This window comes from Rhodamnia argentea, chromosome 2 (assembly GCF_020921035.1).
Source record: "Rhodamnia argentea isolate NSW1041297 chromosome 2, ASM2092103v1, whole genome shotgun sequence".
NCBI classification, from domain to species: domain Eukaryota; kingdom Viridiplantae; phylum Streptophyta; class Magnoliopsida; order Myrtales; family Myrtaceae; genus Rhodamnia; species Rhodamnia argentea.
In genome coordinates, this window is record NC_063151.1 from 21,963,737 (window position 1) to 22,034,462 (window position 70,726).

Genomic DNA, 70,726 nt, shown 5'->3' on the forward strand with positions numbered 1-70,726 from the left:
CTAAAGTGATCGTTTTTTACCGGAATTGGTACTTATGTGATCGTTTTTTTTTCGATTTGACACTTAAGTGATTCAAAAAAAATATTGGTACTAAAGTAAACGTTGTACATAAATATTGATATTCCTAATATCCTTCTGTCAATTTTAGTGATAGAGAGACTTAAAAATAGGTCTACCCTAGAGTTTACCTTTGAGTATTACTTTTTGGTGCCTTGAGCGGCGTATTTGGGATCATGTCGTTCTTGAGCACGTACTTTCTAGTATTGTGAAGGTGCACTAATTTTAATCGATAATTAATTTAAAAAAAAACATTTTCCTCCCCGCTAGCCACATTGCCTCGTGGACGAAAAGTTGCTGTCAAATCCTAAGCCTTTATTGACAGAGTAAACATAAAGGTTATGATGCAGGTGTGTTTGACACCAAAGATCGTACGTTGGAAGATGATTTGAAATAAGAAAAGGGACGTGCGATCCTAAAAGTGAAATCGTCCGAAATTAGTAATGATGAAATGCCGGTGAATAAGATACACATCCTACAGGAAGACAAAAAGTCTGTCCGGAAGAGGCGGTAAGTGAGATCATGTAGAGTTCAAACGGGCTGGCTTACCGATTGATTCAGTTGAGAGGGAGCTTATGTTGACACCAAAAATTGGCTTGAACTTTAGATAGTTAGAAAGCCCATAAGAATGGTATGTCATTGAAGAGCAGAGCAGATAAGTCGAATCGGTAACCAACAACATGGCATAACCGTTGCTTGAGTGACCGAAACATAGGTGACACTGCGAGATTAGTACGTAACACCAATAGACGAGCAGAGTAGATAAGTCCGCAGTTCAAACCGTCCAATGGATAAGAAGAGCAGTTACCGAATCCAATCCGAGAATATAAGGATAGAGCGTTCGGAAGTTACCAGACGGTTCCACTTTGTACTTGACTATATGTAGTCGGAGATGAGTCTTTGTAAAGGATCGACAATCAACAACACTTATCAATTTTACTCTGCAATTCCTCTTACTTGCTTTACTTTCTATCGCATTTATCTTTATTGCACAATATACTTTCTGTCCATTTATTTTATATCTTGTCCGGAAGCCCACAAGAACAGCTTATAATTCTTTTTACACCGATTCATGCTTGAAAAACAACTTATAATGCTCTTAGTTCAACGTAGCATTTGTAATCCTCTTAAGTTGCAAAAACAATAGCATGAATAGACTAATCTTGCATCATATACACAGGATTTTCACTATGATTTTTAATTTGTTTGAATTAGCAATGGCATCAAGTAATGAACACACAGACGGCATATCCAGATTAGCATCGGCAAATCAAATCTGCAGGACAATGAAAGAGAAGCTTCAGCATTACAGACGCTTATTGCTGGCCACAAGGTTTTATTTCATTCAAGATACAGGCCGATACAAGCCATGAAGAAAATGCATTAGCGGCACGACCTCCAATTGCAATTCAGATGGCATTTGAACTTTTCATTTGCAATATTTGCTGTAAGCTGTAAGATCCAGTCAACGATTTCCATTTCCTTGATTTAGATATAATGAGATACTCTGCTTTGGCTGCAAGAGCCAGAGCAAATCTAAATGAATATTAATCTCGGCCGGAACGAGAAATCAACGGGAGCGTAGCAATGAAATAAAATAATCAGTCTTCTTTCCGATGTGAAAAAACTAGGTAGGCTATTGTTACAATTAAGAGCCACATGATGTACCCAGCTCTCGGCTAGGCCAATATCTGACAGAATCAAATTACCCTGTGGGCGAAACAAACCGATATTTCTGAACCAGATGAGATTTATGTTGCGAGACATGCCTTGCAACCAAAGCATTTGTACACAGCTTCGCCGCAGCTATATGACATCGGCAACATGTAGGTGTTTCACGGCCTTGCTTTTCATAGCTTTTCCTTTTCGGCCATGAGGTTATCAAACCAATGAGAATGTGCAGCGAAAGGTAAAACTCATACTACGGTGCTTCCATAGTATAGAGTTTACAATCTCTTAAGGAAATACATGAGAAACAAAAAAAATGCCGGTGTTCTCTTGTGAGCTTTCTTTTATTGCTGAACCTTCTAATGTGAGCATTGAAGTCTTGTTAACTGCTACTCATTACTACGCACCCCATTGTCTGTTATGCATAATGATTTGCTTAGTAGAAGAGGATCTTGAATCACATTTGTCCATATTCACACCGCTATCCTTGAGAAGAAAAGCAAGAGAGTGGAGTAATGACACTTAATTACCCTGCCCCGTCTGCTCTCAAATGGCATTTTGCATAAAAATTTATAGTCCACACTCCTGACATATTCGAATCATTTCGACACTACTTATTGGTTTACTCAGCTCAACTCTAGCAACTTCTCCATATCCACGGGGATAGATTCCGAGTATTATAGGGAGGAGGCTGTGTGGTGCAGGGGAAAAGGAATCATCGCTTGTTCGGCTTGATAGGGAAGTCGGTTCAGTCATTCAACACACTGAGTTCTGTTTGAGGATGTAGTGCACCATAAGTGTCATGGGGTTTTGGTTTTTCAACTTTGCCATTTTGGAATTAAAATGCACCGGCAAATGGGCACTTTTGTCGTGCATCTTAGGACTTTGGATGTTAGTTTTATCAGCAAACATATTTTGGGAAGTAGCTGCGACTTCACTGGGGCTGAGATAACCAGAATACTACTTTGTGTGTTGTCTCTGCCTCATCTTAGAGTTCCTGTCCTTTTCAATACGTTACTCGTAGAGCGACATTGTAGATTAAGCAACGATCTTGAGTAAGCTTACTTTTATTGAAGATAAAATTTAGAGGACTTGATTACCAATTCTAAGCTACACAGGCATTTTTGCTCGACGTTTTGCCCCGCAGCCAGCTAAAAATAGCAGCAGCAACCTTTGAATGATCTTGACACACAAGCTATGATTCTGCCGATATTTCTTTCCACCACAGTTCTACTAAATAGTTGAACTCTAGCATTGTTTAAGTGATATGATGCAAACTATTCCGGAAGAGGAATGTTTGCCAGGTCCTCGCGATAGGGAAGTCGGTCTGGTGACTTGCCAGAATTGTCATAGCCATGTTCGACAGCCATTGAAGTTATGTGCTTAGCAGGGTCATCAGTAAACATCACGACGCTGTCTTTTCGAAAAGTCAAGTAGATCACTGCAATGATGTAGACAGCCATGAGCGGGAACACTAGGAATCCGATGAAAACATTGGCAACTTTGGGAAGACTGTTGTGGATTAGCCAGTCGATATAGGCCGTGCTGAGGTAGTAGATGTTGATACCGATAATTCCTGCTCCTAGTATCCACGAGATCACCATAATCTGCGTCAACAATCGCAAAAAATGCAAACAGAGAGGACTGTCATTTAGCTCATAGTCCGCATGTTCTTTTGCATTACTTTCAGTTCTTCCATTTTTTTTCCAATTGGCACCTCTATAGCACTTCTGAAATTAAAAACCAAGTTTCGAGAATCAATTGTGTAAAGATCAGAAGACAAACTTACGTAGATTGAGTTTTTGTGGGGTCCCATCTTTGTTGCACTGCTACTGAACTTAAGAAGTGGGATAAGAGCAAACGGAAGCTCAAATGACAGAATCATCTGAAAAACAACACCATTTACATCATACAAGAAATGGCATCAGAATAAAATGCGCACACATGGTCACAAGATGATGACAGAAAAATTCAAATGTAGAAGTGGCAAGAGACGTTGGAGGAATTTGCATACTGAAGCGATGATGATGAGCCTCCCGGCTCCTGAAGAGCCGCCGATGATAGAGACAATGAGACTCGGTGTAATGGCAATGCATCGAGTCACTAGGTTCCGCTTCCATTGCTTCATTTTGAGTTCCAAGAATCCCTAAGCAATTAATCAACACAAAGAGAAAAAAAATCGGAGTTGTTCGAGCGTTCACTTTAAACGGCTTAATTACATGAGATTTCTTAATTCACAACCTGCATAACGTATTGGCCTGCATAGGTTCCTGTGATTGTGGAGCTTTGTCCTGAAGCTAGCAATGCAATGGCATAAACCGTCGAGCTAGATCTACCCAAGACATTCTGTAAAAACATGTATTCAAGACAGCCATAAGAGTCTCATTCTTAGTTATAATGTAATGTTGTTGTTTCAACTGGTTTATAGTCTATGTTAGGAATTGGAACCTTAAGGAGGAATGATGCAGAATTGAGAGTTATATCGCTGCATCGACTTGCATTCTCGCTTGAAAGATTGTCGCTTGAGCAGACGGTGCCAGACACAGACACAACAGCGACGTTAATCAAGAATGCCACAAATAATGCCATCCCACTTTCTATGAGGAAAAATTGGCAGGCGTCCTGCAAAGATCAATGAGATAAAATCAAACTGTCCGTTTTTTTTTTCTTTGCATAATTGAAAAAAAAAAAGGGTGCATGTTTCGAAGCATTGACAGCAAATTTTTCCTAGAAACGTGAATGTATAACGTATAAGAGGAAAGCTTTCATGTTGCTTCTTTTAGTAAAAGCATGTCTGGAGAAATTGAACGTTCCAAATTGCTATATTGTATGTTTTACCAAACATAATTAGCGAAAATGATGGCGACGGAACTCACGGTATGCGGTCTAAAGATTGGCCTTGCTTTGAATAAGGAATAAGACCATCACACACACACACACACACACACACACACACACACACACACACACACACACACAAAACCTCAGACAGAAGGACAAAATCAAAGATGAAGTTAGGATTTTCGTACGTTGATGCCCTGGACAGATCTCGGAACATTCCTGGACAAGACCAAAGCCGAATGGAGGAACAGGTTGTGCCTGTTGACATGCAATAGAACTCTTAAATAATGGCACAAGCGGATTTCATGTATATCTAATGAGGCAAGTGCGTGATTTAGTATAAAGTGATATCATAATCATACGGCATCACGAGTGCGCCAATCAACGCAATAGCGTCGCCGGTGGCCCCTTTGCCAGAGAGCTTGGGGATGAACATCCCCTTTAGGATCTTCGAAGCAGGGGGCTTAACGTAGCTCAGTTCGCTGAAGAAACATGCTGCCATTACGAATACCAATGTAGCTATCAGCATTTCCAGCTTCCGAACCTAACAAATGAACATGGAAAGCGACTTTTTTAGTGGATCTAAACAATCGCGGACCAGTGAAGAACATTGAATTAAATGATGGCAAAAAAAAAAAAAAAATCGATCTTCGTCAAGTTAGTGTGACTATAATGTAATTGGCATAGGTCATCCAAAGGAATTTAATACACACGTTCTTAATAAATCAATGGAATTCCAAGTAAGGATACCCCATATCTCTGCAGGCCAAGAAGCACGAGCGTGCTGCAACCAGTGAGCAAAACTCCAGCCCACACTGGGATGTGGAAAAGGATGTTAAGTGCGAAGGCTGTCCCAATGACTGCGAGTATCAATTTGGTTGGTTAGTAGATCTAATTAATATGAGCTCACTAGACAAATGTGATGGTATGTAACTATGTGCGACTATCGTATGACACATTCAATGAATTATTGAATGAGATGTGTAGAACTATGTGAATGCGATGTGACTTTTGATTGAGCGTTTCAGGATGAGAGAGAGATGCCTTCTGGTATATCGGCAGCTATGACGGCCACTTCAGCTAGGATCCATAAACAATACTTCACAAATGGTGGGTACTCAACCTTGCAAAGTTCAGAAAGGTGTTTTCCTGAAATTGCAAAATGTTTAAAAAAGACAAGTTGATGATCACATTCAAGAAAATGCAAGAGTGTGTCCATGAGCAGGAAAAATAGTCATAATTCCTCCTCAATTTCTCTAACAAATAATTACCAGTGCTCACTCCGAGATTAGCAGCCAGCGATTGGATGATGAGAGCAAATATCAACCCGATGAGTACAACCCACAGAAGCTGACATATGATCCGGTAAATTCTAAAAAATTAGGACAAAGATATATGATGTGTACAAGTAGGAAGGTATGTATTTTGTGTATGGTTGTTATTTCGTGTTACCTCGTATTTGTGATTCGCTCCAGCCTGTAGATCAGTTTCCACTGCAACATTGATTCTAAAACCGTGAATTCAACATGAACTTGTTCAAACGCCAATGCAGGTACGCACACGAACACACAAGCGTTGGAGAGAGAGAGAGAGAGAGAGAGAGAGAGAGAGAGAGAGAGAGAGAGAGATTTTACGGTTTCCGGGGTCAAGATATGCGAGGGAAACGAGGAAACCAGGGCCAACAAATGATAAGAACGCTCTCCATCCAGGTTTCTGAATAATTACAAGGACAAATGCAATCAGATCAGAAAATCATATTGCAATTAGATTAATTGACTCTCGCAATTGGGTCTGTAGAATATTAGCAAACTTCCCCCTAGAAACAAGCTAGTGATTGGTTTAGCAAACCTCCATCTAGAATGTTAGCAAACTTCCACGAATGTCTGAAAGAAAGAAGAGATAGAGAACCTGATCATTCATGGCCACTATCGCCGGGGCTCCTGCATTTGCCATCTAACGCTCCTCCTGCCTCCGCTCTCAATACACTCTTGCTTTTCGTCAAGCAACTGATGTTCTTGATTCAAACCTGCTTTGCTTCGTGTTGCAAAAAAAATGAAAGAAAGTCAAACAATTGTCGGGGAAGGATACAACTAAGAGCAAGCAGATACGATTTCTCCTCAAAAAAGGTCCACATTAAGCCTGTTTTCTGAGTTTGATGATTTAAATCTCGTGACAAGCTGGGTAACACGCACTGTAGATAAATAACAAGCCATATTTAACACCCAATTAATGGCAGCCCATCCTATTATTTCAGTACGCCAAGATTTGTGAATCGATATTGATATGTCTCGATTTTATTCCTTTTCTAGAGGATGACTTATTCCATTCATAGCCACCGCGCTTACAAAAGGTTCAGGAACAAATCGCAATTTGCGAATAAGGTTTATGGTATTCAGGAAACTTCCGTCGCCTTAGATTATTTCCTGATAAAGTACGTAGTCTATTTGCTTGTTGTTCTCTAGGGTGTTTTCCTCCATATAGAATATTGAGTTCCCTAGACTAGTGTCCTTACCTTTCAGTCTTTCATTCTCTTTTTGCTTTTTGATTAACCCAATCAGCGAGCTTGTGCCGAGGCAATGCACCACAATAGTAGAGATAACTTGAGAAGGCTTTCTATACGCACTACATCAATGGATCGCTTCCTCTAAGTTAATTGTCCACCTTCGGAAGGGTAGTTTTGTAATTATTCTTTACGAACCGGTTTAAATTCAGGCCTATGGCCCATACATTTAGCCCCAATTCGGATCATTTTGTATGGGGTCGATACGATTTGAATGGGTGATCTCCAGTTTCTGAGCTGGAAATCCTCCAACATCCCAATCAACCGTGCCATCCCTGATTTAGACAAATTTAAAGAGGCCGATGAGTTTGGGTTATCTTTTCTTTTTTTTTAAACATTACCTTGTCATCTAAGTGAAAAGATTCACTCGATTGAGTAGTCCAGAATCCGAGCCAAATGTGCGCAAACACGGTAACTCGATTTGATGATTTAAATCTCGTGACAGGCTGTGTAACGTGCACCGTAGATAAATGACGAGACGTATTTAACACCCAATTAATGACAGTCGGTCGTGTTATTCCAGTATGCCAAGATTTGAAAATCGATGGTGATATGTACTCGATTTTATTCCTTTTCTAAAGGTTGACTTATCCATACCTGGCCCTTACGCCAACAAAAGGTTTCATGAACAAATTGCATTCCGCATAGAAGGTTTATGGTATTTAGGAAACTTCCGTGGCCTTCTAATATTTCCTTGATATGATGTAAATGTGACTGATTGATCTAGGATACTGCATACTATATCTACTCCGAATTAATATGCCCATTTTGAGTTGTTATATACTCCCAACGGATGTATGGCAATGAGCTCTCAAGATATCTTGGTTGCACTGATTATTTGTCAATATAAACTTTGCAGAAAAGAGAGGGAGTTATGTTTATTCATATGTTATTGATTGAGAGACCGTGTGGATAGAAATAACTAATAGTACTATAGACTGTCGGGTTAGCAGTTCTTAAAGTTAAACTAGGACAATGATATTACTCGGGCAGAAAACTCTAGCTTAGTTACTTGGAAAAGGACTTCTCCGAATCAAAATTGGAAATCAATGATCCCTAAACATACAAGAGAATGCGGTGATGGAATTGAGATACGCACGTTCTCAACCAAGTTCGAATTCAAGCACACTTGCTCATACTTACCGGAAATCAACTTTCCCTAATTTGCTCGATATCATGGCAAAGTCGGTCATGCCTAATACAGGCCACGCTTGTCTTTCTTTCCAAACAATTCACATCACCTCTTGAAAATTTCTCAAGTATTTGGGATGCTTGTTGGTCCAATTGATTTTAGTCTTTGATATTTGTGTGTCACACGTGAGACCCACGTGATCCGATGATTGAGATGTCCACGTCCTTTGTACCTTGCTCCTGTACACGTGTTTTTCCATTCCTTGAGATTAATCGATTCATATATTTTACACTTTTCTCAATTCACACACTTCCACTCATGCTCAGAATATGACCCAAGAAATGCAACCCTTCGCAATGTTTGACCATATTGAGAAGATGATCGGCTTGATTGATTTTCACTTTCTTGCGGACTTAATCTAAATTAACTCCGACGCCTTATATTTAAGTTCATCATCGTCGGTCCGATTCAAATGCAAATTTAAATATATGCCAAAGGAATAGCAACGAAACGTTGCTTTTTCATGAAATTTAGTTCAATGAAAATTGGTTTTGAATATACCATCCGATTCGTTTCGTTGATATGAGCGTTTAGAGGGGTGGCTCGTCGCCGACGGTGGCCGGACAGAGCCGCACGCTCCGATACGCGCCTTACGTGCGCAACACGTGCAATGTGGCCAAACGGGTTCCAGGCTTGTCCTAAACCCGATTTAACCCTATCCTAGAGCCGGTTTAGCCGTATCCCAAACTCAGTTTAGGTGTCCTGATCCGATTCAGGACTGTCCTGACCAGTCAACGTTGATCGTTGACAGTTGACCAATTAGACCAACTTTTCAAAAATTGCATTTTGGTCCCTAAATTTTTTCAAAATTGTAATTTGGTCCCCAAATTTTTTGAAAATTTTGAATTTTGCCCCTAAAGTTTTTAGGAATTGCAATTTGATCCTTACACTTTTTGAAAATTACAATTTAGTCCCTAGGCTTTCCATAATTGTGTTTTAGCCCTTAGACTTTTAGAAATTACATTTTGGTCCCTAAAGTCAACTAGGACGTTGACCACGGGTTGACTAGTCAAAGCAGAAATTTTGACCGGCTGGTGTGGATGCATATGAGCTCCGTTTGGGGCGTATGAGATATCGTTGCGTTCGTCTCGAAATTATCTTCAATTTGATATATTATTTGGACATATTTTCTGAATATAAAATTATTAAAATGCGTATGAAACTCCATGATGCACGTTTTTTGGGAAGATTTTCGTGTTTAAAAAAAAATGATGGCTTAGATATAGATAGCCATATTGTGTCGAGCATATTTTGTTGATAGTATGTATAATGTTTAAGGTACTTGCTATTTGTAGATGATTTGATGCTTAGATTATTTGTATATTAGTTCAAATCATATTATGTGATGTTATGATTACAATATAGAGCGATCACAGTATGAATTGTGATCTTTTTTCAAATGGGGAGTTCTATAAAGTTTTAGTAACTTTAGTGAACTCGATTTTACATAAATGATTATATTAATGGTAATTTCAAACGAGGATTCTTGGATGATGATTGGAAACGTAGTGAACTTTCGAATCCGAGGCTTTATGTGAAATTATTTATTAATATAATTAGTTAGTGTAAAATAGATGCATAAATGTTAGGCATTGATAGTTCATGAATACATGTCTATAGAACTTTGTGTTCAGATATAATGGCTTTAGCTCCTTAGAAATCGTAGTTGAGCTTGACTAAAGAAAAAAATTGGACGGCGAAAATTATGAAAACCGGAATAGGATCCAGTATGTGCTAGAAGAGCAAGAAGCACTATGAGCTCTTAACCTAGTTATGGAAGAACTCGAAGATGGAAATGTTGCACAATTTAGAAGGGAAAAGAGGCATTTGCTACATTGAACAAGATGAACTCTATTACTTGCATAGTACCATAAAAAAATGATTTTATGGATAAGTTCGAGCATTTATGATAATGCCAGAGTCAAGTGGGAGGCATTAAGAAAAAATTAAGTTTGGTTAGACATCGGTCACCAACTTGAGATGGATTACTATAAGGTTTGACACTTATATGATACCTCATGGGTAGAATATAAACCAGCTTTTGTGGCATGTGTCAAACATGATAAGTGAATTGTAAGATACATGCCATATTTTGAAGATCGATGAGTAGCAAGTGCAAGCAGTAATATGTTCTTTACCTCATAGCTATGTGCATATGAATATTCACTTGATCCACAATAAAAAATAAAGACTTTTGAGAATGCTATGCGATGTCTTGAACTAGAGGTTAATCGCCTTTTGGCGACGAAATCTAAAATCGAAATTTGTTATGCCGGTGCTAGCTCAAATGTGGCTTCGTGCTGCAGGAGTAAGCATCAAGGTGGATTCAAGAAGTGGAAGGGTAAGGGAACATATATTTCAGGATAGAAATCAAAGTTTAACCGACACGAGAAAGGAAAATGTCATTTCAAGAAAAACACTTCAAAAGTGAAGTGCTTTAGTTGTGGCAAGAAGGGTCACTTTGCTCACAATTGTTGTGAGCCAAAGAAGTTAGACATCCTTTGTGCACTTGAGAGTATTACTTATGTCTACAGTTTAGTCTTTGTGACTTTATCCTTTGTGGATTGTAGACGTAGGGACCACAGATCATGTAGTGAATGACAAAAACGTCTTAGTGAAATTTCAACGAGTTTCACATGGAGCAAATAAATAAATGTGGAAAACAATTCCTAAGTGGAAGTTAAAGAGATTGACACTTGTCACTTGAGTATGCACGGTGGTTGCACCATGTTTCTACATATTATGTTATATGCTCCAAAAATTCGACAGAATTTAGTTTCCGTGTTAGTTTTGGTTAAACTTGGTTTCAATTTGAACTTTCATAACGATTGTGATAACTTGTCATTGGGAACAAGTTATTATGTTTCTGAATGGTTTCATTGTGTTGATTCTTGAGTACACTAACGTGAATTTACATCTACGAAAATGATGTGGATATGTGGCATGCTAGGCTGAATCATATTGGCCAATAGCAAATATTTACGTAAACCAAATAAAGATTATTGGGCCTAATTGAAAATGTCGATTTGCCTATTTGTGAGCATGCCTAGTGAAAAAAGTAAAGAGAAAATCATTTGGAAAAGGAACAAGAGCTGAATTTCCATTGCAGTTGATCTACTTGGACATTTGTGATTCAATGAATGTGAAAGTAAGGCATGAGGCTGTTTATTTCATAACATTTATAAATGATTACACTCGATTCGGACATGTCATTTTTTTATTTCTCATAAATCCGAGGCATGAGTTTCTTTGACAAAATTTTCTTTGAGCTTTTTAAAAAAATCATATTTAAAAAAATGAATGATCATATTGAGGTCAAGAAAATCTATCTGATCGGTTCGGACATTTATGTGATGAAAAAAGGATAGAAAGATATTTGACTATTCCAACGATTCCTCAATAGAATTGGAGTTGCAAAAAGAAGAAACATGTCCCAATAAAAAAAATGGTTAGGTTTATGATGGTATAGCCTAATTTACTTATCACCTTTTTGAGGTGAAGTTTTGTTATTTACTGTCTAGATACTTAACCATATGCCTTATAAATTAGTTACTTCTACTCCATATGAGTTGTTGATAGGTCGATAATAAGATTTCAGTCTTTCTTAGACCTTAAGGATTTGCTGCATATACCCATGATTTTCCCACAATTATGGAAAATTGTTCTTTAGAGACAAAAAGAGTATCTTCATGAGATACCGAGAGCACTCAAAAGGACACGTGTTATAGGTGAGCAAGAAAGTAAAAATGTAATCGAATATGAATGACGAGATGTCACATTCTTAGTGAATGAATTTTCAAATAAGAGCGAGATAAGTGAAAAACTATTCTCTGTTTCAAATCTTGGATAGTAATAATGATTTTACTAGAGCATCTCATCCAAGTGGGAGCAATGTGAGAAGTGGGGAGTTTATTTTGAACCAGTCTCAATTGCAACCACTTGATGTAAAGATGTTGTCATTATCTAATTCGAGTGGGAGCATAATGGAGAATGATGTACAAAGTGTACAATCTCCAATTTGGAGATCAAGTCGCAAAAGCTTTCTCCGTCGATTCATCGATGTTTAGACATTGAAGAAAAAGCTTTTATGGTCTCTCCACAAAAAAAGAATGAGCCAAGAAATGTAAATAAGGTTCTGACTTGCCCCGAAAAGGAAAAGTAGATATAATAATGGAAAAAGAGATGGGGTTAATAGGATCGAATCAAGTTTAGAAACTGATTGATCTTCCATATGGACGCAAAGTCATTGGGAGCAAATGAGTTCTTAAAATAAAGCCTAAAGCCGATGACTCGATTGAGAGATATAAGGTTCGCCTTGTGTTGAAATGGTATAATTAATTCACCTCATTCTGACAATAATTAGTATGAATCTTGAATTATGTCAAATGGATGTAAAGATTGCTATTCTCAATGAAGAATTAGTAAAAGAGATCTATGTGAAACAATCCATTAGTTTTGTTACAGAAGGTCAAGAACAAAAAGTACGTCGATTTTTTAGATCGATATATCGCCTTAAGCAATTTTCGAGATAATGGTATATACTTTTTCATAATGCCATAGTGGCATATAATTTTATAATGATTGATGAAGATCATTATGTATATATCAAAAGATCTAACAATCGATATTTGATCTTATCATTATATGTTTATGATATACTAGTTGCTGGGAGCAATATGGAGTTTGTCATTACAATCAAGAATTGGTTATGTTCCAATTTTGAAATAAAAGATATGGGTGAATCTGCATACATTCTTGAAGTTAAGATTTCAGGATATCCCAAAGATACTCATGTTGCAAGAGATGAAGGTTTGAGCCATAGGATGTGTCCCGAGACTCTACAAGTAAATGAAGAAATGAAAAATGTTACATATGCTAGTGCTGTTGGAAGCTTAATGTATGCTACGAAGTGTATTAGACCTAATACTTATTATGCAGTTGGAATGATAAGTGTATCGGTCCAATCTAGGTCAAGCATATTGGATTGCCGTCAAGAGATTTTCGAGATATTTGAAAAGTATTGCTGATTTTTGCTGAGTTATCAAAGTAGAGATCTGCGCCTTAAAGGCTACACTAATATTGAATGAGGAAGAGGTTTAGATAAGAGGAAATCTACCTCCGAGATTGCATTATTACTTAACGATGGTGCCATGTCATGGAGTAGTAAGAAGTAAACGTATATGGCCTTATCCACAATGGAAGCTGATCTCGTGGTGTTATCGGTAGCGGTACAAGAGAGTGTTTGGCTTAAGAGACGTTTGGATCAATGAGGTGTTGGTAATGATGCTACAGGTCCAATTATTGATTAATTGTGATAGTTAAGTAGCAAGAGCTTACACTAAAGATTCACTACCAAACCAAATATATAGACACGAAGAATGACTTTGTGAAAAATATGGTTGTACGAAAAGATATGAACATACAATACATATATACGCATAGAATGATAGCAGATCCTATGACGAAGTGAATTCCTGGAAATGTTTTCATAAGTCATGTGTTGACAAAAGATTAGTTCCATACATTGAAATTTTTGTAAGTTCGTAGAAGTTAAAGTACTGGATATTTATATTTCCCAAAGTTCACAATTAATGATACTTGTTATCATTATTGATGCCTATGAGCTTGTATGACATTTATGCATATTGATGCTTAGGGCATTATGTTGAGAAAGTATGTCGGACAGATGAGAGATTATCTTACTCACACGGGTAATCGTCTTTATTTACTGCGTGATGAATAGAGATGAGACGTTTTCAATCTTATTATCTAGGTGATAATAGAGAGCTCAACCTTGAAATTTTGATGTCGCCTTAACAGAAGTGTTAATATGAGGTCATAATATTTATTATGTCCGAAAGTGAAATAGTCCGCATATTTCACTTTATCTATCTTTAATGCCAGATGCGAGTTCTGAAGGATTCTTTTAAAGAGAGTAGATTTGTGAACTCAAGCTAGACATTGAGTATGTCCGAGCTATTATCCGTACGGTATTAAGTGGAAAGACATACAATCTATGGGAAAGGAGAGAATACCGTAATACGTACTTCATATTACGTATGCATGAAACGACTAAGAAGAGTTTGGCAAGAGTTTTGATCTCAAGTCTATAGCCGTGTGAGATTTTTGAGGGTAAAAGTTCCTCGATTTAGTCCCCTCACGACTCTTACTTATTCTCAAGATTTCTTTTCAGTGTCCGCTATCTTAGAGTGTTGTCAATGGTCATAAGATTGATTCGATCTAATGGGATATTTCTAGAAAAGCGAGTTGGACTGAGATTGAGAGGCTTAAGGAAAGAGGAAGATCAATTCGTTTTGATGTCACATTCAATCTTTGTATTCACAAGTCGACCAAATATGATTATTTGAGTTTAATCATGATTGTGAATACAATATATTGTATTTGAGTACTCAAATAGATCGAGAGAGATATGATGTAAATGTGACTGATTGATCTAGGGCACCGCATACCGAATCTGCTCCGAATTAATATGCCCATTTTGAGCTGCTATATACTCCCAACGGATGTATGGCAACGAGATCTCGCAGTATGTTGGTCGCACGGATTATGTGTCAATATGAACTTTGCAGAAAAGAGAGAGAGTTATGTTTAACCCTCCGTGGGTGAGTGGGAGTGGTTGCCCCTCCATGGGCACGTCAGATTTGTTTGCCCTTCAGGGGGCGATTGGGAGATGTTGGGGTCCATGGGGTTTACCATGGTCCACCCATGTAGGCAACCACACCCCCATGTCAACTGTTGAAAAGGTATCATTGAAACGACGTTTTTACGTCGATATATATACCCTCCTCTCTGTCGGTTTTAAGCAATTAGGAACAAGAAAGAGCAGAGACGATGACGATATCTCTTCCTTCTCCTCTTCGGAATGTCAAAAGGGCGATGGATTCTCTCGTTGCATTGTGGACATTTAATTTCTGAAAAATGAGGTACGTCCATTCTGTGATGTATTTCTCCGATCGGTGAAACAAGACGATTCTATGGCTTGTTAATTCCGTGTAATCCGCTGTGTATATTAATCGGGATTGGTTCCCTTCATTCCCGATAAAGTCTATTTGGAAAGAGGTCTTGCGAAAGTCTTGCGCATTGTTCTCTAGTATGTTTTCTACCATGGAGGATATGGAACTCCCTAGACTAGTGCCCTTATATTACAGTTTTCCATCGATCGCTTCCCCGAAGTTAATTGTCCACCTTCGGAATGGTACTCCTGTAATTACCCCTTGCGAACGAACCGGCTTAAACTCGGGCCTGTGGCCTATACATGTAGTCACAATTCGAATCGTTTATTATGGGATTTGAATGGGTGATCTCCATCTTCTAAGCTGAAAATCCTTCGATATTCCAATCCATCGTAACAACCCTGATTTAGACAAATTTAAAGAGGCAGACGAGTTTAGACTATCTTTTCCTTTTTGTTAATATGTTCACCTTGTTATCTAAATGAAAAGAAGAAACTATCTTTAATTTGAGGAGCATTCCCTTGAGTCTTCAGGTCCAGAATGTCAGCCAAATGTGCGTAACACCGTAGCTTATGTTTTCTTCCATTGTGCAAGAGTCCAGGCCGCTGCCCTAGTGGGATTCCAGGCTATGTCTCAGTCCAATTGTGTCTGATCATCCGGGAAGACCAACTATTATTTAAATTTGATTGCACGTAACAGAAGGTTCACGGACAGATTTCATCCACGGCTGGCAAGGCTAGCCTTGTCTAGGCTGATTGAGGCTGGGCAAGGGCCACAAAGTCCTCATCAACGAAAAAAAAAAAAAAGTTAAAATGTTATAAAAAAAAATTGTCCATGACAACGCCGCAGGCGCCACGTCAATGTCTGCTGGTCAAATGGATTAAATTGATGCAAATACAAAAGATTTAGAACCCAATTAGCAAAAAAAATCAGATTGAATTGACACAAATACAATAGATTTAAGATTTTTTTGGCAATTTTCTCTATTTCTTTCCTTTGGAAAAATGTGACCATGTTTATTATTAAAAAAATGACTTTTTTAATTGATAAAGATGCACGTTGATGTGATTTTTTTACTTATAAAGTTGTTAATATCTCTCTTTGACATTGCTCTCAAAGCGAAATATAAGGCCACGGTCATTGTTTGTTTTTTCAATTTCAAATAAATTCAAAGTAAAAAGCATAAATTGGTCACACCAAACGAGTTTCCAAATATATGTTACCAAACAGTATTTATCTCAAAAGATACTTTCTGCGTAACTTTTCCGTTACTATTTATCAATGAGTGCATTTCGTGCTCTTATTTAAAATAAGATCTACTTCAAGGCCTTATTTGAGAAAATAAGGGCACTTCAAGCCCCTTTTCAGAGTTTTGCTTAAAAGATCTCATCTTTCCTCGCAGTCTTTGGGTAGCCTTCTATGCTCTTAGTCATATTGCTGGAAAGTGTCCAAATTAACTCGTCCTCATTTACGATTCCGCTGCCAGCTCGCCCTTTGAGCATTAATTTCTTGATTCTTTCCCTTTGAATTATCCCTCTGGCCAATCATCCTTCACTGTTGCCCCAGATTTCTGATTTGGATCCCATTGCGTTTGAATTTGAAATCTCTCTAGAACATGCTTCTTGATTTCCAACAACGTGGGTGAGATGACTGAACCTTGTCTTTCTTCGCCCAATTTGACCAGCTTCTCCATTCTTTGGCCGTGAATCTCTCCAACTTTGCAGAAATAATCACACCTTTGATTGAAATTACGGCCAGATTTTTCTCATTAACTTTTGCGATTTGCCCCAATCACGCGCCCCACTTCGCTTGCCAATGATTCGATATTTTCCTTTTTTTCGCTTTGTCTCATAATCTTGCCAAGGGCCGAATTTCCCATCTTGTAGTTTTCTGATTTTTTTTGTTTTTTTGCTTTGGATGCTTTGCCTTTCCAACTTAGACGTCATCCGCAGAGCACAAGTGAAATTCAGCCATGCTTTAAAATGTTTACATGCAATGCTATATTAATTTTCTTGCTTGGGGTTTGAATTGATCCCCTAATTTTTTTTATGTAGTGCATAGAGTAAACGGGTCGCCAAAATTTAGGTGTCAATAATGATCTTGACTTTGGCTATGATTTTACTCCCATTCGACCACAACTCTAGTAGATAGTCCAACTTTAGCATCTTTATTTATGTGCATTTGGCCATACTTTCTCGAGGGTTAAGCAATGTGATGCAAACTATTCCGGAAGACAAATGTCTGACAGGTCCTCTCGATAAGGAAGTCGTTCCGGTGACTTGCCAGAATTGCCATAGCCATGTTCGACGGCCGTTGACGTCGTGTGCTTAACGGGGACATCGGTAAACGTCACGACAGTGTCTTTTCGGAAAGTTAAGTAGATCACTGCAACGATGTAAGTGGCCATGAGTGGGAACACTAGGATTCCGATGAAAACGTTGCCAACTTTGGGAAGACTACTGTGGATTAGCCAGCCGACAAAGCCCGTGCTGAGGTAGTAGATGTTGATACCGATAATTCCCAGTCCTAGAAACCACGAGATCACAATAATCTGCGCCAACAATCACAAAAGATGCGAAAATAAAGGATTGTTATTTAGCTCATAATTTGCATGTTCTTCTACATTACTTTCAGTTCGTCCATCTTTTTAACCATTGGTATCTCTTTAGAACTTCTGAACTAAAGTACCAAGTTTAAAGTCCAACTGTGTAAAGATCAGAAACAAACTTACGTAGATTGAGTTTTTGTGGGGTCCCATCTTTGTTGCACTGCTACTAAACTTAAGGAGTGGGATAAGAGCAAACGGGAGTTCAAATGATAGAATCATCTGAAAAACAATATGGTCCCCAGATGATGACAGAAAGAATTCCAATGTAGCGGTGGAATGAGATGTTAGAGGAATTTGCATACCGAAGCGATGATGATGAGCCTACCAGCTCCTGAAGATCCGCCGATGATGGAGACAATGAGACTCGGCGTAATGGCAATGCATCGAGTCACTAGGTTCCGTTTCCATTGCTTCATTTTGAGTTCTAAGAATCCCTAAGCAATTAATCAACACAAACAAAAGAAAAAAAGAAGTCATAGTTGTTCAAGTGTTTACTTTAACAACTAATTAAATGAAATTTCTTAATTGCCAACCTGCATGATGTATTGGCCCGCATAGGTTCCTGTGATTGTGGAGCTTTGTCCAGAAGCTAGCAACGCAATGGCATAAACCGTCGAGCTAGATTTACCCAACACATTCTGTAAAAGGATATATTTAAGACAATAATAAGAGTTATTCTAAGTTATGAGGTTATGTTGTGGTCCAATTGGCTTATAGTCTATGTTAGGAATTGGAACCTTTAGGAGGAATGCAGCAGAATTGAGAGTTAAATCTGCACATCGACTTGTATTCTTGCTCGAAAGAGTGTCGCTCGAGCAGACAGTGCCTGAAACGGACACAACGGCAACGTTTATCAAGAACGCCACGAATAATGCAAACCCACTTTCTATGAGGAAAAACCGGCAGGCATCCTGCAAAGATTGATTAGACAAAATCAGAAGTGCACGTTTTCTTTAGATAATCGAAAAAAAAAAAAAAACAAGGTGCACGTTTTAAAAGCATGGACAAGAAATTCTTCCTAGAAAGATGAATTTATGGAGAAAGAAAGGGAAATTTTTCGTGTTGCTACATTAACAAAAAGCTTGTCTGCAGAAATTGAATGTATGAAATTGCTATAATGTGTGTTTTACCACACATAATTAGCGAAGACACAAGTGACGACAATCGAAAGCGCGTCAGGCAGTGTAAAGAATGGCCTTATTTTTTTCAATGAGTAAGATCTTCATCAAAGAAAACTTCAGACAATAAAAGAAACTCCTAGATGAAGTTAGGAAAGTCGTACGTTAATGCCTAGGACTGATCTCGGAACTTTCCTGGACAAGACCAAAGCAGAATGGAGGAATAGGTTGTGCCTGTAGACAAGCAATAGAACTCTCAAATCTATAAATTGCATAAGCAATTTCATGTATATCTAATGAAACAGACACTGTGAGATTTGGTCTAAAGTTGTATCATACGGCATCACGAGTGCGCCAAGCAAGGCGATGGCGTCTCCAGTGGCACTATTCCCAGAGAGCTTGGGGATGAACATGCCTGTCAGGACCTTCGAAGCGGGAGGCTTCACATAGCTCAGTTCATTGAAGAAACATGCCGCCATTATGAATACCAATGTAGCTATCAGCATTTCCAGTTTCCGAACCTAACAAATGAACATGGAAAGCAACTTTTTTAGTGGAGCGAAACAATCGCGGTATTAGTGAACAACATTGAATTAAATGAATTGGCATAGATCATCCAAGTTAATGTGACTACAATGTAATTGGCATAGATCATCCAAAGGAATTTATTGCACACGTTCTTAATAAATCAATGGAATTCCAAGTAAGGATACCCCATATCTCTGCAGGCCAAGAAGCACGAGCGTGCTGCTACCAGTGAGCAAAACTCCAGCCCACACTGGGAAGTGGAACAGTATGTTAAGTGCGAAGGCTGTCCCAATCACTGCAAATATCAATTTGGTTAGTTAGTAGATCTAATTAATATAAGCTCACTAGACAAATGTAATGGCACGTAACTTCATATAATTATCATACGACACATTCAATGAATTATTGAACGAGAGGTTTAGAACTACGTGAATGCGATGCGACTTTTGATTGGGTATATCCTGAAACCGAGAGATAAATGATCCATTTAGTGAGTATTGTCATGATCAAGACGGTTAGCCACAGTACAAATAGTGTATTCAGAATAAAATCATTCCATATTTCAGGAATTGGGATCCTCTATATTCAAGGATTTTGAGAGGACATATGGACACAATTAATTTATCTATCTTAGATGTTTCCTATTCTTGTACTTTTCCATCTTCCTTGTCATAATTCCTATTGAGCTCGATGCGTGCCAATCACTGCTGCCCACTAGGACTGTGGTCATCAGTCGTCTCCAAACAGTCCTCCGGCCACCACCACCAGTGCAACCTCCATATTCGTCATCGGTTCTCTATCGTAATCACAATAATATGCCATTTTGAGATCACTACTAGTTGTTCTAAAAGCTTAAGTTATTAGAGGAATGTGTAGTGTCATATTTACATATTCTAATAACTCCCCCTCGCGCTTAGTTTAATCTTTCTACTTAGGCGTGAGAATATTCCATTGGGGAGACAAGTAGAGGCTTAAAAAAATTCAACTTCAGAATTTTCCTGCTCGATAACTTGTGAAATTTTGCAAGATCACTGTCAAATATTCTAAAAGTTTAAGCTATTAGAGGAACGTGTGATGTAATATGTGGATATGTTATTAAGTTGCAGCCACAAACTAGAGGTCCCAAACTTTAGGCAACCTCCGATCTACTACAGCCTGGCAACGTAGAGATGTGGCCGATGGGTACAAGTGAGGGATGTAGTGCCCGAGTGCTGCAGAGAGGTCAATGACGGTAAAAGTTGAGATTTTATCATATTACTCGCTTGATTAAAAGTTTAAGATTACTCTCTTATTATATTAAAAAAATTTCTTCAAGACATCAAAATGAGACATTTTCTAGGTAGAGGATTGTTGTCCAGAAAACCCATTTTCTGTTGTTATGTGTTTTGCCTTGTAAACGTCAGTCAATATGGATTTGGGGAGTGATTTTGCTGAACAGATTTAGGCATTGTGACACCTATGGTTTTTTTTTTTTTTTTTTTCACTGAAGCACAGAAAAGCCGAACATTTTGCAAAATTACATGACACCAAATGCTTTATTTTTCTAGTTATTAGAGTTAAACCGTTTATTTTAGGGATAGGTGCACCGACAATTGTAAAACCTATCCTAAGACGTGGTTAAGCAAGACCCTATCCTGAGATCAGTGGAAAGAGAAAAGCTTAAAGAGCGCGAGGCTGCGAGCCCAATATGTGTAGATGGAAAAAGTTGATGGAGATCCGTGACAACTAAAGAATGGTTGAGAAAGGAAATACAAGATACTGAACACAAGTTCTAGGACGGGATAGGATATAGGGCACGATCATTTGTTTATATCGAGTGGCACTATAGGTGTGTTTATTTGAGTGAAAGAAAAATTTCGTGAATTAGTTTTCTAAACATTCACGCGTTTAATTTGTTGAAATGATCAGTTAACGAAAAATCATTTATGGTCAAAGAAAATGTACATACTTAAAATTAAGAAAATGAAATTCCTAAACTTAAAAGGGGAAAACATTTTCTTGGAAAATGATTTCTTAGAAATATGCACTAAGGGTGTTTTTTTTTTTCCCCATAAAAACTACATGATAGGAGAAAATACCTTTTCGTGAAATTCATAAATAATTAGTTTTCATTTGTTTGGTGACATACTAAAAATGATTTCCCCTACTCATTACCAGGAATTCATTATTCCTAATTTTTAGTATGGGTCTTTTCGTTAGCTGAAAATGATTTTCCATTGACCGATCATTTTCAACTAACCCAACGCGTGAAAGTTCGTCTATCTAATCTGTGAAATCCTCTTTCAATGAAACAAATGCACCTAGATGTGTATAAGATCAATTAAGATGAGAGAGAGAGAGAGAGAGAGAGAGAGAGAGAGAGAGAGAGAGAGAGAGAGAGAGAGAGAGAGAGAGAGAGAGAGAGAGAGAGGGGCCTTCGGGTATGTCAGCAGCTATGACGGCTACTTCAGCCACAAGCCATAAACAATACTTCACCAACGGTGGGTACTCGACCTTACATAGCTCTGATAAGTGTTTCCCTATAATTCCACAATATTTAAAAGAGACAAGTCAATGATCCCGTTCAAGAAAATGCAAGAGTGTTCATGAGCAGGAAAAATAGAGTCATAATTACCGGTGGTCACTCCGAGATTAGCAGCCAATGACTGGATGATGAGAGCAAATATTAACCCGATGAGTATAACCCACAGAAGCTAACCGTACAATCCAATAAATTGTAAAAAGTTAGCATAAAGATTTATGGATACATTATATACTTGTGTAAATGTGGACATATATATCTTGTGTATCGTTGTTTGTTTGTGTTACCTCATATCCATGATTCGCTCCAGCTTGCAGATCAGTTTCCACTACAAAAGTGATCGTAGAACCACGAAGTCAACACAAATTCATCCAAACGTCACGTACAAGCATGAACATGAACACAGACACTCAGACAGAAAGAGAGATTTTACAGTTTCCAGGGTCAATATATGCAAGGGAAACGAGGAAACCGGGGCCCACAAATGATAAGAGGTTTCTCCATCCAGCGTTCTGAATAACACGAGCAAATGCAATCAAATCAGAAACTAATACTGCAAGGTCAGTGGTCCAGCATGAAATCTTAACCTTTCACAGGCACTTCTTGCAAGAACAGCGATTTCTTAGTCACATGGGAAATGGGGTCTTTAAGAAAGGTGACCTGACATGAAGTCCCATGGCAAGTGATTCAATATGTAGTGTGTCTCGCCTCCTTCGTCTCTTTCTCTCTATCTTTTTCGTAACGGACATCATAGAATTGTGCTTGGTTTGGCCATTTAAGGTTGGAGAATGAGGGACATATTGACAGTTAGATTCCATGAATTTCTGAGAGAGAGAGAGAACCTGATCATGTGAGTCCTCTTCATCAGATTGGTCACGCGTGAAGTTAAGGATATCAGAGGGTGGGGTTGTGCCCTCCACATCTGTGGCCATTATCCACTTGCTCCCTCCCAATGTTGTTGGGGCTCCTACACTTGCCATCTGATTCTCCCCCTGCATACTCTCTCTCTCTCTCTCTCTCTCTCTCTCTCTCTCTCTCTCTCTCTCTCTCTCTCTCTCTCTCTCTCTCTCTCTCTCTCTCAATACACTCTTTGCTTTTTGGGAAGCAACTGATGAGCTTGTTTTATACCTGCTTCATTTCAAGTTGCGTGCTGCGGTCCGAATACATCTCATGATCATGGCGACAACGACCCAAATAATCTTATTGTGCAGCTAATTAGCCATGTCCTTTTAAACACAAGTCACCGTCCTTGGACTCTTAATAAGCTTACAAAAAACAATAAAAAAAAGTAGTCCGACGACTAAAGAGAAGGAAACCACTGAGAGCATGCAGACAAGATTCTCCTCCTTAAAAGATGTCCTTTTGCTTACTGTTCTCCATGGACCAAACATTCACTGAGAGACCCACCAAACATTCAGTGAGATCCCCCTCACGTTGGCCTTCTTTATTTTCTTTCGAGCGACGTTAGATATATTAAGACGGGTCACCAAATTCGATATCTTAATTTTTATGAGTAACCGTGCTTTATAGATGAGTAAGGAGACATATTTAACCCCCAATTCACAACGATCCGCCATCGGGTATGCCAATTTTGCAAACCAATCTTGATCTATATTGAATTTTATGATGGCTTAATCTATACCTAATTACTCATTATGCGTCAAATTTTCTAGATATGACCAAGAAAAATTGAGCCCCATCGAGGGCTCCTTGTCTTGAGTCGAATAGCTACAACCCTGAATTATTACATTTGTTTGCTGGTGCTTGTGTCTTACTCTTTTTCTGCTTTCCGGAATAAAAGTACTAGACGATGACATGTGTGCTTAGATCAGAATAGGCGAGTTGACCCTGTATGGTAGCTTTCTGGAAGTGAAACTATGCGCTTGAAAACGAAACAAAGGGCCCTAAAAAAAACAGAAAAAAACAAGGAGAAATGAGTCTAATTCTGCGCATAGAGAAAGATTTCACTCACTGGTCCAAGCCTTTGGAACTTGTATGTCCAAAAGCTGTCACATGACGTAACCCATGACCGAATCAGCCCGACCCCAATAGAACATCAAAGATAAATTATTCACCATTAATAAATCCCAATAAAGCAATGAATATTAATAATATGGACATCATAATCAGACATCAAATGGGCAAAAGACTTTTGTGTTAACGATCCAAATTGAAAGAGTAGTCCGAAACATGCCAAAAATGCGGACTTTCAAGGCCAAAAATGGTCCTGAACAACTCCAGAAGTCGGCACCATGGCCCCAGGCTTTACCGGTTGTACTTGCGAGCCTCCTAACTGTGTCTGGATTAAAAGTTATGCCCCGTTAAGGACAAGATGCACAAATTCTATTTCTTTAGACATGAGGTTCATAATTTTACTAAGTGGTTCCATTTTCAATTATATGGTTGTACTTTTTGAATAAGTTTTTGGACTTAATTGAATCAATTAAGAAGTTTAGGACTTGACTGCATTCCACATACGAGATTGAGGATCTCCTTTTCTAGTCACATTCGTGATTCGTAAAACTCTTTCCCGTCTTATCTCTTATATCTTCCCCCCCCCCACCCCCTCCCTCAATCTAATTACAAGTTGCCAACTTCTAATTGCCAGTTTATGCTCCAAACAATTCTAATTGCCAATCAACTTCAATTAAAATGAACGTACGGATGCTGAAAGAAGTGAGAATTAATTACAAATCCTTGGAAATAAACGAATAATAAGCATGCAAGCCATCATATCATATGATGTCCTAGGTTATATCTTACTCATAAATTAGAAGCAATTGCGACTCTAGTAAGAAAAACTAGGAGGTGGGTCTCGGCTTTTCTTCTTTATGCCTTTAGAGTACCTTTGCATGATATTGATGGAATCAACAGAATCCCACAACTCATTTGGAGAGATATTATAGAAGCCATTTGTGTTCTCTATCTTGGTCGATAAAGAAATGGACCGTTCAAATGTATGTTCGAAAATTCATATCACGTCTCTTATCAAATAAGTGATTTTTCAGAATATATAGCAGCCTTTGCTAGCAGATTTAGCTGCATGCAATTGGCGATTCCATTGCATAAATTGACACAAGCACATTGAGAAATCTTTGTTTAATCTTTCTCCTGACAAAAAACATCCTTGAATTAAAGTGGGCAGGCAGCGATTGGGTAGGGGAGTCATTTGCAAGTTGAGCAAAAGAGTGAATTGAGTCATAAACATATTGTTGGGAGCAGCTCAACATGTTCGGGATTTGATTTGAAAGATCCCGATGATTGCTCATCAAGAATACCTAATAGGAAGGAGTCCTATTATGGTGGGATGCTGATAAGGAAGAATACCATGATAGAATCAATTCTGGTGATTATCCAAATTAGAGAGATTTTCAATCAAGAGGCAATTGTGAAATCGTTTAAAGAAGATTCTAATTTGGATGGAGATATACCACTATAACAGAGCGATTGAGTGGAGGATTTTGTGCGTGCACCAGAAAATTACTCCAGAAAAATCACAAAAGTTCTCAACAATGAGTAAACACGAGTGATCTTGAGAGTTCGTCAAGTGATGGTGTGTTTTGTGACAACTGTGAGGATTTATTGTGAAAGAGACACCATTAGAGTGTCACTTGTAATCCTTTGATTATAGTGGAGCAGTTCCTGGACTAGCGCCCCGTGATTTTTCCCGCATCGGATTTTCCACATAAAAACTTCCAGTGTATCGCTCTTCTTGTCTTCTTTTATTTTTGCTGTGTTATTTACGTTTTTCTCAAAAGAGAAAATACGGCATCATATTGCGCGAATCTATAGTTAGAATTCCACCGCGATCAATTGCTATCCGATTTAATTTACAACACATATTATTGTTGCTACAATAGTTCCTCAACAATGGTATGGAGGTGGTGGAGGTGGTGGTGACCGAGAACAGTCCGAGGTGAGGATAACCATCTTACGACAGATAACAGCCTCAAAAAAATGCCTGCATCCACAATGCAACTCCGGTTGTGAAAATGGCATTCCAAAAAAAAAAAACAAATGATTCGCTCCTCACATATTCAGCACAGTTTATAAATTGTGAAAGCATGATGGTAGAGGTGGAACAATATGAGGCAATTGGTATTGAGGGGCAATTCATATTCGCCATCGACAGTAAAACAAGGGTTCCCGCTCTATTAAGCCCTAATTACAGTAAAATTTTCTATTGGATGTAACCCTAGTTTAAGAGTGAACTAAAATAAATATTGTGTCTTGGTATATCTTTCTTGTTTTTTCACTCTATTTCGTTGTGATTGTGCACTGAATCCTAAGAGTTGGCATCCTAAAAAAGCCAACCTTTTTTTTTTTGTCAAAGAGTTAAATTTAATAAGAATTTATGTCACCTATTGTAAATCGGTCGTGGCGTTGAATACGATATCAACTCGGGCCAATGCCGATGAGGAAGTGCTAAAGGCTATTCAGACAAAAAGGAATCTCTTACTTGTGGACGCAGGAGATCTTGCGGAAATATTATCCGGGCCAATGCACGGAGCCTTGTGGAAAGATAACACTCATCTTCGCCTCGACTGAGTCAGTGATAGCTATTGAGGCCGATTGAAAACGTAGATATCCCTCGGATTGGACAAGTTGCCACCAAGGTTGCTTTGTGAGGGACCATGGGAAGGGTCGGCATTAGTGGACCAATGAACCGGGCGCTGTTTCAAAACCCTAACGTGAGAAACAACAAAAGAGTGGTGGTGACAGCAAAAGACGAGCACGACGTTAGTGGCGGCGGAAAGAAAGTCTTGACGTCGCCGAAAGGAATAAGCCTCTAACTCAATTCTCGACCTCATAGAGCATGATAGAATATGTCTCGAGTTTAAGTCCGCGAATGAAATCTGATCTTGGATGAATTTTAATTGACATGGATATTCGAAGTATTTAGCAAAGAAATATACTCTTTGTTATTGAAGTTGGTAAAGCAAGAAAAAAAAAAAAGGAAAAGGAGATTAAAATTCAAATATCCACTATCCTTATCAACAAGGGAAAAGTCCAAGCTACAGTTGGTTGACTGTATCCCACGAATTTCCTATCCAAGTGGAAGTCGGTCTCATTATCCTTTTGGCAAAATATATATAGCTGCGGGTCTTGGCCATTGTGGAAGGCGTGCAATACATGTACTGATTGCTTGAAGTGCCGTCTCGTCGTCGAGTGCTTGAGAGGGTTTACATTCGTTGGTTTTGTTCACGGAATTACATCAAGAATTCAAGTGTCGAAGCCGATTAAATCTTGAGGTTAGATTTGTGTAATTCCTTTGCGAGATTGAGAAATTATTTCGTTAAGAATTGTGAGCTAAACACTATGTACATTTTTGAATATAATTGGGGCTTGGGAAACACTGTGAGTGTTTGAGTTACTCAAGTTTGGTCTGTAATCTCCGTGTATCGCTTGATCTATAGTGGAATTCGTTGCTGCTCTCCCAGTGGACGTAGGTCTCTACGACCGAACTACGTACATCCGGTATCCGATTTATTTTCTTATTCTGTCTATTTTGTTATTTGATCGCTTATTCCGCACAACATAGCATCTAGGATTGCCTTCCAGAATCCTATCACGGGGCTCATTCTTATTCCTGAAGGGCTTCAAGTATAAGCAGCAAGCACGGACTTTCCAAAGTCTAAACCAGGATGAGATAATCAGATGCATAAATCTGTGTTCACAATCATATTTGAGACGGGCTTAATTTGTTACAAAAGTTTTTTTATTTTTATTTTCAGGGTTTTGGGTTCACGTGATTGGAGGTCATGCTGTCACTAGTCGGCCAAAGGATTCAACCTCTGACCAGAGGAGAAGGTAATCTGAGATTCGAATGTGTAATCCCTTTTCTGAAGTACGTAATTAGCCAAGTAACTCAACAAAGTCGATGGGTTAAATGCATTTCGAACGGAAGCAAAGTGACTCTTATTTCATCTGCTATTACCATAATTGCTCGCTCCCCAACGGCCAACGGGGGCGAGCTTCATCAAAGGCCGGTGGGGTCGACCTCGCCAACCCTCTCCTCTGGCTGATGGCCAGCGGCGACAGGCTGGAGGAAGAAGGAAGGAAAAGAAAAGGAAATAGAAAGATAAAGGAAAAATAAAATGATAATCCGGAAAAATAGCCAGTTGAGTGTCCGAGGGTTGTTCCCCGATATATAGCCAGTTGATCATATGAGACAGCACCAAAGAATGCTTTTCTCATGCTAGATCTCATGCCTTTTAGGGTTATAACCATGGGAGGACTATAAAAAAAGTCTTAAACCTATGGCAATTGTGTCAATCTAGTCATAAATCTCCTTTTTTTTACCAATTAAGTCATAAACCTTTTATAATTGGGTCAATTTAGTCCAATTGGCCAGCCGACACCGACATGGCTAACTTTTAATGATAGTTTAATATTTTTCAAATTTTTTGATTTTTTTGTAATTTTATTTTCTTTTTTCTTTATTTATTTATTTATTTATTTTCCATCTTCTTCCTCCAGCTGGTCGTCAACCATGGCAACCGACCAAAGATGGGGCTAACGGCGTTGACCTCTCCAACCTCTCCTCTAGCCTCGACATCCGGGCCGGAGGAAGATGGAAAAAAAAGAGAAAGAAAAGAAAAAAAATAATTAAAATTTTGAAAATTATTGAAAAGTGTTCACATCAGCACCGACGAGGCCACGTCAGCATCGGCTAGGGGTGAACAAGTAGGACCGACCGAACCGAAAATCGCCCGATCCGATTCTCGGTTCTAGAAGGAAGAGGTCCGATTCTCATTCCTTAAAATTGGAATCGGTGGCCAGGTGATCCGATTCTCCGTTCCAATGGTATAGGACCGGACCAGACCGGACCGGCCGATTTTAATTTTTTTAAAATAATCCTAAATCTTTAGAAACAAAGACCTCGCTCACATGAACGGCAATCGGTCGCATGATTAACGGGCCTAAATCGTCGAGGAGACATGGTGAAAAACACGGGTGGCGCTGGTTTAAAGGGACCAATGAGAAAGTTTTCTTTTTCCTCTTTCCCCAGTTTCCTCCTGTGAACGCGTTTCAATCACTCCAACACAAGCACAATAAAATGGCCAGAAAAGAGAGCATAACGCCATCTGTGAAGGCTGTGATGACATCCTCTGCGATGACATAGTGAAGAAGCCCACGTATCCTCGCCAGTCGCCACATGCACCTCCTTGAATCGAATCAGTGGTCCACCCAATCCCGCGAATTAACTAGAAAACGTGTCCCTGCCATGTATTTTCATAAAATGGACCCGAAGTTGCTCCATTTGGCGTTCTTTCACCTCGATTATTGGACAATTTACTAATTTCATTGGACTGCCCGGAACCAAACCAGACTGGACGGTCCAGTGCTCGGTTCTGAAAATTGGGAACCGAGACCGACAGATCAAACAGAGAACCGCTCACCCGTAGCGCCAGCTGGCCAAATGAACTAGATTAGCATAAATGCAAAAGGTTTAGGACTCAGTTGGCACAATCACAATAAGTTTATGACTTTTTTTGGTAATCTTCCCAGTAGCACACAAGCTAGTCTTATATATGGAGACGACAAGGCATCGGAGAGAAGAACAAGCCAAGTATCTGAACATCCTCAGGAGCTCACAAAAGAACATCCTGATATCTTTAATTTGATGAGAAGCATCAAAGAGAAGCTCTGCATTCTGCAATGTCTCTATTAACAAATTCTCATCCTTTCCCTCTCGTACTTCCAATTGGTTGGTGGGGCTGTGATTGGGTTAGTCAATGGAACTACAAATCCGTTACTTAATCTGAAATGCTTTTGGGAGATAAACGAATTCGACATGTCAATGTGTTTGGATCATGTAGCTGCATTAGACTTCCTTCTTTCTCCCATTTCTCATAAACTTGATAAACTTCCCAACATAGTCGAAGGAAGAACTAAGCCAAGACACCCTCTTTTAAACTCCTGGTCCTTGCAAGTATAGGGACGCGAGACCGCTGAACTAATTAAAATCCCGGTGGAAATCCAAGAACAAGAATAGTATGATAGATACACCCAATACTTGGCATTGACAGAAGACATGAATTGAATTGAAAAAGAAGTAAGTCATAGGAAAAAGACGTGGTATCAGTGTTGTCCTATATGTGCAAATAAAAATCGGGCAAACTTTTTTACTAGTAGAGCATAAACCTAAAAGAATTGAAAAAAGGCCCATTCAGGAACAAGAAAATGACATCGTGATTTCGATGAGCCCAGGTACTAATTACGTGACCTTGACTATCAACTAAGGATTGGTTGAAATCTCACCGGGGTCAATCAAGCGAGTTTACGATCCAGTTTCAGGGGGACATAATGTACTTGACGTGCCCTGGATCTTCTGCCGAGAATTGGCTTAAGGTTTGTCACTTCACGTCTTTCTTCAGCACATGTTTAGAACAGTATTCAATTTATGCAATCAGGCATTTCCCTATTTCCCTCCCATATGACACCAATATGATGGGGCAATCACGCATCAATATTGAGTACCACACGAGTATAACAAAGATGAGAATGCTGCATTATGTGGATACTCGAGAAAAAATTGTAATTAGAGAAGCCCATTCATACAAATGCCATGGCGACCTCAGACTGTTCCGAGTGAGAATATGCAACTTTAAAATGGACATGCAGATCAAAAGGAGTAAGGAAGATCTTAACACGCATGGAATGAGGATACAAGACAAAAAATTAGCATTGACTTCTCTTACATAGAGCACAATGACGTAGGAGGGTTCATGTAGCCAACTCCACTTCATAGTACAAGCATTGGTGGGGATGGTTGTTTTGTTGTTCATTTGAACAGGAAATCTTGCTGGATTTATGGAGCGAAAAGGATATGCTTCTACTCATACAGCCAGTGGTATCATCATAGAAGTGATTCTAGAGCAGACCTGACTACAGCCGGAAAAGGCATAGTGGTTTTTGTACAAAGATCCCAAACTGTGGATATATCATCAAGCACAGTGAGACAATTGAATAGCCTCGGACACATCCTTTTGGATCGCAGTAGTATAAAAACCAGTACACAATTCGGAAACTCAAGACACAACAAGATCATTTTTCCTTGATTCATAACACGGACAAAGCCCAGCATTTCCAAGATTTAACGTTATCATGCTATTATTGAGAGAATGTGAAGTCGTCGCCATTCCAATGCGGACCCCAATCGAGCGCCTGCAAGCCGAAAAGTTAAAGCATGAAGAGGGAATGCAGAAGTTCAGAAAACAGCTCTTTCCTATTTTCTCTCCATAAGATAGTGCAAGCTCATAGCAACAGAGGAATGAGCAGAAACTTTGGCTTTTCTCTAAGCCACGGGTGCAAAAAAATATAGATGGAGGAGTGCGTCCTTGAACTTGACACTCCTGCCAGCATGTACCTTGCATTGGTTACCTATAGGTAAACCAAAATAAAAGCAACTCACTCTTTACCAAACAAGATATTTTTCCCTCCTTATGCTTCTTCAATGGCATGAACTCCACAGTGGCATGAACATGCTTAATGCTTAAGGTAGAACCTTTGACTTGTCGAAGAACTCGACTGTCTGATAGATCAAGAAGGAGAATGCAAAGGTAAATGACAAAAGTGTTTTCATTCCCGTTACAAAAACAGACTGCAGTTCCGTATTTTAATAAACCAGTACTGACATCTCAACAAAGTTAAAAGATCATAAAGCATCTACAATACTCATGTCACAAGAAATTATGGGAAGGCGACACACACTCCACCCACCCCAATCTTCATCAGTTTCCGGAGCTTGAAAAAATTCCCAGCATTTGGGTTAGATGCAGAAAATATTTAGAGGAAAACATTCATATCACATAGTTTATTTGTGTTATCTGGAGGAAAGATGATTGTAGATGCGGAATTCCTCGGCTGGAGAAAGATACCAGAACTTCCTGTGTCGTGCAGAGGACAAGCCAGTAGAAGCATGGATAAAACTATTCAGGCATACAAGAAAACTATAGACAGATCATGACAGTAAAATATGCTTCCAAGCAATTTACCCTAGCGATATAGGCTATAGACTGACATTGCTCATCATAACGACTAATGAGGAGTCGTGGGGAAGAAAAATTCATGTTACCTGAACAGAGAGAGAACACCAGTCAAATGATGGGTGACTGGTGACAGAGCTCGTATGCTTGACCAGATTCGATTCCTGAATATTCGATAGAAACATTATTCTCTCGCAAGGCAGCGCCATATAGGGAGATACGGTTACGTTCAACTTCATTCCTAGTTTGTATCTATTCTCCTTGCGATGTGATATAGCTTGCTCAGATAAAAGATTTAACCTTGAGGACCGATCCATATGTTTGGAACCTCCAATTCCACTTACATGATGAATCTTGCTGAGCTGTCAGAACAGTTAGCGAGCGACCATTGGTTTCACCTTCATCACCTGCCTAAGCCTTTTCTCTATATCATCTTGAATCTTTCTATGCAGTTTATCATCTATCAGACCACTTGCCCCTGAAGAGTTGAGCGCATCACAAACTAATTTATATGTATACTCCCTTGGAACCGAACCTCCATCAACCAACTCAATGAGGAAACTGCACGCATCAATCACTCTTCCTGCTTCGCATAAAGCATGAATGATAGGAGTGTACGAGCTCGAAGTGGGTATGCCATGATTCATGCTTTGCATCTTCCTCAACATCTCAATAGCTCTGTCAATCTCATTAACAGCACTGTAGTATCTAATAATAGAATTATATGTGACTCGGTTTGGGACACAACCTCTTTTATTCATGTCATCGAAAAGTTCTAATGCCCTCCCGATCCGATTCGTTTTGCAGCACCCGTCAATCAAACAGTTATACGTGATCACATCCGGAGCAAAACCCTTGAAAAGCATATGACGAAACAAGTGGTTCGCCTCCCACAGCCTCCTCCGAATGGCCTTCCTGCATCCAGTTTGCATACTATACTTACAGTATGAACCAATCATTATCGTATACGTATAAGTATCAGGGGGGCACCTGAACCCCGGTAATTCCATCTGCTCCAACAAGAACTTAGCCTTCTTGAAATTTCCTACTCTACAAAGCGCAAGGAGAATGGTATTATACGCATAAACATCTGGCTTGCAATGAAGCTGCTTCATCCTATAAAATGCGGCCATCGCCTCCTTAATAAAGCCCTCTTCTCCTAGGACTTTCATCAAACAGGTGATGGTGGGAGTAGTGACAAGCTCATTACCTCTCTTATCCATCGTCTTAAGAAACTCCCACAGATCCTTCAACCTATGCCCTCTAGCCAAAACAATACCCATCTCTCTACAAGTCATCTCATTGTGCACGAAGCCGAAATGGGACTCGACCCAGTAGTAGAACTCGAGGGCTTTGTCCAATCCAAGCTCGACCCTTTGGGGGTCTCTGTGAGCTGCGGGACCAAGAACGAGCGCATTCTCGCGGAGCTTCCGGGACTCGCGCCTCAGATTGCGCTGCCTCAGAGGCGCTCGGTGACGGAAGGTCTTTTGGCGACCGATGGAGCGAGAGGACTGGAACAAGCATCTGGGTATGGACCGCAACACTTGGGAGACTGATTCGGTGTCCCAAGGAGGTGAGTTGGGCGTGGCGGAAGAAGCCAACTTTGCGTCGAACTCGCGGTTTTGAATGATAACGGCGAGGACTTGGTTGACGACGGAGACGTAGCTGCGGATCAGAGGTCTCGGGGAGATCATGCTCTGGAGCAGCACAGACTTTTGTGCTCTGTTCAACTCCCATATAACGTTCAAATGTCCGGACCAGAGGGACCCGTCACGTCGGATTGAGAATTTCTTCATAATATTTCCGAATTCAGCAATTGGGATTGAAGCTCGAGCATTCAGATCATACATTTGATTCTCAATTTGTCTCATCGTTTCAGTTTCAATGTAATTAAACATTGTTCGATTTGAAAAATCGCAAATTTACTTCAGATTTCTTAAGAGACTGCCTTATTATTTTGGAAAAATGCGACGGAAGTTCGGGAACATAAAAATGTCAAACTTTAATGACAAAGAGAAATAACATGAACAAGCAAGTCAAGCTACAGTTCCCACGAAATATGTGCTGCCACCGCCCTCTAGATATGATGCGCTTGTAATTTTCCACCGTCGGATTGAAATGCGTAACAAATCTCCACCATTCGAAAAAAAAAAAGTTAAATTAGCAAAATAAAAATATCATTCACTTTAGAAAATTCAGAACTGCTTAGGATACCGATTTATCTAAATAAGGATGTGGTAGTCGTGTTTAACATGATATGAGAATTAGAAAGAGAAGTGAATCGGAAGAAGAAGGGGAGATGGATTCGATGCAGCAAGAAAGTTAAGGCGGATGCGCATTGATTGATGAAAGATAATTCATAGAGTTTCGATAGTGTCGGACTTTGAAAAGTTCAATCGGAGTTCGATCAAACAACATATTTCACAACGACAATGTAATTACGATCAAGCTTCAAACGTGGAAGTTCACATTCAGCTTTAATCTGTTCTAATACAACACATACAAAGATCCCAAGACCAATCTTGTGCAGGTTGTCTATCCTCTGCTAACTCTAACCCAACGTATACGTTCTTTCCCTAATCGCTCACTTTCTAATCACAAAACGAAGCCACAGCAATCCCCTTTTGCCACGTTGTGGGCGTAACTCTGGCGTGCTCGTGTGTCGATTTGGTGGACGTTGTGGATCGATCTCTGCTTCAAAAGAGCCCGAACCCCGCCCACTCTGGATCGCCCATGCACCGAGGTGATGACTGGTGAGACCTCATGTACGAAGAAAATGACAGTCTCGGCGACGACTCGACGGACCGATAGGCTGACGAGCACGGCGAGAGCGACCGCCGGGTCGAAACAGAAAACCGGGACAGTGTCTCGAGATCAGAAGTACAGTCGGGCTCGGGCTCGGGCCCGGTCCTGCGGGCCCTCCTCCCCTTGCTCTCCTTCAGTTTGGAGAGAGGCCCGGCGGGGAAGCATCCCGGCCCGGAGGAGACGCGTTCGGGCTGGCCCAGCATGGGCGGGCCGAGCCTCCACCGCTCGGAGCGGGTGCGAGGAGCCGACCGGAAGGACCCGGCCCGCAGCTCCAGCGGCGGGAGGAACTGGAGGGAGGGCCCGGCGGGCGGCGGCTTGAGCTTCGGCGGGGGCAGATGTTGGTCCCGCCGGGGAGATTCCGCCCCCTGCAGCAGAGGCTGCGGGGGCAGCTGCCGGTGGCGGTGGTGCTGGTGCTTGGGGACACCGGGACGGATCTCCCACTTGAATGGGACGGCTCCTGGTTTCTTGAAGGAATCGTCAATGGCCATCTTCCTTAACCGCTGCTACAACTGTACTATGAACGAAACGAGTCTGTCCGAAGGAAGGAAGTGGGGATGCGGGCGTTATAAGGAGGTGAGGGAAGCGGAAATTTCAAGAGTTGAGTCAGGCGAGATTAAAGGCATTGAGTGTGGGATTAATTGGTAGGGCCATTTTGGTCCTTTGATTTAGCCAGGGACATCAATTTTAAAAAAAAAAAAACCAATTTTTTTTTTCTCCATGTGAAGCCAAAATTGAAGCTTGAATTTTAACATGGGGACATGATTTGTTTTTTTTTTTCCAAGCTCCTGACAAAAAATTCAAAGAAATCCGGCACCATCCCACCACTACAAACTTCCCTCCGTCGCTACTGTAATTACTGAATGTTCTGAAATTCAAACAGAGGAGAGGGTCACGGTCAAACCAATCTACATTTGCGCTCCTGATTGATCACGGAACTCTTGCAATCCGCCGACACTGATGTCGCGAGCAGACCCTACTCGTTCCCCGCAACGTCCAAAACTAGAAATTTTTTCAGAGTTAGTGTTAAAGTTTACGCAATTTGCTGGAAAGGTACTCCAAAAATCCTAAACATATTGCATTGGTATTAATTTAATCATGAATCTCTTGATTGGATCAATTTAATCGTAATCTTTTTTGAAATGGTACCAATTCGGTCTATCTTGCCAATTTAGATCCGAAATAATTGACGTGGATATCAAGTGCTCTACGTGGCACGGCCAGCACCGACGTGAACATTTCTTTATTTGTTCTTTTTTCCCTTCCCCTTTTTCTTTTTGCCGAGATCATAGTCCATGTACCTCGCCGAACATGGCCAAGGGTCGGCCTTGCTTGGGAGCCGGAGAGGCCCCCTCACTAGATCCGGCAAGGTCGACCCTCGCCCAAGCCAAGGTAGCCTCACTAGGTCTTGCGAGGGTGAGGCTCGACGAGGTTGACCCTCGCCCGGGCTAGAGCACCTTGTCGGCAAAAGAATAAATCAAAAAATTTGCAAAAAAAAAAAATTGCTCGGGTAGCGTCGATCATGACTCATAGCACGGCCAGCATTCATGTCAATCATTCTTGACCTAAATTGATCGTGTGAATTGAATCGATATCAATATAAAAGATTTTAGACTAACTTGATCAAATTAAAATGTTTAAAACTGAATTAGTACCAATGCATTAGGTTTATGACTCTTTTGATACTTTTCCGTAATTTGCAATTATCAAAATACTTCTCTTCAAAAGAAGCCGATGTTGGTCGTTGGGTTGACAAACAGATGATGCCTCACGAGTTCATAAAGTTTTACCACGTAAACCTACGAGATATACCAGCAATCGAATTGAATCCTATTTATATTTATCAATCTATGTGACAATTATACATACACTAGTTCTTTTGTTTTGTGTTGATTACACAAGTTCTTTTTTTTTTTTTTATAGCCAAATTAGTTGCTTATGATATTTGAAAGCAAAATCTCTCCGGGCTAGAGCTAAAGCAAAAGCAAAATCTCCCCGTCGTTTCAAATTCGAGCTCAATTCATCGAAAACTCTAGCTCCTCTAATTCAAATCGAACCTCAGGGCATCAACAAAATCAGTAGCAATTATGCAGATTCTTCTCACATTCAAATGTGACCATGATTGAAGCTGGTGGTGGGGGGTTGTGTTGCACACTAGGATGGACATATGATGATGATTAAGTTGACATGACCGCAACACTATGATGAGATGAATTGTTTCATTTCAGAAGAAAGTATGTAGATTGCTCCTTTTCACAACTCAGGAATGACAGATCTGATTATAGCTCCAGCATGCCCACAGCCAAAGCTTTGTTTCCACCAAATCTATCAAAAGCAACCATATATATGTATGCATGTCCTCTTTTGTCTCGTTGTACACTAAAAAACAAAGCTACACAAGAGCTCGCACATTAATTTAATCGACTGTTGTTAAAGCAGTACATAATAAGTGCAAGCAAACAAGATTGCTCATCCTAAATAACATTGGTCCTGATGCCTCTGTCCATCTCGGGCCTCCAAAGTAGAAATTAGGAAGAATAAGCTCTCATTTAACCCAAGAACAAAAATAAGAACAAGCCCTAAATACTCTCAGGCACATTTAGCCAACACTCAAACCACAAATGTATCAATAATTAGACCTTTGTATCAGCTAAGGAGGCAAGTTCTGGCAGGCCAATAGTGATTAAGGAGGATGTGTTGCAAAAGACAACGACAAAGGAGGCAACTCGAAACTCCCTCATCAGCAACGTAGCAGAGCATCGGATCTAATAATTATACTCTTTTAGAGACTTAGTTTCCAATGTCTCCCTAGACTATTATTACAAACTTTCTCTGGATCCGAAGCTTTCAGGTCCCTCAAGTCTCATAAGAGAATTCTTGGGGCATGTTACACAGAGCTCGCATGGTGTTGCTAGCCACATCCAAAAGCTGCAAGTACTCATCCGCGCCGTCAACAAGACACTGAACAAGAAAAGAGCCAACCCTTACTTATACGTACCTAAATTGTCTAACAGCATAATTTCTTCGAACATGATCAACTCTCAATGCACTTCAGCAGGCAGCATCCAACTAAAATATTTTTGTTAGGGCTCAACATATTTGTAGTAATTATGCTTTCACGAAACATAAAGTTTACATGCATTTATGTACATTTGGATACACACATTCTGAAAGGCCTGTATATGAAGTAATTATTCCTAAAACGTGCAATATATCTTATACGGTGTGACTCCTCATATAAACAAGTCGGTGTTCACATTGTGACAAACAAGTATGATCGACAAAACATGAGAACACAATTCGCTAGCCTCAAATGATATCCAATAATCTCTTGAACATTGCTATAACTACAACAAGGCCTGGAAGAACTAGTTACTGTTGCAGCACAATCTGACAGAATTCTGTACTTGTTCAGAGCATCGAAATGAGATCATAAGCAATAAGTGAATCATAGCACAATTAGCCAAGTGGGGATAGAAAAAAGGAAAATACAAGTACTTAATATCCTTACCAGCTGTAAACACAAGGTGAATATTGTTTTAGCGTCAAGGTCATATCATGATCAACCATTACTCAGATTAATCATATATTCAGTTAGAAGTCGCACCAAATTTAATGTAAAAATATTGAACAGTTCACATAAGTTCATCATAGGCAGCTAACCTTATCAGCTTCACCCAATCTTTTGCATATCCTAGCCTTCTGTTCGTCTGAAATATCGTCTGCTTCGACAACCACCTCAAATAACTAGAATAAGAGAAAGTTTTAGCTTAATGTAAGTCCATAAGTTCACATTAGAAAGGACACGTGCCAAAATATAGCACACTATACCTGAGAAAGCATCTGGGAGACTGGATATCCCTCTGCGATGGCATTATTGACCTCCTTGTTTGCCAAGTCAAAGTTGCCACTCTTACATGCTGCAAGAAGTGCCCCAACAACCTCCTGTGGGATTACCTGATGAATTAAGATGTAGGAATCATATGCAAGTTATTCTGAGATGGATAAAGGAAAGGGAAAGGATACAAAGATAATAAATGTCAAAAGAATAAAAATAAAAAGGTAACAGTTAGAAAGTGCTCTCCTTCAGCTGAAACCAATCTGGTTCTCACACTCGAATTCGCACGAAAAAGGCTATTATGACCTCCAAAAGGAAAACGAAGGGGAAAATGACAACTTCCTAGCAAAGGATGGCCGCTATATTGTCCAAGATTTTAAGTTCCATTTAAAAAGGAAATATTTTGAATTGAGATCCAGATTGTAGGGCGATACGATTCTAAGATCCAGATAGCATAGAAATATCCTGAATGCTACAGAATTGGTCCCAAGTTGGATTGAGGAGGAAAAGTAGGATTATCCTATTATGCAGGATTCTGTTCAACAGGCTAAAGATCCTTTGCCTTGAACTCAGGCCTCTTCCAACCACATAATAAAATCGGACCAAATACTCAAAGCCAAGATCCTTTGTATTCTTCAAACAATAACTACAGTCCATTTGACCAATTAGGATGAAGAAACTGCAGCTACCATGCATACTTTTTGGGGACAAAACTATTTGGGAGCATGGTTCACAAAAAACTCAAACAAACAAATTACATGGCTTACTCATTTGAAGAACATATATCTTATTTTTCATATTAAAATCATAACACTTCTTTTCATGTTTAAAGACAGCACCTTATCGGCATCCAATTATTCAGTTCAATATTACCTTAGTTTTGATAGTAGCATGCTATTGGGATACATACATGAAAGGATAATCAATGACCAGGAATAGAGAAAGTAAAATCTGAAATAACTACCCCAGAAACACTTATTAGATCCTTTGAAGTAATTGATGATCCAAATAATCGAGCAGCTCCCTGCAAAGCTCAAAAATAGTAGCTTAGTTTACTGAGATTTAAAATACTCGGGGAGGGAAGGGAGTCTACACATCACACAAAATATTACAATTTTAACAGTAACACTAGATTTCGACCCAAAAAAAAAAAAAAGACAGTAAGACTAGATTTAACATTTCAAAGTAACACCATAAAGATACAATTAAAACAAGACAAATTGGATGGATAGCACTGCATGAAATGTTTGATCCTATTCTTCTTGTGAAGTTACTAGCTGACTTCTTCATAATAATTTCTCCCATGGTAAAAGTTTTATGGCATCGATGTTAAGTGTCTAAGCAATTCAAGATGCCCTCCTGTTGCTATATCGATTTCTTGGTTGTTGGCAACATTGAGATGCCCTCAATTCAACGAAACGAAAGACCAATCCATACATATAGAAAGGTTTCTAAGTATAAAAACTGAACCACCAGAAAACTTATCAACCATGTGCTGAAACAATCAAATTGATAAAAAGCAGATTCAATGATCCAAAATCTATTCCTTGCAAGAGAAGGTGCACACAAGTCAAATACATCAGTGTCCCTTTCAAGGATCAATTCAAGTCGCAATCAGCATCCAGCCAGGTAATTATTACCAAATTTCAAAGCAAGGACTCCCTCTGGTAGAAGAACGTCAACCTTGGCTAATGTTGTAAAGTCCTCTGGTGATATTTATGTAGCGCTGATCAACTAAAGATTTAGCAGATTAGATGTACCAACAGCAGGAGGGAGAGTTGGAAAGTATCAGGCTACATGAACCTTCCCCCGATTACTAAGAAAAAATCTTCTGCTATATATTGAAGACTCCAATTCAGGACAAAATCCGCTCACCGCCGACCCCCACCCCAAAATAAAATAAAATAAAAAGATAAAATCAGAAAATACAAAACAAAAAGAAATCAAATTTGCAGCTTTCATTACGCGAAACAGCAACCGTCAAAGGTTTACAGTGTTCAAGAGCTCCATTACGCAAAAGCATGATTTACGACTGCTGCAGAAGTATCTTATCGTGACAAGAAAACCACACCTCAAAGACTGGAGCTCATGCACCATGTACTGTCTTATACCTGTAAGTATGTGATAGCCCTACGCAAATCACCTTGAGAGATTGTACTTAAGGTTGACAAAGCCTGCCATAACAGGAAACATTAGACAATGTCAAATAGAAAAAATTTGCAAAATGGTGCGAAAAACATCTTTGAAGCCAGAGAAAAACAATTAGAGCCAAACCTCGGCATCCAGATTGAGACCTTCTTCCTTGCATATGTGCAATATACGGCTAGTCATTATTTCTTCTGAAAGCGGCTTGAACCGAAACTTTGCACATCTGGAAGCAAGTGGCTCTATGATTCTACAAAAATTGCAAATACAAATATCAATAAGGCCAAAAAAGATTGAGGCTTACCTTCCAAGCATAAAATTCTCCAAGTAAGCAAAAAGCATAAAGTCACTTTGTCACTCCAATTGGATAGCTATTTTAGAAAGCCTTCTCCTTACAGTAAGTAAAAGTTATAAAGCAAAGTGGAATGCACTCCTGTTTCAACTGAAAATGTGACATTACAATGAATAGAAACTAAACATGTGTTAATTATGCTTCAAAAGAAAAGCTAAGTAAGAAGTTGTACCTGCTGATGTAGTTGCATATAAAAAAGAATCTTGTGACTTTAGAGTATGTCTCCATTGTACGCCTCAGAGCATTCTGTGCAATCTATCTGACATAAGCATAACAAAAGCTAATAATGTACCTATTGGCGGAAAAGAAGAGTGAACAACGACATGCCTGAGCATCCTCTGTCATTGAATCTGCCTCGTCCAGGATGATTATTTTGTATGGTGGACAGGGATAGCCCCTATATAGGATCAAAGCAGAAGACCTATTACGAAGGAATGAAATTCACATATGGAAGAGGGTAAATATGTGGAAGTAGAGTGTATACCCTTGACGTTGACCAGATCCCACAGCCACAGCTGCAAAATCTTTTATTTTAGTTCTAACAACGTTAATTCCACGATCATCGCTCGCATTGAGCTCGAGCACTCTAGATTTGTAGAGCTCAGGCCTGTCAAAAGATACTAGTGAACAGACTAAAACAAAAAAGCACAAATGGCCGAAAATCATGCTTAATATAACACTAAAGAAACTCCTGTGTTGCAAGCGATGGCCACAGATCATTTGATTTACTCAGGATTAGCACAAGAAATTTATTGAATTGATAACAGAAACTCTATCTCAACTGCTGTTTTAGCTTTCTAATTCTAATAGCTAACAATTTAAACCAGACGATAACACAAGAGCATTAAACACACTGAAATGGAAGGCAGAATCTTGTAGCCCCTAATTTCTACATCACCAAGCCAGCACAATCACTTGTATAAAACCAAAAATTCCTGCTTGAGGCGCCTACCAAAAAGGCTCAAGAAAATCACCAATCAAGAACCTGCAGTCCAGTGTCTTACCCAAAAAGCTGGTGAGCAATGGCCAGCGCAGTGGTCGTCTTACCGGTGCCCGGCGGGCCATAAAAGAGCATGTGCGGGCACTGCACCAAAAAAAGAAAAAAAATTAACCCACTACTTGATTATGCACGTACATTTATAGGGCTCGAATTGAAGAACGAGAGAAGGTGATGAACATCGTCATCAGAGAAGCGACTCACATTAGCGGTTTCGAGAGTGTTGGTGAGGACCCGAACCACCTCGTCCTGGTGAGCCACATCCTTCACTTGTTTCGGTCGACTGGTGATTGCAAGAGATAAAAAAGACAAGGATGAATTTGACTAGGAACAACACAACTGAAACGAAGAGAACATGAAATCCACGAAAGGTGAGAAGGAAAAGGAGGGAATTTCTACTATTTCTCGACCCAAGGTTGTGAGCTCTGCAAAATTGGCGCCATTCTCGAACTCCTGAAGAAGAATCCCTCTTGTTCCTCCTCTCTCTCTCTCTCTCTCTCTCTCTCTCTCTTCTGTGAGAAATTTTCCCGCTCTAAGTGAGAGCGGCGAGCGAGGGCAGGGGAAGGTCGCGGGCACTGGGCAGCCGTAAACGGGTCTACCCGGTTCGGTTCAAGGTAGAACCGGTTTTGTTTCTTTTTCCTTTCATAATATCTAACAAGTACAATTTAGGGACCTATTTCCACAATGATTCTAATTTTCTGATTCTTTTTCCCAAATCAAAAAAAGATGAGAAAAATATTTGGTAACGTAAATGATTCTCACCCTTAAATTGTCTGATTCTATTTCCGTGCATAGATTTGGAGCAAAAACAAGAATTAAAAAAAAAATTGATTCTATTCTATCGAAAAACCAAAATTCACAATCGTTCGCAATCAAATTTGTTGAACATTAAGAATATAGTGCATTCAATACCACTATAAAAGATTATAAAGGTGCTGTGTCTTTTGAGAACTATAGACTCACCCTAATTAATACTGTATCTATTCATACTATGTCGAATAGTACTTGTACAAGTTTTCGCGCGCCTCAACTGCTTCACCTTCTTGGACTATCTTAGGGGCACACTCTCTTATATCAACATAGTAAGTTAGGATTTTATTCTTGAAGTACTCCCAACAAGACTAGAACCAAGACCATAATGAGAGGAAAAAAAAAACTCCTTTACCATCTAAACCATCTATATCTAAACTTCTAGCTATACTTCTATATCCATACTATTCGTATCTACATCCATCTAAATTGCCTATTAAGAAAGAGATTTGATGAATGATCGAAATTGATCATTTTATTCTTCACTATAACTTGGGGTTAGAACCGGTCCAAGGATCGGTCCATTCCGATTCTAGGTTTTGGATAGGTTCCATATTCCATAAATTGAAAACCGGTCCCAACACGATAGGTTCCAATTTCTAAGTCTGAAATTTACGGACCCTAAAAGCGCTCACCCTTATTTATTGTATGACCATGTCTCGATTGTAAATTAGGGGATGTTTTACTAAAATTTGCCCTTTCAAGGAATACAAAATTGAAACAAAAGAAAGGGGGAAGGAATCGATCGGTTTTCGTGTAGATCCTAAAACTAGACCCAACCTATTAGGTCGATTCCAGGGTAGGCTTTGGGTTACAAGTCCAAGACCTACCCGTCGTGAAACAACTCACCCTTAACTATAATGTCTATAAGTCTCACTTTCTTCTTAATTTCCATCTTTTGTTTTGTGTTACTTATTCTTTTATATGTTTACCACCGCCTCTTCTACTAATGTAATTTTTTGAGAGTCATCAAACGTGCGCATGATGGAGTCTTGTACTACACTGAAAAAAATGATACTTCAAACAATGTGAATCCGGAAGTAATTCGCTTTTGAGCTGGTTTTTTTTCTCTCATTTTTATTTCAGAAGGAAAAGAAAAGAAAATTAGAAGCCTCTTTTTCCTTCCTGTAGTGTTGACATTTTCATTTGAAAAAGCAGATCAGACGAAGGTTTTTTTTTCCCCCTTTCCCCAAGGATCGAACCCTGGGTTACATGCCCCCATCCGGCCCAGGACCACTAGGCCGACCACGAAGTGGCCTGAACAGCTTGGGCAGGAAGTTGCAGACTTGTAATGCTGGTAAAGAAGCAACGAAGATGTTGGAGAGGCAACCATGGGGGGAGCAAGAATTCAGCATGAAAGAGACAGAACACTTGCTTGATGAGCAGCAGGGTATTTGAAGCTGGTCTTTTTTTGGGTTTTGCTGCAAACAGAACACTATTGAGTGAGTCTATGTACCATCCAGGTCAGAAGATGTTCGTTTGGAATTTGTCTCAAATGTGCTATCTACAGTCTTCAATATCAAGAATTTCTAGTCCCATAAGTTGCTTCCCCCAAGTCATATGAAGCATGATGTTGACAGCTTCCTTCTCATTCCCACAGAAATCTAGGCAGCTTAGCAGGAACGAATCTAGCAAGCTGGAATATACACTGAGAGCTCTGAGGCTGAAAGTGGTTTCCAGTATGTAGATGGGGACTCACTGAGGGTCCTGATAAGCTGCTTCAGTGAAAGCTTTCTTATACTCTGAATTAGAGTGTATTTTGCTCATCTGTTTTCCAGGCTTTGATTAGGTAAGGTTAACTTTTGGTGATTATTGGAAAGTCTGTTCATGTGATTTGTTTCAGGCATGCAGGTGTTGCTCATTCAAAAGTCGAGGACATGTCGTTAAATGATTCGAAATACCGTGATTTTCAGTTCCGGATTTAAGACCTCTGAATGCCCTGTTTAATACTGAATGTAAGTGTAATATTTGCTAGGGCACGCTGTCTGGGTAAGTTTCCTTGTCTGGGCCTCCTCCTCCTCCTCCTCCTCCTCCTCCTCTTCTTCTTCTTCTTCTTTTTGACTCCCCCTCCCCTTTAACTTCCAGAAAATACACAGATGACAGAAATCAGGCCCCATCGTTGGGATTGGGAATAGCCACTTCTTTGAAGAACATCAGTGAGAACACAGGCAACTTCTAGTCAGGTTAGAACTGGGAAGTCTACAAGTCTAAACATGTCAAGTGGGAAGTTTCCGAAACACGTTCTACTTGACAGGATGCAAGGGAGCAGTCATCAGATATCCGCTCAAGCGTAGGGTTTCTAGCCTTCCTATTTTCTGCAAGGCTTCGGATGAATGCCAGAAGGAATTTTGCCCGTCAAAATGTAACTGCTTTGCGGTGGCTAGAAAAATGTAGGGTTCGAGATTATCTGCGCAGCATCTTACGTTTACACGGAATACCGTGGACTTGGCCAAACTAACCACTGAAATCGCAATTTCTCTTAATCTGCAATCAAACTCAACATTGCAGAGATAAACGTCAATTGCAACATAGGTGATCTGAAGAAACCTCGTATTTGACTGAATCAACAAATCATCCAAAGATGATGGTAACTACAGCATTGCAAAAACAAGAAAGGAATGAAAAGGTACATCAGATAACTGGTATCCCCTTCTTTCCCATCCACTTCTTCCTATTATTTTCTACTATCTCTTCCCTAAGGGACAACAGATCGAACGAACACTTATAGATCTGTGAGTTCACGGCAGGCAACGGCTGAGGCACTTGTTCTTGAGGCAGGTCACGGACACAAGCTTCTTGAGGCAGGTCACGGACACAAGCTTTCCAGCTGGGCACCATCTCCACGATCAACCGGTCCATCAACTCGGCCACAACGTTAGCATCGTGTTTTGACAAATCAAGCTGCTCCATCATCTCCTGAGCAATTGAGACCACCGTGTCGGAATCCAGATAGAATGCAAACTGTATTTTGTTGGCTTTGCCCTCAGGACCCACGATGTGCAATGTCAGCGAAATTGATGTCTCATCACTCCTTTCCCCTGCTAGTCGAAATTCATTACACCCCATGGAAATCCGCAACTCAAAACCTGAGCTTGGAGCAGTTCCTCTTCCACCCTCGTTGGATGGACATAAGCTTTTTGGAGCTGTTTCTGGCTTCGAAGCTTTCGATCCAACAATTGCAAGGAAGGGATCTGTCAAAAGCTCCACCGCAGACGGCCTCGAAGCCGCAGGCAAAAGACACTTCTCAATGAACTGCTTAGCATCAGGGTCCTTCACCTTCCCAAGCGAGATGGGTTTGACCCCAGAGAGGACCTTCTTGTAAATCTGCGCAGAATTCTTGCATTCTCCATAAGGGCATTCTAGAGTAATCATCTCCAGCATACACATCCCAAAAGAGTAGATGTCGACAAGCTCGTTGTAGTCCTCCTCGTAAAGCTCGGGAGCCATGAATTCAGGAGTCCCAATCACGCTGTGTGCGGTCGGCTGTTGCATCACAATGGCCAATCCCAGATCACCAATCTTGACATGCCCATCATACCCATTCACAAAAATATTATCGCACTTCAGATCCCTGTGAATGATCGGCGGATCGTGACTGTGCAAATAGTGTATCCCCTGAAGGATCTGCCTCCCCCAGTTCTTGATCGCCTTCATGTCCACATGCTTGTGCTTCTTCCGGTACTGCCTCAGATTCCCAGAAGTGAAAAGCTCGGTGATGATGTTGATGGTCTTCTTCTCCTCATCGACCCAGGAATTATAGAACCTGATGATGTTCCCGTGCTTAACCGACTTGAGCACGTTGACCTCCTCGTAGAGCCTCCGGATGAGGGCCGGCGACTCCGAGAAGTGGTCGACATCGACCCGGTTCCAAGCGACTTCGATCCCCTGAATTTCATCAAACGCCTTGTAGACAGTCTTGAAGGCGCCCTCGCCCAAGACCTCGTCGTACCTACCGTACCTCCCAGACGGGTCTTTCTCCACGAATTCACCGTCCTCGGCCTCCATCAATCAAAGAATCAAGCGCGGTCGCGCGCACAACGTCGAAAGGGAAGAGAGACGAAAAAAGAAGGCAAGGGAGAGAGAGAGACAGACAGAGAGAGAGGGCGCGAAAAGGGACAGCGAGATCAAGAAACCTCGAGCTCGGATCTACGGGAAACCTGAGGCGACGGGATCGAGCGGAGGTGTTCGGAGAAGGCTTCGCAGGCGATCGTGAACGAATCAAGAGCCGACCGGAGTCGGTGGCGGCTGCGGACGTCACAGAGATCCATCGTCGACGGCCAGAACTACCGATCTCGCGCTCGGTATCTTGCAGATCCTTCTTGTGGGGGATGGGACCGTAAGCAGGAAGGAGGAACAGGGTGTTTGGATTGCGGAACGTGGGCTGTGGATTTCTAGGGTTTCCAAGAAAGAGTTGACCCCCGGGATGAGGGGGGGATATATATAGCGGAAGATCCTTGGAGTTGGAGTGGCGTTCGGATTGGGAAGGGCCTTATCGCTTTTAACAGGTGTTCAAACCTGCAACACTCATCCAATTCCAAAGTGTAGAAAGAAAAGTCAAACGTCCGAGCTACCTCGTACAAAACCAAATAGCTACGCGAAACATGATCCCTCGGTTGATTTCGCAGTTTGAATTTTTCAAACCCCACCTTCTTTAATTTTATTTCTCTAGATCGCGTGGGAGGATCAATTCACGAAATATTAGCTAATTTGTCCGCCTTTTATCTTTATTAAAACATTTTATCGGATAAGCTTGGCTCGTGTAGATACGACATCTTTAAATTGATCCAATCATATGAATTTTTCGGTGCTCGTTCGAACTGAATTCATCGAGCGAAATATATCTGATGAATTTTCTCTGAAAACACATTTTATTTCATGATAATTATTTTGTTATCCCCTAAACAAAACAACCATTGAAAGTGCATTAAATTTACAATTTTTTCTCTGAAAAGCATTTTATTATATCATAGTTATTTTGGTTACCCATAAACAAAACGGGCATCGAAAGTGCATTAAATTTACGTAATTTGGAAAGTTTAGCTTTTATACAGGTTGCAAAACCTGCTCCCTCAAGCACGCATTTCCACCCCTAACCCCTCAGTGGTTAGCTCTGACCAATTTGCATAATCCATAAATGTGAATAGCAATTGTACTCAACCTACGCGTGGGTATAAATCTAAAGGATGAAGAAAACAAACCTATACTAACAAATTTAATTTCATCACTTTTATGACCTTTTGCTATTAAGGCACCAGGTTTAAGTTAATACTATTAGCATCAAAACATGTTAACCTACTTGACAAGATATTAAAAGATTTTTAACCACGTCATCCGAATTTGACCCATGTAATTTGGTTCTAACTAAATGGGTCAGGTCCATCTAATGAATAACCTAATCTAAATTATACCAAGATAATATATTGTTAATCCTGTTTATTTGGTAAATTACCTATATAAATTGTTCTTGTTCTTCTTTCATATTTAGATTGTAGATATACTGAAAAGCAGCAAAATCATCTTTAATTGGTAATTACTTATATTTATCTAATTTAAACTTACTATCTTTTACAGATTAAGAAAATGTAACTTTGATTGTAACTGTACTACTCAAGTCTCATCATCCAGGCGACGGCGTTTTGCTTGTTCATGGGAAGAACCAAAGGAAGGAGAAACCAAACGAGCAGACTTCAAAAACTAAAGCGAAATGACTGTTCAAGTTAAACTCAGGAATCGCAAACATAGGAAGACATGAGAACATGCCTCGGAGCAGCCCACAAAACTTGCCTGAAATAATTCACTCGGATTTGTCCCCGCCGGATTCTAGTTAACGTGAGCAAAAGCATGATATCAGATCCTGCCTACACAAGTGCTGAATCATTCTAGTCGAAAGCCGAGTATCAATACTCCATAACTAGAAAAGTTAGCATCAAAAAGATTCCCACGGTTCAGACAGATATTACCTTATCAATCAAGTGAAGCAACAGAAGAAAGACTTTGGAAATTGATGCTGCAAGCGCTTCCAGGTTAGATGCCGCCCACTCCATTTGCACTTCATCGAGGTATGCCGTGACCCGTGCCTTTGGAGTAGAGAAGAAACATACATGAACGGCCACTTTCGGTTATGGTAGGATACTCAGTTCCATGGGGATCGGCATTCTAGGGGTGGGCTCTAATTTACCCGATACAGTAGCAAACTCAAACTAGAGTCTGTTCATAAGCTCTGGTGCATAGCAACTTGAGCTTGATTGAGTCTCACACTCATGCTTGAACTTGGCTCAATACCAAGCTCAAGATCCACTGAACTCGAGCTGAACTCGACTAGCCATGATTTAAAAACTAAGATGAAGCTCAAACACCGGAGAGCCAACGGCGCATGTTTAATCTTTGAAATCATGACAAAACAAAGAATGCCCAGACTTCTCTACAGCGAAGCTAAACAAGAAAACCTCTAGAAAATCTCTCAATGTAACCAAACATAGTGGATATACAAATTCACAGATTCATACTACAACTACCAAACAAATCAATTAAAGATGATGAACTAAACATTGACATAAGATTCTCGTAAAGCTACAGCACAAAACTGTATTCTGAGATGACCACATTGAAGGGCAATGTCACAGCGAAAAAGAGCAAAAACTGATGAAAAAAAAGCAAGGCCATTGAGGATGTTCTAAGCATATACATGAGACAAAGTCAAATTTAGTGATAGGCTTGATACTAATCTATACTCACTCGGATATAATTTTACCCATGAATGATTGATAACACACCCATCCAAAGGCCACATAAGATACTAGCACATGATTATGCTAATTTCTTTGTATTCTATGAACAATTTTGTATCTCGACATAATAGATATGTAAATTCTCATATCTTAAGGGCTGTAATAATGATACATATCAACAAGTTATACTAGTATAAACAGACTACTGCACGACAAGTCACAAGCATTATTTATCTGGGTTTGAGTCCTAATAGCATCTTAGAGAGAAAAAGAGAGAGAGTTCAAGCGCCACACTGAGCCTTGGCCGAGTAATTTGGTGCACCTCCAAAGCTATTATTCGGCATACTGCTAAGCCAGTGACAGTCTTCAAATGAGCACCTGGACCCATAACTTGGCCACGCCACATCAGCTGGCTTGATGAAAGTGGGTCCCCATGCAGGGGTCCCATCTTCATAGGAGTTATGGGTCAACCGCTTCAAATCAGAGCCGTCCAATTTTATCGTGAAGATCTCACCATAAGGTTGGTAATGATGAGAGTTTGAGATTGGCTCGGCTGATACGGCTGCATAGTCCGATGTAAACACTATGCTCTTCCCATCTGGACTGAAGTATGGGTGGTTAGTCCGCCCACCGGACCCACTCTGAATCAATTTCTTCAGCCCAGTACCATTCGGGTGGATCAGATACAAACCGAAGCTCCCGCTGCCAGGGTTTTCCCGGTCGGATGCGAAGGCAATCCACTCACCATCAGGGGACCAATTACACATCGTGTCCGACCATGACCCATCTGTCAGTCTGTAGAGCCCGCCTTTCTCTCCCTCGACCGCATCCATTATGTACAAGTTTTTATGGCCTGATCGGCCTGAACGGAACACGATCCACTTCCCATCAGGAGAAGGCGCAGGGAAAGCATTGTTCTTGCCATTGGTGGTCAACCTCTTCACCCCCAACTGGTCATCATCATCCACGTTGATGGATATGACATCAACTTCGGTGCCCTCTGTAGCAAAAGTAGGACCCGTGCTAGTGTAGACCACCCCGCTTCGAACCGGGTCCCATGAGGAGGAGAAGGCCATACCAGAGTATATCTCGTGTCGATTGGAACCATCTCGGTCCACTACGTAGACACCCGGCATATTGACATAGGCAATGCGATCACCTGCAGGCGAGAAAGATGGGAAGGACCCGTCGATTCGGAAGAGAGAGAGGCCTGCCACTGGGCTTTGAAGATTTTCAAGTAACAAATGAGGACTTTGCGTCTCTCTCCCATTGTCATCACCTCTACACCTATGGTACCCAACTTGGCCCAAGTCGGGGGAGATAAATGGGTTGAAGTGGTGAGTGTTAGGTGACACAAGCCGAGTTAACTCCCTGAATTCACTTTTGTCAAGATCAAAGAGCTCTATGTGACGATAACTTGAATCGGGTCGTCTTGTAGCAACAGCGATGAACTCCTTGTTACCTGAAAAGGAAAAATCCGAAGGATATCGTATTGGAGACTTGACAAGAAAGAGAGATCAAGGCAGAACTTCAGTAGTCCTCTGTCACAATATAAAGAACAGAGAAAAGAATCTTGCAAAGATACTGTTGAATGAGTCAATGAGTATACTTCATTGCAGAATCAACTCTCGGGTCATACAGTAAATGGTGCTTGTTTAGATATTTTTAAACTTATTGAACCTAACTTTGTTCAAGCAACACTAACAAATACAAAATATGTGAGTTCCATATCCATCCCTGTTAAAATCTATGCATATCATCAACATTCTTACTGCAGCAAACCAAACCTTATGCACTGTAATTTGATACATAAGGTATTTATACCAATTCTCCTGATTTAGTTGCCGAAGTCTAAACATTGGATTTTTTTGAAGCTCCAACACCCAAAAGGAACCATTAAGAAATTGGGACGACTGTTAGATACTTAAGGAGCAAACGTATCACTCTACATGGTCCATCTAACCAATCATCTTGCATCAAGTGTCATCAACGGCTTTACTTTCATCTCGAAAAGAACCTCATATCACTTGATATCAGATAATTAACACGGATAAGCCACATAAAGTGATGACGAAATGCTCCCGACTCACTTGAATATTTATCTGAAAAGAGATAAGGACACACACAATTTACCAACAAAAAAAGTCTAACCTCAATTGCACTCGTTTGAGTTCAATTTTTTTTTTTGCACCCTTATTTCCATATTTCTACAGTCAATCTCCTAGGTTTTAGCAGTCACTTGCATTCCTAGTCCGGATTCGTGTTGTCTAATGAAACTTCACTTTCGATTACGTTAATCTCATGGACAAGCTCGTTCATTTCTTGGTTATTGTACTAATTGCATTCACTGTTCTTTAAATGACAAATTTAAGTATAGCAAATAGTATTGTGCACGCAATGGTCGTCACCTGGAGAAGTGGCCGGAGTGAACGCGTGAACGCCCGGCGGTGTCACCCGCTGAGTCACCACCGACTCGGTTGAAATCCGCCCCCAACTCGGCAAAGTAGCCTTGTACACGCTCCACCACCCATCGTCGCCTCTCCGGTGAAAGAACAGCGTCGAGTCATCGACCCAGCACGGCCAGCCGCCGTGCTCCACCACCTTGACCCGCTGGCTACCGTCCCGGGTCAAGAACACGTACACGTCCGTGCCGAGCTCCTCCACCTCGCCGCCCCACGCGCCTCCCTCCCCGTACGACGCCACGGCGGTCCAGACCCCCGACGGCGACACCGCGGGGCTGTAGTCGGCGGCCCCGTAGGGGGTCAGCCTCCGGGTCGACCCGGTCCGCAAGTCGGTCGAGTAGACCGCGGCCCAGCTCGACCTCGGCACGCCCGAGTCCTCGTGAGTGGACACGTAGATCAGATTCTCACCGCTCAAGCTGGGCCTGTCTTTCATCGAAATCACGCTTTTGCCACTCCCCACCAGAGGCACCTGAACTCTCGGTGGAGGAGCCTCGAGAGCCGATCTTTTGCGGAGGCTCCGCACAGCATCCCCATCGTCGTCGTACACGGCGTCGTAGTAGATGCTCGACGAGCCGTTTCGCTCGGTGACGTAGATCAAGTGCAGAGAAGGTGGGGATTGGTCGGGCGAGAGAGATAGGAGAGAGGAGGAAGCGGGAGGCGAGAGCGAAGGGAAGTGGCCGTTGAAATTCACGGAATTGCCATCGGTGACCTTGAGCTCGTCGGTGGGCTTCGGGGATTGGTCTGGTCGAATCGGGAGGGAAAATATGTCAAAGGCATAGTCGGAGCGGCCGAGCGTGGCGAAGATTATGCTGCTGCTGCTGCCGCCGCCGCCGCCACCGTGCTCCGCCGAGGCATGGAATCGGGCAGAGAGGACGTGGAAGAGGAAGAAGCAGAGCGTGAGTGGTGGCAGAGCTGTAATTTTCATTTTGCAGGGAGATTGATTGACGACGCCGTTGGGCATGATAGAGTTGATCTGTTTTATATTTTAGAGGTAGGGAAAACAGACAAATTGCCAAAGTGGCCCTCGTATTTTGCACATATTCAGTAAAATGTCTGTCTATAACTTTTTGTCCCTAGGGTGTTAATTTGTCGCCTCAAAACTTTTAAGGGTGTTGTTGATCCACTCTGATTTCTTATCCTGCGGAATATTTCCCGAAAATAGAAATGAGAGACTGGGATCATTTTCCATTTTTTAAGAGTTGTTTAAGTTAAGTTATTTGAGTTAACATTACGAGAAATCCTTAACTGGTATAACTGCGACAAGTTTATCCTAAACTCTTTTTTTTTACCACCAAAAATCCTAAATTGGTGCTGTTGTGACAAATTTACCTCATATTGGCACACATGTGACAAATTTACATTCCATTAATTTTCGTTAAATTTTATCGTTAAATTGCCGAGTTGTATAACACGTGACAATTGTCCAGTGTATAAGTTATCCTCTGTTCAATTTTGGGATTATCGTGGTATACAGAAGGTAAATTTGTCACATGTAGATCGGTTTGAGATTTTTTGTAGTAAAGAAAATTAGTTTTGGGTAAGTTTATCACGGTTGTACTAGTTTTGGATTTTTCATAGCAAAAAAAAAAAAATAATTTAGAGTAAAATTGTCATATATGTACCAGTTTGAGATTTTTCGTAATATTAACCGAAGTTATTTTGATGAGAAAATATTAGGTCGGTCTCGTCAAGTCAACAACGAGTCGCTCTATGTAATATTTTCTCCATTTGAGTGGGGGGATAAATAACCTATTTTTTAAGATTTCAATAGAGACAGTGCCGGGAGGATGGAGTGTTGTGGTTTGATATGTTCATAATCTCATTTTGATCGATTCCCCGAGGTAAAATTTCATACGCTAGTTTTTAGGCACTCAAACAAGAATCATTTGATGATTGATGTTATCTTCTTATGGGTGGTCTGGTCTGGTTGGCAAAGGGATGAAAAGTAAGAGAGGGTGAGTGGTGGGGCCAATTTCTGCTGTCGTCGGACACGTGTGTGACTGTGATGGATGGGAATTTTGAGGATAAAATCTCCTCGGGTGGGGGCCACTCAGTGCTGACATTATTTTGCGCCGATTATTTTGAGTGGCGGTCAATTCTTATCCGCAAGTTTGGAAGCATTTGCTCTTTTGTCGTGTGTGGCTTAATTTTCCTAGGACTTGTCCCCTTTATTGTTGCTCGTCACATTATCTTTCGACCGAGTTACACGCTTTTATTCGAGTCTTGAGTGCCGCAAGGTGCTGGGAACGCAAGATAAAATCGGCCCGTGACACTTTCATACAAGTTAAATCCCATTTGTGATTTTCGCTTATAATAATTGTCATTTCTTCTGGCTTTAATCCAACAAACGTAAAATAGCTCCCTGTCGGATTACGAACCGTTCCGTTAGCTCTAACTCTAGTCCGACGTGGCTCTTTTACTTCAGCTCATCTTTCGGCTAAATTAGATTTGGGATCATATTCAAGCCGGTTAAATCACAATAATTGGAAGTCGAGTGACCTGATCAAACATAAGGGAGTGACTTCACGGCCGCAAAGCTATATAGCTCTCTTTTGTTTATGTCGGAACAAGAATCTTATTTATGTCATAAGCTGGACTTAGTCGGCAGAGCCAGGACATCATTACAAAGCAGAGCCCAAAGGGCATCGGGTCGGGAGTAAAAGCCGGTTGGTGGGCGAAGACATTTTTTCCCATGAGCTCGCGCGGCCAATCAGCCACAGTGTTGGCACTTCTCGGGCAAAAGGCTAGGCCCATACAAGGCAAGCTTGGCACTTCCCAGTTGAAGTGCACAGCACTTATCAAATTTATTCAGTCCGACTCCAACAGAACTCCTTTGAACTTGCTTCTCTCAACAAATTTGAGAGCTTCTAGGATATCAAGGATGGGTTTCGACTTGAGCCGGAGAGGAAGTTCGGACGGACTGCGTGAATGACGAATGACCGCATCGGATATATAGTTCCCGTTCGACGTGGATGATCTATTTCCTCTAATTCGTAGAATGTCGTGCCCTTGATTTTTCAATGTGAGTTTCTTCCTCATCAGACGCCGGCTTTCTTCTTAGTCTTTTCTTTGACACAAGGAATTTCTAGATTTGCGAATTTCCCAAGTCTCCTTTCATTCTCTACTCGATTCCAGGGGAGACTATTGGGCCTGTAGCCAACAGGCCTGGCTTAGATGGAGGCCATGTTCCACTACTGTGAGCTCCTAACAAGAAAAGCCCATATAGGCTTCAGACAACACCTCAGGCCCATCAAAATGTCTCGACTTCGACTACAACCTTAACCCTTAGAAACTACGCCTCGGCAAGTTCAAGAAGGGTTCCAACCAAACTCGATCTCGATGGGTGGACCGAGCCAGATCCTCGACCTAAAAATCCTTGCCCAAACCGGCCCATGACTCGAAAAATGTCAAATGTCATTTTTCCGAAAAAGAGCAGCTAGCAGTTCAACTTGACAAGTCCCACAGGAGACCCGATTCACAAATGTTAGATAGCTGCATATACTCGCAAAATATTCTTGGGGGATGGTCCCTATTTTGCATAGTGTTTTGCCAGTATAACAGCCTTTGAGTGACTGTGATAGTAACATTATGTTGTTGACTACGAATTCCCCGAAGGACTACAACAATTTTTAATTATTTGCTCGTACCTCGGAACATACTATTAATCTCACCCTGGATTAAAGGCATTCACATAATCCTCTCTCTTTCGCATAATCAAAAGGGTCCAACGATGAGTGTAGAGAGGTATAGAGACATGCACGCGATGCAAGCTTTCCTAATCCATCTAGATTATCGAATTTTTGGCACAACAAAACTAACTACGCTAGATGACTTTTTCTCATGACTAGAACCAGTTGCCTACTATACTATAGACATATCATGACGTGAGATTAAACAACTCTTTTGAAATCAAGTACTTCTAGTAGAACACTCGGGCTGGGACTTGTTTATTCATATGATGTAGACATTGGCACCATTTGGACCTATTCCAATCTTGTGTTCATTCACCTATATATATGTATGTATAAGCTATTCCTCCAACTGCTTATTGATAAATTAAAAAAAAAAAAGGCGTACAAGAGATTGTTAAATTCAATTGAAGACTGAAATTCAAGGACTAATCTTACCTTATTGACCCTTTTTCTTTTGGGAACTAGTGACCATTTTGTTCTTGGTCTGCATGGTAGGGATCACTTTTTGGAACCATGCTTTTTCAGACATTGACTTCGAGGCGCGCACACGCACCTTTGGTCAGACCTAATTATTCCGAAGCTGACCATCGTTTCTTGTCTTTATCAATTTCCCGCCATTTAATTATTCCTTACAGATAATATATACGTCCATAAGATAATCTCGGGGTTGCACTTTTCAAAGCTGCTGGGGGCGTATGATAAATAGACGCAACCCTCTTTTTGATAAAAGCACATTTTGATGATCGACCTTTCTCATATGATTTCACATAAAAGAACGTACACAATGCGTTGCTTCCACGTACTTTTCCAAACATTAGTCGCCTCGTGCAATGGGTTTTCAAAGATCCCTTTATTTATTTATTTTTGTGTGTGCGCATGGCCCGCGACGGACCGGAGGAATGCTATCGAGGGCTTTGCTCCACGGCTATGATGAAAATATGCCTTGAATTCGAGTCTCGTTAAGGAACCTCGATGCAAGTTGATTTCCTAGCTGGAGTTTGATTCCTAATTTGAAAATGATCTTATTTTGGATTCGATTCTTTTCTATATGAAAAGGCGCGTCTTCTTTCATGAAGAGCATCCAAAGGAGCTTTCGATTGAGACAATCAACTATGCAGTGTGCTCATGAATTACATTATGACTGTTTGAAGCTGTGAAATCTTGTGTCGAGATTTTGCTTACGAGATTGTTTTGCAAGAAATCGTGAAGGCTAAACATTCTGTGAGTGATTGAGTGCAATTGAGGGTGAAAATCCCCGAGAGTATTTGAGTGACTTGAGTATAGTTGTAATATTCATTTTATCGAGTGATCTATAATGGAATTCCGTGCTACTTTTCCTGTAAAGTGTGTCACACATGACTGAATAACATAAATCAAGCATCCAATTTATTTTCCTTTTTTTTTATTAATTTATTCTATCACTTATTTTTCTCAACAAGCTACTCGATGATTTGTAGTGTTTTTATCAAGTGCATACCATATTGCATGAAATTTCAGTTAAGATCTTTATATCTCGCTCTTTGAACTATCTTTCCGGGTTCCCCGTCGAGCATGACTAGGGTTTCAGTATGTCTTGTAGAGAGAGAAATTTTCAATAAAAGTCGTGCATCTGCTACATGTTATGCTCCATAAAGTCACATGCCAAATTAGTTGTATTTATTGAAACATATGTAAAAGATAAGATACGGCAAAAGCCGCAAACAACCTCAAATTGGTACCCAGTGTGACACATTTATTTCAAACTTTTTTTCTAAGCCAAAAAAATCCCAAACTTTTTTCTGTGGGACACATTTACCCTTCGTCAAAATTCGGTTACCGAGAACCGTTAAAAATCTGCCTACATAAATGCTGAAAAGCAGACGGTATTGACATGGTACCCACGTGACTTAAATGAAACAAAAATAACGTTGTTTTGGGTGAAAAATCATTTGGCAGAATATTGATGGAGGGTTATTGTGTTACAAATGTACAAGTTTCGGATTCTTTTGTGACAAAAAAAAAAAGTTCGGATAAGTATGTCACAATCGGCATACCTTGGATTTTTTTTTTTTATGCCTTTTTCCCTTAAAGATAAGGTCACCTGATTCGATCTAGATGTTTAACATCTCATAAGTCCATTACGTCAAATAAACATTACATTAAAGACTTTATCCTCTTTGTGTACTTAAAAACTTTCGTTAAATCACGTGTGCTTATATACGTCGAAACTCTTTTTTGGGAAAGGAGGTGGCCAGCCACGAGTTCCAAGTTTCAACATCATCGTTGAACACACTTACGTGTTGGCCCAAAAAAGGACTACCCGCACGTAAGATCGGACCAAGGTGGTCACTGCCGGCGGCCACAATTCGACCAATGCGCCGCGTAAAACGTTGAGTCAACACCGAGCCTTCCACCACCACCACCACCACCACCACATGCAGAAGATTATTGCTCGATGGGAGGTGTGACGGCAAGCCAGGCAAATAGTCAACGACTGAGATGTACAGTTTGTCAAAAAGTCCACTTAACGTCTTCAATGAATCCATTATGAGAAAAGCTGAGAGGAATAATGTCGTCAAGATCAATGTAAATCCAATAGGTCACCCCATGACATGATATGTACCTTCCTTTGTGTTCCATGAAAATTTTACAGAACATGTTCTTTCGTAACGATTATGTAACATTTTTTGGATGACTGTTATGCTAACCGTCTATGTTTTACCCAAAAAAAAAATGCATTACAATTAATTTAAATTGTTGTGAAGTCTTCTCTTTTGATAATTTATGAATCACAACATACCGTTATTCTCACAGTTACTCAAACACTCTCATGCTAGCAAAGTCTTAATAATAACTCACATATAATTCTTTCTTTTTTGTTCGTCGTCTAGCTTTATTATCTTACCGCTTGACCGACTCTCATCTCAATTTTCGACAACAAAAATACGCAACTTATGTTCAATTTAATTAGTTAGCGGACACTATGGATATTTGTAGCTTGTCAGAGTAACGGTTGTGTGAAGTTCTGTTAATTTGTTGTCCGTCTCCCCCGATTTATCCAAGCTCTGTCTATGTTGGATACAATTGGACGAGACGAGATAAGTAGTCTTTTGATCAACATGAGATAATTTTCGTATTCGATTGCACAAAATGTTTAGTTAGAACCTTGGCTAAAGTTGAACAAAACCCAAATAAAACCTAAACTAATCCCATGAAACGAAGAAGAAGATCCTGGGCAACTATATCGATCGCTCTGATGTGTATGACGACTAATTCCTAAAACTTAGCATGGGCGAGCTCATCCTAAGAACACAGATTGAATAAGAAATCAATTTTGTCCAAAATTCAGTGGGCCCAATCGCCTAAACTTGGCTCTGTCATGCTTGCTGTCGGCAAGAATAAATCTATCATCACCTACTGAAATTTGGGCAATACCCACTTGACGAAACACGAGTGAAAAAAGGCTTTCCAATTCAATTTTGCAATAATGCAAACACAACTTTTTCGTTGTTATGATTGCGAGAGCGGGCGAGTGTGTTTTGAGTTACTATGGAAGACTCATAAAAAATTATGAATTGAAAGACTCAATAACTAAATGCATTTAACGAGATGCATTGAGGCTTGCAAGACCCTCAAAATTTGTGTATCAGCTTGGGCAACCCAAAAAGACACCATAAAAAGGTGTTCAAACAAGGTGGAAATAGACCAAAATGGCCTTCTTTCTTCAGCCGGTTGATGGGAGTCTCGAAATCAGCAACAAGCCTTGCAAATCGAAAGCTATATCGCGTAATCAGCAAGCTTCATCTTTCAAGCCACATAATTGTGTTGCAACAAAAATTAGCTTTTGCTAGCATAAATGCCGAATTGGTTGATTCAATCGATGAAACATGTGCCGAGCTTGATAAAGGATCGATTGAGATCGATGCTCCCGCATCATTTGCGCAAATTTATATTCACCTCTTGTCTTCTTTCCTACCAGAAAGCAAGCTTAGGGATTATAATGATTTCGAGTTCTAATCAACCTTCGGCCTACATTTCTTGGCCAGGAAAAATCAACAGCACGTGCCACACTTTTTTTTTTTCTTTTGAATGGTGTGCATCCTTTCGGCCTACATGGTGGTGGGTATCGCTTTCGGAATTCATTGAAGGTCTTCGGGGGTGTTTTTTTTTTTTTTTTTTCCAAGTGCTTGACTTTCTGGCAAGAATGTTGACCAAAACCTTTCTTTCTTTTTTTTTTTTTTGGTCGACCCAAGACCTTTCGGTTGCGGCTGTTTTTGTTCACACACGTGGCGGTGACGTTTCTGGGTTTTCCCCCTTCCCTCCTTCGCAACGGTCGGTCCAGAATCCAAGAAACGAACAAAGAAAAGGAAAAGACGAAAGCGAGGGGAGTTTTCGGGAGGTTTGTGCATGCGAGTCACGGGGTCGATTTGACCCCCAATCAGTACCGCCTCCCACTCGCTGAACCGAGTCGCCTCGTGACAGCAGGTGAGTCAACACCGATTCTCCCCCACCACCTGGTGACGCAACACCCCGACCTGACGGTGGTGGGGCGGCGGCGGTGGTTCGCCACATAAAACCCCAGTCAACTTGGCCCGGTCCGATTTGTCAGTCACTCCGTTTGAATTATTTCGTGCCCAGGTCCACGAAACAGGTTGCGCCTTGGAGGTTTCCTCTCTTCTGGGTTGATTTGATCCCCGACAACCCTCCATGTAGTTTTGACGAAATTAAAGGACCTTTCCCATGTTTCGACTCTTGAGAGATTAACCTGATGTCACCTCTCACGACTTGGGCCCTTCGACCGTATCATTCAAAATCTACTGGGATTGAAAACATGCGCACCCATGTCACCTAATCGAGCTTACCCATTCCCCCGGTCAAACACATCCACTATCTGGAAAGGAAAAGAGGATAAACCAATAACTTCATCGGAGCGTAAATCGATCATTAATATGATAGACCATTGCACGGATAACTGTCTAAAAAGTCCCACATTTATTATACGGAGGTCAATTCAATCATGAACCTTTCGATCTTGCTAATTTAGTCATAAATATTTTGATTATTTATCAATGTAAACTTTTTAATAATTTTTCCACTTAGTCCTAAGTCTTTTGACGATTTATCAATGTAGTCTTTCATGTCAAAAATCCAAATAATAGATTTAGGCCTAAATTGTTAAATTTTCAAAATATTTATGATTAAATTGACACACACAAAAAGTTCGGGGTCAAATTTGCACCATTAAAAGGTTTATAAGTAAATTGACTGCCATACAATTAGTCTACAACTTTTTGGACAATTATCCTGACTGTGACAGCTCAATTATTCAATTAATTGAAATAAATTAAACTTTGTAAATCGGGCTTTTACTTCCTCCTTTTTTTTTTTTTTTTTTGGTTCGATGAAGCAAGGACTCTCTCCATTTTACGGGCAAGTTGCAGGAAGGGGTCGCTATCGAAAGTGGGACGAAGAATCCAAGAACGAGACGCGGCAAAATGGCGCAATAGCTGGGCTTGCCATAGTTGACCGGCGTCCTGCCAAATTGCCGATCGCTTTTGCCCATCGGTCCTTCCGGAGGGGCGGCGTTGTCCCACCTCCTTTATCCCGTTGACCGCCTCCCCACCGTCCGTCGTGGTGAAAAGATCTAGTTTCAGAGATAAGGGCTTTAAGGGTTTGCTGCAGAAGGAGATAACATTACATCCAACAAGATAGTTCATTGACGCCAGGAAGGATGCATCTGCGGGTTCTGCAGTGAGGAGAACTCCCAAGATTTTTAAAGCATCTTCTTGCACAGCCTGAACGGCACGACAAGATCCAACAAGTTGTCTGGAAAATTTCTCCGGATTTTGAGAATGAATAACAAAATCCGCCATTTTATTTGAACTCTTAAACCATGATATGAAATGAGTTTTCATTCCTATGTTATGTATGGTTGTGCCTAAGGGCTTATTGGTCGAAATAAATTCGTCTTTTTGATCAATGAAAACCCCCTTTTCAAACAATACTTAAGAATTCCCTTGGACCCGAAAATGGTACGTCGGAAGAATCTTTTTGTACTCAAATAGGTCCTTCTCACGCGTGAAATCTTTTATTTATTTATTTATTGTAGTAACTATATCATATAAAAGTGACGCGTTAACGCGCAATGTGTTATACTTCAATAAAAGATGAATAGTATCAAAATCTAAGTGCTACGTGTGATGATATGCATATGACAGGCACAATTTGTTATGCATAAACATTATTAGAAGGTAGTTTTGTAGGCTTAGACGCAGAATTGTCAATGCACACATGTCCACTGACGTGCGTCTCGCACCCGGAAATAGTAGATATTCTTCTCTGTAAGATGAGCTTGAATCACCTCTCCTGAAAATTCTCTCTATAGTCAAACTCTTGACACCATCAAACCCTAGCAGCCTATAATCCGAAAAAGCTTCTGGCACTCCTTTGATTGCACGACTCTCGTCCCACAAACCCTCGAATTCTCCACCCAACCCATTAAAAATCCTCAACCCCATGTTCCATCTCACCCCGTTACAAAGACTACGGGCCGATTCAAGAGTTAAATATTCATTCGGCTTTACTTAATTCGATCTTCGAGGGCGATTTGGTATGCTCCTTGGAGATGCATGTGAACATTGTCCCGATCGAAGTAAAAACGACAACGCCGATCGGTTAAAATACTTTGGTTAATTGTCGTATGGTTGCTGGATAGTCGCGGACGATCCAAGCGCGAAATCAGAAAGATCGGTGCTCTCATTTTCTAGGCAGGTTAGGACGACAGTCTTGGCTATGCGCTGTTTTTTTTTTTATTCGAGGGAGCGAATTATTGCAGCTAGATGTTGCTTTCGTAGTTGGACAGTTTCAAATGTTTTGGCCGAGAATATGTCCGAGACTTGTACGATAAGAATGAGGTGAGGTTGTCGACCTATACCTACCAAACTTGTCAACATTTATAGAACTCCTGAGAGTTACAGTAACCATATACTTATAAGTAAGAGATTGTACGCAAGTTATATCAAACACGTAAAACGATAAGTAAGAGATTATACGAGCTTCTACAATCCTGAAGAAAAGTCCATACTCTTTATCGGTTTGGTTTGAATATGTTGTAACATTCTAATACATGTAAGTTCAGATAATAACTGTTAAAAAGTAAAGAAAGAACGCAAAGAACACACGATTTAACGAGGTTCAGCAATGTGCCTACGTCCTCAGTCAAACACCTCACTCTTTTTTTTTTCTTTCTCTTTCTTCTTCGTTATCTTATCAAATATGTACAGACTCATAAATATACAATCAGACGGACTTATTCTACAAGTCAAGTCTCTACAAAATAGGAAAAAGAATCCGCTACAAATCGGGAGAAAAAATCAAATTTCCTATAAAAAAAAGAGAATTACAACTCACGCCAACAATAACGTCACGCTTATTAGCGAGAGAACACAGCGAGTGTCACAATGTTTATGGTTGTGATTGAGCTTATAAAAAGAATCCGTCACGTTTCATGTCTTTTCTTCTCCCATCTCTATCTTTTTTTTTTAATCTGAACTGGGGTCCTCCAAAGTAAGGAAAAGGATCCATGAAAAGCGACATGACTATCCCTCCCCTTGTTCTTCTCCGTCTATCATCTTGCGTTCGTCTTTTATTCTCTTCCCATCTTTGGGAAAACGACCATTTGTTCGCTTGTGGTCACCCTCCAGTCCTTTCCTAGGCTCACTGTGTATGGCCCCGTTGTATAGTTCTTTTCAATCATTTTCTGCTGACAATAAGCAATGACTTACTCGTTATTAATCTAATAATCGAACCCAAATTCGAGATCAGCTCGCAATATTAAGTGCGGGATGTTTGTCCAAAAAGTAATAAATAGTTTGTACGATCAAGCAACTACATAAGTGATTTCCGGCTAAATTTAGTTGGAAGGACTACATTGAAAAATTCTCAGAAGGTATAGGATTAAATTGACGAATTTGAAAGTTTGGAACTAAATTTGCTGTCATGCAATAGATTTGAGATTTTTTGGATAATGTTATTTCCTTGGACAAAGAAATTGGAAGGACTCGACTGCAATGAAATGAAGGGAAAATTGTCAAAAAAAAGTCCTAAAATTTTCGCACTTTTGCCAATTCAGTTCTAAATATTTTAAGTTTTGTTGATTTAGTCCTAAACCTTTTCACCATTTGCCAATTCAGTCATGTAGGTTGGAAATCGCTGATGTGGCACTACCGGCGCCGACATGAACAAATTATAATAATTTTTGTAAAAAATTGATATTTTTATTTTTCCTTTTTTTATTCATTGTTTTATTAAGTTATTAAAAATTATTATATTTTGTCCACGTCAGCGCCGGCGGTGTCACGTAGGACGATCGGTATCCACGTCGGTGATTTTCGGTCAATAGGACTGAATCGGCAAAATGTGAAAATGTTTAGGACCGAATTGGCAAAAATGCGAAAGATTTAGGATTTTTTTGACAAGTTTTCCATGAAATGAAGCACCTACACCTTGAAATGAGCTCTTTTCACGAAACCCCAAATTAATTTGTGTAATTTGTGACTAGAAAAACACATTTAATACGTTTGCCTATGTGAGAATGATTATCCACGTGGTGGATCGAAAAAAAGGAGGATTGTCCTGTCCCCTCATCATTAGCTTATCCCCTAGTGCAAGCTTGTCATTGGATCTCGGGAAATTTAAGGAAGAGGGGATTTCCTACCTAATCTTATCATAATAATTAGTGCGAAATCCCATGAGGCCAAATGATCTATTGCAAATTTTTTAATTACTTCGCTCGAGATAACAACATGGCCACGACCATCCAATCGAGGCAATCCGAGGCAAGTTGTTCATACTCTTAATTATAATCAAGGTTGAATGACATAAACGTGGCTGACAGCGCGCATAAATGGGGTTACAGATTTGTGGTTGCCAAAAAGGTGGAAAGTGCTAAAAAGAATGGCCAAATCTATTTTATTTATGTCACGGTGGATCTGACATGGAAATCCATAAAGATGCCTTACCGTAAGATATTTTAAATAGTTAACTGATGGAGATGGTTATAGTTCTCCTCAAGCAAAAGTTGGATCGACGGGCTAGAGGGTAACAAAGCTAAGTGGAGTGAGAAGCGATGATTGGGTATCCATCTAAGCAATTTTTAGGATAGATTGATCGGATAGACTCGATTGGTAAATTATCAAAAAGGTTAGGACTCAATTAGCTCAATTGAAAGATTTAAGGCTGAATTGGCACCAATACAATAAATTTGAGACTTTTTTGATACTTTCACGTGAATGAAAGAAATTGTGGAAGTCCTTCTTTAGCTAAGTAAGCAAGAAATCTTTTTCAATTGCCTAATGGGCAACTAGTGGAAAGCTACTCCCACTTAATTACAAGCTTAAGAAAAGTTCTGAGGTTTCAATTTGGAGAAACCCGTGTAATTTATAAAATTAAAGAGGGACATCTATAACTAGGTGAAATGCGTGTGACGCATGGGATATCAAACTCGAGAGCTTTATGTTTCTAGAAGGTGGACAACAAATGATGCATAGGGCGCGCATGATAACATTTTTGTTTCAAAAATCAACTTCTGATCATAGAAATTCGTTTGGTAACGGTTGAAAATTTCTACTTTTAAAATATTATTAACAGGAAATCTTCTATGAAGAATTATTGTCAGCGGACGAACAATTTCTACTTCATTTTTAAACTTTTTAAGTTTCTTTTAAAAATAAAAATTATTATTTATTTTTTACTTTGCACGGCCAGAGTTGGCGACTTGGCAGCGGCTGGCGGAGGGCGGCGGCAGTCGTGGTCGATGGTCACGCGTGGCGGCGGGCAATGGTCGGCGGTCATCGCCGGCGGCGAGCGGTGGGCAGAGGTCATGGCTGGTGGTGAACGGTCCAAGAAGTTGTTTTTCCCCAAATTTAAGAAGGTTTTTTTTTTTTTTTGGTTGAAGAAGTAATTCTTGAGTTGAGAAGCTACTTTTTTTAACTTCTCAAATTGCAAGAAAAACAACTTCATAAGTGAAAATTCACTTCAGAAATAGAAATTTCTTTCAGAAGTAAAAGTTTTTACCAAACGAATTTCTGCTTCAAAAGTTAAATTATCGAACGGATTTTTACTCCAGAGGCACTTCTGGATCAGAAATTCACTTTCAGAAGTGTTACTAAGCGCACTCATATTATATTCTCAATTACTATATCCAACTTTCTTCTCGGACTTTTTTTAAAGCAATTTCCAACAAGAACTTTTCAAAGATTCTAATATCTAGTGGGGCTATATCGTCTTTTACGGCATGTGTTCACACTCTTTCCAAGTTGAGAAGCTACTTTTTTAAAATTATCAAATTAGGGGAAAAATAACTTCATAAGTAAAAATTCACTTCAAAAGTAGAAATTTTTTTCAGAAGTAAAAGTTTTTATCAAACGGATTTCTACTTCAGAAGTTAAATTATCAAACGGATTTTTAGTCCAGAAGCACTTCGGGAGTAGAAATTCACTTTCAGAAGTGTTGCCATGCGCACCCATATTGTATTCTCAATTTCTATGTCCAACTTTCTTCTCGGACTTTTGTTAAAGCAATTTCCAGCAAGAACTTTTCAAAGATTCTAATATCTAGTGGGGCTATATCCTATATCGCCTTTTACGACATGCCTTCACTCTCTTTCCGGGTTGATAAGATCATCTGTTTTCTTCACTCTATCTCCATCCGCGTCTCGTTCAACCAAGCTGTTCATCTGTGCTTGTAAGAGTAGTTCCGAAATGTATGCTGATATATCGATGGTTGGGATTTGTAGAGACGCCGAAGATGCGGAGGAAGGAGATGGAGATCCTTCCTTGTTCCTCTTGAGAGGCTCTCAGGATCGAAAGAATTCTATTTTCATCTGTAGGTGATTATGAGAACCGGCTTAGGAAGTTGGAAACGTGCGTAATCCACTTGTTGTGCGCCTTTTTGGCGTGAAAAAGGTAGTGAAGATAAGGCGAGGTGTGGTCATTCTCGAAACCCTCCCAAAAAGGAACTCCTGTTCAAATATTTCAGCTTTGCTCGGAGACTATTCGGGTGGTTGAGATCACGCTGGTTTTGATTCTCTTTTTCTTGCTAAAATATCCCAAGTTAAAAAAAAAAAAAATCCCAAGTTCCTTGCGTGGGAAAGCACTGTTTCATGAAACAGTAGTTGAACCAGATTTAGACAGGGTTTTACTAGTTATCACTGAATTTTGATGCACGTTTGCAATTAAGTCAGCGAATTTGTTGTTCTAGTCATTGAATGCACGGAACTTTGACTTTCGTCGCCGTCGATGTGCTTCAAATGTAACCTTGCTGGATTTCCGGCAAGATGCCAATGGGGTCATTTGCCGCTAGACCATTTTCCGGACATAAATATGACTAGGGTGATCGGTTCCTATGTAGGTTAATTGATTCTCGATCAAGAAAAAGGAACCTCATTGATCGGCTCATAAACCAAACAAATTACTGGCTTTATCAAGAAACCAACTAAGCTCCTTTTTGGTTGGGCATCAAAACTAGACCAAGTTCATGTTGATAATACGAAAGTTTTGTCTTTTAATTCGAAACCATCCCTTTTTTTTTTTTGGTCAATTCAAAAACATCTCTTGACCTTTTGTGTGAGCGTCTCGTATCCGTGTTGAAGCCCGTGAGTCAAAACCTGGTATAGGCATTTGCCTTAAGTAAGGTTAGAATTGGTTCGGAATCATCTCAACTTAGGTCAAAATCGGTTTGTCCAGCATTGAAGCCGAGAACTAAACCGATCTCAGGCTGGTTAAAGAGAGAATCGAACCATCTCTTCCTAGAACAAGCTTCGAATCGAACTGGACTATGTTTTGACTAATTCTTGGATGGAACTAGAACTACACCCGGTGCTCATCTCTATATATGGTGTCTCATTGGCTCCTCTTCAACAGTAGTTTCAATTTTAAAACCTATGAGTGAGGGAAGCATATTAATATATATGAAGGAAGGGAGGAATCTTATCCAGAAACCCATGCATTGTCCACCGCAGGGGAGACCCTCATGGCCAGAGACGGTCTCAGGTGTATGGCGTCAACCGAGGCAATCAAGGAAGTTATTTGTCTCAAAGGTTTGCCATTGATCAGGAATCGTAGCAAGAGAAGATTGTTGTTTACTATGACAATTAGAGTGCAATACATACCAGAAACCATATGTACCAAGAGCGGATGAAACTTGTTGATGTCGGATACCATTCTATACATGATATCGTGTCACAACGGACCGAGTCCTTTGAGAAAATGCACATGGCAGATAATCCAATAGAGATACTGACGAAACCTATCATGTTGATCAAGTTTCAGTACTGTTTGAACTTAGTCAGCATCTGTCGATGAGGAGCCTCGTGGGACTCGGGAGAGATGATGATAGACAAAGATGACTCTGAACTTCTTGGTAAGATGTAAATTTATGATTAGAGCTCGAGGTTAATCTCGATTGAGTGGAAATCGGAGCCGTATTTCCCACAAGACGTCTTTTCTTAAGATGAAGTCCTTGTTGAGGTGAGAGAAGTGCTCATAGTTTTTGTGCCTAAATATTCTATCGTTGAGTTTGGTTTGGTGTACATGGTGAATGTGCTTAACATGTGTGAAAACTTGTGGGGACACAGGAAAGCATTGAGAGCCCTCGTCAAAGAGAGTTGATACCGTAAGAAAGCTCATTTCTTGGGGGAAAAATGTCGAATAATGTTAAAAAAAAGTCCTAAACTTATTGCATTGGTGTCATTCAGTAATAAACCTTTTGCATTGATACCAATTTAGTTCTAAACTTTTTATTGGTGCCAATTTAGTCCTAGACCTTTTGTATTTGTGCCAATTCAGTCAATTGAGTCAATCCCGCCAATTTTGATATGAAATTGTTGACGTGGATATCGGTTGTCCCATGTGGCACGACTAACGTTGACGTGACCAACCCCGCCGGCCCCAGGCGAGGGCTCGCGACCCCTCGTTGGCCGCAAGCGAGGGCTTTGCGGCCCTTGCGGGGGCTAGGCGAGGTCGTGACACCCCTTGCCCAGCCACAAGCAAGGGCGTTGTAGCCGTTGCCAAACCCCAATCCCAAAAAAAAAAAAAAATGCACGAAAATAAAATTTAAGAAAAAAATTTAAAATCTTTTCAAAAAATGCCACGTCACCGCCAGTTGTGCCATTTAGGACAATTGACATCCACATCAGCAATTGATGACAAAAATTGATCGGATTGATTCAATTGGCACAAATACAAAAGGTTTAGGATTGAATTGACATAAATACAAAAATTTTAGGACTAAATTGGCACAAATAAAAGGTTTATGATTGAATTGGCTCCCATGCAAAATGTTTAGGGCTGAATTGATACCAATAAACGGTTTAGAACTGAATTGGCATTGATGCAATAGGTTTAGGACTTTTTTGACACTTTTTCCTCATTTCTTGTGATTGATTCTTGTGGATCCGAGCTTAATCTAGAACTGAAAAACACTTATGATTGTACATGACTAAGCGATTGTCGTCTCATCACTGCTCATTATTGTAGAAACATCCCATTGATCTCTACCCGCGGAGTAGGCACACTGTCGAACCTCATAAGTTTGATGTGCTCCGATCTTATGCAAGTTGTTTCGTTTGTTCACACCTCCATTTCAGTTGCTGGGGAAAAGTACACTAGAAGTGCCATAACTTTTGTACGGCGTTCACTTGAGTATCATAACTTTCAAAACGTTTACTTAAGTGCCATAACTTTTAAAAATAGTTCACTTGAGTGTCATGTTGACGTAGCAGCCGGAAAAATTGACGTGACGTCGGAAAAGTTACTGTAGCATGCCGGATAAGTTACTGTAGCATGCCGGATAAGTTATCGTAGACGCCGGAAAGATGACGTGGCACGTCGGAAAGCCGACGTGGCACGCCGAAAAAGTTACTATAGCACTCAAGTGAACGATTTTACTTCGACGTAGCACTCAAGTGAATGATTTTTGAAAGTTATGGCACTTAAGTGAACGTTTTGAAAATTATGACACTCAAGTGAATGCCGTACACAAGTTATGGCACTTCTAGTGTACTTTTCCCTCAGTTGCTGTAGTGAGACAAGAGAAGAAAAAAAAAAAAACTCTCAATCATGTCCTCATCAAGGACTTAGAGAAAATGACTTATAACTTAATTAATTGCTTATCTTCATAAATTGAACGCGTTAAGACACTTGATCAAGCAGTTGCTTGTAAGGCACACACACACACACAGCACAAATGGCCCAAAAACATCAACTGACCAAGTGGGTCTCCACGACCAATCAATCCACTTCGTGAATCTAATAATTCTTGGAATTTAGCAAGCATATGCATATAAATATAACAACGGACACAGCTAGTTCCTTTGTTCTCTACTCAATTCATAATGCAGGCATCATCTGCTTTATACGTGTACAAACTTTCGACGCTCTCTAGTCCCCCAATCATGCAGCTTGCTACTTGCGTGTAACATGAATCCATTATTCTAAGATTAGAGAATAATTTTCGATTGAATCGTTTTCGGACAAAAGTTAGGAAGACTTTTCCTTTTTAGCTCCTTCAAGTTGGCTCACATCACATGTATATGTGTTCAAGATGCCTAGGGAAAGAATAGCATTGATTATGGGTGGTCCTATACAGACACCTCACTATACTTGAGCTCTCAAATTATTTAACTATCTATATACTATCATTCCTCGAATATTTTTAAATAGAATCCAACCTCTAAGTGGGCAGGTCAAAAAGCTTGAACCTTACTTCTTCTGAGTTTTCTTTTTTATTGGTTTTTTTTGGGAGAATTTCTACAGTAAGTGCACCGATATCAAAAGCGCCCTATCATGGTTCTTCATATACCTA

The 70,726-nt window shown here is 40.2% G+C and overlaps 6 protein-coding genes across 9 annotated transcripts; all 6 read right to left on the reverse strand.

Annotated features, from left to right (window-relative positions):
* Positions 1–2,857: 2,857 nt before the first annotated feature.
* LOC115734028 (metal transporter Nramp5-like) lies at positions 2,858–23,212 on the reverse strand. 2 transcript variants are annotated; one of them, XM_048274068.1, is made up of 13 exons: positions 22,910–23,212; positions 6,201–6,279; positions 6,019–6,059; positions 5,838–5,916; positions 5,611–5,715; positions 5,317–5,426; positions 4,929–5,110; positions 4,755–4,824; positions 4,174–4,347; positions 3,967–4,071; positions 3,740–3,871; positions 3,515–3,610; positions 2,858–3,332 (listed from the first exon to the last, which is right to left on the reverse strand). In XM_048274068.1, the coding sequence occupies exons 1-13, from the start codon at positions 23,063–23,065 to the stop codon at positions 3,003–3,005; spliced, it is 1,659 nt and encodes a 552-aa protein (XP_048130025.1). In that variant the 5' UTR covers positions 23,066–23,212; the 3' UTR covers positions 2,858–3,002. The 2 variants fall into 2 exon arrangements, with proteins under 2 accessions (XP_048130025.1, XP_048130024.1); XM_048274067.1 differs by lacking the exons at positions 2,858–3,332; positions 3,515–3,610; positions 3,740–3,871; ... (7 more) ...; positions 6,019–6,059; positions 6,201–6,279 and adding exons at positions 17,402–17,843; positions 18,024–18,119; positions 18,203–18,334; ... (7 more) ...; positions 22,355–22,395; positions 22,501–22,579 and having other exon boundaries at positions 22,910–23,126.
* Positions 23,213–31,134: 7,922 nt separating this feature from the next.
* LOC115751386 (pentatricopeptide repeat-containing protein At1g77405) lies at positions 31,135–33,970 on the reverse strand. Of its 3 annotated transcripts, none has more exons than XM_048274071.1 (2): positions 32,149–33,970; positions 31,135–31,238 (listed from the first exon to the last, which is right to left on the reverse strand). In XM_048274071.1, exon 1 carries the CDS (start codon positions 33,955–33,957, stop codon positions 32,434–32,436), a length of 1,524 nt encoding a protein of 507 aa, XP_048130028.1. In that variant the 5' UTR covers positions 33,958–33,970; the 3' UTR covers positions 31,135–31,238; positions 32,149–32,433. The 3 variants fall into 3 exon arrangements, with proteins under 3 accessions (XP_048130028.1, XP_048130027.1, XP_048130026.1); XM_048274070.1 differs by lacking the exon at positions 31,135–31,238 and adding an exon at positions 31,308–31,454; XM_048274069.1 differs by lacking the exon at positions 31,135–31,238 and adding an exon at positions 31,308–31,605.
* A 428-nt stretch (positions 33,971–34,398) lies between these two features.
* LOC115751388 lies at positions 34,399–35,385 on the reverse strand. The gene has a single exon (XM_048274072.1). The coding sequence runs from the start codon at positions 35,350–35,352 to the stop codon at positions 34,756–34,758; it is 597 nt and encodes a 198-aa protein (XP_048130029.1). The 5' UTR covers positions 35,353–35,385; the 3' UTR covers positions 34,399–34,755.
* Positions 35,386–37,254: 1,869 nt separating this feature from the next.
* On the reverse strand, positions 37,255–42,756 carry LOC115751387 (replication factor C subunit 2). The gene is made up of 12 exons (XM_030689282.2): positions 42,593–42,756; positions 42,398–42,476; positions 42,201–42,280; positions 41,681–41,803; positions 41,524–41,593; positions 41,369–41,442; positions 40,974–41,094; positions 40,811–40,873; positions 39,664–39,723; positions 38,693–38,818; positions 38,525–38,608; positions 37,255–37,822 (listed from the first exon to the last, which is right to left on the reverse strand). Exons 1-12 carry the CDS (start codon positions 42,634–42,636, stop codon positions 37,718–37,720), a joined length of 1,029 nt encoding a protein of 342 aa, XP_030545142.1. The 5' UTR covers positions 42,637–42,756; the 3' UTR covers positions 37,255–37,717.
* Positions 42,757–45,541: 2,785 nt separating this feature from the next.
* LOC115751416 (probable serine/threonine-protein kinase WNK11) lies at positions 45,542–47,553 on the reverse strand. The gene has a single exon (XM_030689327.2). It carries the CDS (start codon positions 47,006–47,008, stop codon positions 45,635–45,637), a length of 1,374 nt encoding a protein of 457 aa, XP_030545187.1. The 5' UTR covers positions 47,009–47,553; the 3' UTR covers positions 45,542–45,634.
* A 2,257-nt stretch (positions 47,554–49,810) lies between these two features.
* On the reverse strand, positions 49,811–53,169 carry LOC115751412. Its single transcript, XM_030689323.2, has 2 exons — positions 52,140–53,169; positions 49,811–51,193 (listed from the first exon to the last, which is right to left on the reverse strand). Exons 1-2 carry the CDS (start codon positions 53,152–53,154, stop codon positions 50,013–50,015), a joined length of 2,196 nt encoding a protein of 731 aa, XP_030545183.2. The 5' UTR covers positions 53,155–53,169; the 3' UTR covers positions 49,811–50,012.
* Between the last annotated feature and the right edge of the window lie 17,557 nt (positions 53,170–70,726).

What these genes read in the sequence shown, in the direction of transcription:
- LOC115734028 (XM_048274068.1), bottom strand. Translation starts at nt 23,065, where the DNA reads ATGCAGGGGGAGAATCAGATGGCAAGTGTAGGAGCCCCAACAACATTG. An exon ending in ATATCTTGACCCCGGAAACC is followed by an intron (nt 6,060 to 6,200) that starts GTAAAATCTCTC and finishes TCAATGTTGCAG; the next exon opens with TGGAAACTGATCTACAGGCT. An exon ending in CCCACAAAAACTCAATCTAC is followed by an intron (nt 3,333 to 3,514) that starts GTAAGTTTGTCT and finishes TTGTTGACGCAG; the next exon opens with ATTATGGTGATCTCGTGGAT.
- LOC115751386 (XM_048274071.1), bottom strand. Translation starts at nt 33,957, where the DNA reads ATGTTTAATTACATTGAAACTGAAACGATGAGACAAATTGAGAATCAA.
- LOC115751388 (XM_048274072.1), bottom strand. Translation starts at nt 35,352, where the DNA reads ATGGCCATTGACGATTCCTTCAAGAAACCAGGAGCCGTCCCATTCAAG.
- LOC115751387 (XM_030689282.2), bottom strand. Translation starts at nt 42,636, where the DNA reads ATGGCGCCAATTTTGCAGAGCTCACAACCTTGGGTCGAGAAATA. An exon ending in GGATCTGGTCAACGTCAAGG is followed by an intron (nt 41,594 to 41,680) that starts GTATACACTCTA and finishes GATCCTATATAG; the next exon opens with GGGCTATCCCTGTCCACCAT. An exon ending in TCTCCCAGATGCTTTCTCAG is followed by an intron (nt 38,609 to 38,692) that starts GTATAGTGTGCT and finishes CTCTTATTCTAG; the next exon opens with TTATTTGAGGTGGTTGTCGA.
- LOC115751416 (XM_030689327.2), bottom strand. Translation starts at nt 47,008, where the DNA reads ATGGAGGCCGAGGACGGTGAATTCGTGGAGAAAGACCCGTCTGGGAGG.
- LOC115751412 (XM_030689323.2), bottom strand. Translation starts at nt 53,154, where the DNA reads ATGCCCAACGGCGTCGTCAATCAATCTCCCTGCAAAATGAAAATTACA. An exon ending in CACTCCGGCCACTTCTCCAG is followed by an intron (nt 51,194 to 52,139) that starts GTGACGACCATT and finishes TTTCCTTTTCAG; the next exon opens with GTAACAAGGAGTTCATCGCT.